We start from the raw sequence: 71,679 nt of genomic DNA on the forward strand, positions 1-71,679 counted from the left end.
CGGGAAAAGCATGTGTGAGCACTGGGCCTGAACTCCCGTGTATCTGAGTTGAATACAGCGATTTCCAATGGCCTTCTTCAATCACAGTGTAGCTAGGTTCCAACTCCCATGTCCGAGTGGGTAGCAGACATCTGCCTCCCATGCATACACACTTCTGAGAGTTGAGCTTATGGCCTGTACCTCCACATCCAGCCTTTTGGTACCCTTGGCTTCTAAAAGGCCTAGGCTCGCTGTTTGGCGGAAGTGCTGGGAGAGGTAATTGGAATCACCCGGCACACAAGACTAGTGCCTCCAAGCTCAGTTCTGCGATTTCCTAGTAATTCCTGTGGTAGACTGGTGCTATATACTAAGTTCCATACGTGAGAGGGTAGATGAACGCCTTGTCCAAATCCATCTTACTTCTGAGAGTTGAGCTCAGCCTCAGTCCCTTACAGTTCCACACTGCCTGCAGAGTGAGTTTCGCAGGTCTTCAGCAGAGACGTTTGCCAAAGGCTTCTGAGACGCAGGGTAACAATGCAGACCTGGAGGGTATCCCCAGGTGCAGTCGACTAGTAATCTTGGAACCTCCTGACTCAGAATACTGCTACCTTCTCACTGCCATAGGAATGCAGCTAGTTGACAGCTGGCTTCAAGACATGCTTCCCTGTGAGAGCTGAGGACAGGGCAGAACCCTCCCGCATGCTGCCTGACTGTAGGAGTAGCTGCTAACATCCTTATGTTAGTGGCTGGGAGAGGTTGCGGGAAAAGCATGTGTGAGCACTGGGCCTGAACTCCAGTGTATCTGAGTTGAATACAGCGATTTCCAACGGCTTTCCTCAACCAGAGTGTAGCTAGGTTCCAAATCCCATGTACGAGCGGGTAGCAGACATCTGCCTCCCATGCATACACACTTCTGAGAGTTGAGCTTATGGCCTGTACCTCCACATCCAGCCCGCTGGTACCCTTGGCTTCTAAAAGGCCTAGGCTCGCTGTTTGACGGAAGTGCTGGGAGAGGTAATTGGAATCTCCCGGCACACAAGACGAGTGCCTCCAAGCTCAATTCACGATTTCCCAGTAATTCTTGTGGTAGACAGGTGCTACATACTAAGTTCCATATGTGAGAAGGTAACTGAACGCCTTGTCCAAAAGCATCTTACTTCTGAGAGTTGAGCACACCCTCAGTCCCTCACACTTCCACACTGCCTGCAGAGTGAGTTTCACACGTCTTCACCAGAGACGATTGCCAGAGGCTTCTGAGTACAAGTTAACAATGCAGACCTGGAGGGTATCTCCAGGTGCAGTAGAGTGGTAATCTTGGAACTTCCTGACTCAGAGTACTGCTACCTTCTCACTGCCATAGGAATGCAGCTAGTTGACAGCTGGCGTCAAGACATGCTTCCCTGTGACAGCTGAGGACAGGGCAGAACCCTCCCGCATCCTGCCTGACTGTAGAAGTAGCTGCTAACTTCCGAATGTTAGTGGCTGGGAGAGGTTGCGGGAAAAGCATGTGTGAGCACTGGGCCTGAACTCCAGTGTATCTCAGTTGAATACAGCGATTTCCAATGGCCTTCTTCAATCACAGTGAAGCTAGGTTCCAACTCCCATGTCCGAGTGGGTAGCAGACATCTGCCTCCCATGCATACACACTTCTGAGAGTTGAGCTTATGGCCTGTACCTCCACAGCCAGCCTGCTGGTACCCTTGGCTTCTAAAAGGCCTAGGCTCGCTGTTGGGCGGAAGTGCTGGGAGAGGTAATTGGAATCACCTGGCACACAAGACTAGTGCCTCCAAGCTCAGTTCTGCGATTTCCTAGTAATTCCTGTGGTAGACTGGTGCTACATACTAAGTTCCATACGTGAGAGGGTAGCTGAACGCCTTGTCCAAATCCATCTTACTTCTGAGAGTTGAGCTCAGCCTCAGTCCCTCACAGTTCGACACTGCCTGCAGAGTGAGTTTCGCAGGTCTTCAGCAGAGACGTTTGCCAGAGGCTTCTGAGACGCAGGGTAACAATGCAGACCTGGAGGGTATCCCCAGGTGCAGTCGACTGGTAATCTTGGAACCTCCTGACTCAGAGTACTGCTACCTTCTCACTGCCATAGGAATGCAGCTAGTTGACAGCTGGCTTCAAGACATGCTTCCCTGTGAGAGCTGAGGACAGGGCAGAACCCTCCCGCATGCTGCCTGACTGTAGGAGTAGCTGCTAACATCCTTATGTTAGTGGCTGGGAGAGGTTGCGGGAAAAGCATGTGTGAGCACTGGGCCTGAACTCCAGTGTATCTGAGTTGAATACAGCGATTTCCAACGGCTTTCCTCAACCAGAGTGTAGCTAGGTTCCAAATCCCATGTACGAGCGGGTAGCAGACATCTGCGTCCCATGCATACACACTTCTGAGAGTTGAGCTTATGGCCTGTACCTCCACATCCAGCCTGCTGGTACCCTTGGCTTCTTAAAGGCCTAGGCTCGCTGTTTGACGGAAGTGCTGGGAGAGGTAATTGGAATCTCCCGGCACACAAGACGAGTGCCTCCAAGCTCAATTCACGATTTCCCAGTAATTCTTGTGGTAGACAGGTGCTACATACTAAGTTCCATATGTGAGAAGGTAGCTGAACGCCTTGTCCAAAAGCATCTTACTTCTGAGAGTTGAGCACACCCTCAGTCCCTCACACTTCCACACTGCCTGCAGAGTGAGTTTCACACGTCTTCACCAGAGACGATTGCCAGAGGCTTCTGAGTACAAGTTAACAATGCAGACCTGGAGGGTATCTCCAGGTGCAGTAGAGTGGTAATCTTGGAACCTCGTGACTCAGAGTACTGCTACCTTCTCACTGCCATAGGAATGCAGCTAGTTGACAGCTGGCTTCAAGACATGCTTCCCTGTGAGAGCTGAGGACAGGGCAGAACCGTCCCGCATCCTGCCTGACTGTAGAAGTAGCTGCTAACATCCTAATGTTAGTGGCTGGGAGAGGTTGCGGGAAAAGCATGTGTGAGCACTGGGCCTGAACTCCCGTGTATCTGAGTTGAATACAGCGATTTCCAATGGCCTTCTTCAATCACAGTGTAGCTAGGTTCCAACTCCCATGTCCGAGTGGGTAGCAGACATCTGCCTCCCATGCATACACACTTCTGAGAGTTGAGCTTATGGCCTGTACCTCCACATCCAGCCTGCTGGTACCCTTGGCTTCTAAAAGGCCTAGGCTCGGTGTTTGGCGGAAGTGCTGGGAGAGGTAATTGGAACCACCCGGCACACAAGACTAGTGCCTCCAAGCTCAGTTCTGCGATTTCCTAGTAATTCCTGTGGTAGACTGGTGCTACATACTAAGTTCCATACGTGAGAGGGTAGCTGAACGCCTTGTCCAAATCCATCTTACTTCTGAGAGTTGAGCTCAGCCTCAGTCCCTCACAGTTCCACACTGCCTGCAGAGTGAGTTTCGCAGGTCTTCAGCAGAGACGTTTGCCAGAGGCTTCTGAGACGCAGGGTAACAATGCAGACCTGGAGGGTATCCCCAGGTGCAGTCGACTGGTAATCTTGGAACCTCCTGACTCAGAATACTGCTACCTTCTCACTGCCATAGGAATGCAGCTAGTTGACAGCTGGCTTCAAGACATGCTTCCCTGTGAGAGCTGAGGACAGGGCAGAACCCTCCCGCATGCTGCCTGACTGTAGGAGTAGCTGCTAACATCCTTATGTTAGTGGCTGGGAGAGGTTGCGGGAAAAGCATGTGTGAGCACTGGGCCTGAACTCCCGTGTATCTGAGTTGAATACAGCGATTTCCAACGGCTTTCCTCAACCAGAGTGTAGCTAGGTTCCAAATCCCATGTACGAGCGGGTAGCAGACATCTGCCTCCCATGCATACACACTTCTGAGAGTTGAGCTTATGGCCTGTACCTCCACATCCAGCCTGCTGGTACCCTTGGCTTCTAAAAGGCCTAGGCTCGCTGTTTGACGGAAGTGCTGGGAGAGGTAATTGGAATCTCCCGGCACACAAGACGAGTGCCTCTAAGCTCAATTCACGATTTCCAAGTAATTCTTGTGGTAGACAGGTGCTACATACTAAGTTCCATATGTGAGAAGGTAGCTGAACGCCTTGTCCAAAAGCATCTTACTTCTGAGAGTTGAGCACACCCTCAGTCCCTCACACTTCCACACTGCCTGCAGAGTGAGTTTCACACGTCTTCACCAGAGACGATTGCCAGAGGCTTCTGAGACGCAGGGTAACAATGCAGACCTGGAGGGTATCTCCAGGTGCAGTAGAGTGGTAATCTTGGAACCTCCTGACTCAGAGTACTGCTACCTTCTCACTGCCATAGGAATGCAGCTAGTTGACAGCTGGCTTCAAGACATGCTTCCCTGTGAGAGCTGAGGACAGGGCAGAACCGTCCCGCATCCTGCCTGACTGTAGAAGTAGCTGCTAACATCCTAATGTTAGTGGCTGGGAGAGGTTGCGGGAAAAGCATGTGTGAGCACTGGGCCTGAACTCCCGTGTATCTGAGTTGAATACAGCGATTTCCAATGGCCTTCTTCAATCACAGTGTAGCTAGGTTCCAACTCCCATGTCCGAGTGGGTAGCAGACATCTGCCTCCCATGCATACACACTTCTGAGAGTTGAGCTTATGGCCTGTACCTCCACATCCAGCCTGCTGGTACCCTTGGCTTCTAAAAGGCCTAGGCTCGCTGTTTGACGGAAGTGCTGGGAGAGGTAATTGGAATCTCCCGGCACACAAGACGAGTGCCTCTAAGCTCAATTCACGATTTCCAAGTAATTCTTGTGGTAGACAGGTGCTACATACTAAGTTCCATATGTGAGAAGGTAGCTGAACGCCTTGTCCAAAAGCATCTTACTTCTGAGAGTTGAGCACACCCTCAGTCCCTCACACTTCCACACTGCCTGCAGAGTGAGTTTCACACGTCTTCACCAGAGACGATTGCCAGAGGCTTCTGAGTACAAGTTAACAATGCAGACCTGGAGGGTATCTCCAGGTGCAGTAGAGTGGTAATCTTGGAACCTCCTGACTCAGAGTACTGCTACCTTCTCACTGCCATAGGAATGCAGCTAGTTGACAGCTGGCTTCAAGACATGCTTCCCTGTGAGAGCTGAGGACAGGGCAGAACCGTCCCGCATCCTGCCTGACTGTAGAAGTAGCTGCTAACATCCTAATGTTAGTGGCTGGGAGAGGTTGCGGGAAAAGCATGTGTGAGCACTGGGCCTGAACTCCCGTGTATCTGAGTTGAATACAGCGATTTCCAATGGCCTTCTTCAATCACAGTGTAGCTAGGTTCCAACTCCCATGTCCGAGTGGGTAGCAGACATCTGCCTCCCATGCATACACACTTCTGAGAGTTGAGCTTATGGCCTGTACCTCCACATCCAGCCTTTTGGTACCCTTGGCTTCTAAAAGGCCTAGGCTCGCTGTTTGGCGGAAGTGCTGGGAGAGGTAATTGGAATCACCCGGCACACAAGACTAGTGCCTCCAAGCTCAGTTCTGCGATTTCCTAGTAATTCCTGTGGTAGACTGGTGCTATATACTAAGTTCCATACGTGAGAGGGTAGATGAACGCCTTGTCCAAATCCATCTTACTTCTGAGAGTTGAGCTCAGCCTCAGTCCCTTACAGTTCCACACTGCCTGCAGAGTGAGTTTCGCAGGTCTTCAGCAGAGACGTTTGCCAAAGGCTTCTGAGACGCAGGGTAACAATGCAGACCTGGAGGGTATCCCCAGGTGCAGTCGACTAGTAATCTTGGAACCTCCTGACTCAGAATACTGCTACCTTCTCACTGCCATAGGAATGCAGCTAGTTGACAGCTGGCTTCAAGACATGCTTCCCTGTGAGAGCTGAGGACAGGGCAGAACCCTCCCGCATGCTGCCTGACTGTAGGAGTAGCTGCTAACATCCTTATGTTAGTGGCTGGGAGAGGTTGCGGGAAAAGCATGTGTGAGCACTGGGCCTGAACTCCAGTGTATCTGAGTTGAATACAGCGATTTCCAACGGCTTTCCTCAACCAGAGTGTAGCTAGGTTCCAAATCCCATGTACGAGCGGGTAGCAGACATCTGCCTCCCATGCATACACACTTCTGAGAGTTGAGCTTATGGCCTGTACCTCCACATCCAGCCCGCTGGTACCCTTGGCTTCTAAAAGGCCTAGGCTCGCTGTTTGACGGAAGTGCTGGGAGAGGTAATTGGAATCTCCCGGCACACAAGACGAGTGCCTCCAAGCTCAATTCACGATTTCCCAGTAATTCTTGTGGTAGACAGGTGCTACATACTAAGTTCCATATGTGAGAAGGTAACTGAACGCCTTGTCCAAAAGCATCTTACTTCTGAGAGTTGAGCACACCCTCAGTCCCTCACACTTCCACACTGCCTGCAGAGTGAGTTTCACACGTCTTCACCAGAGACGATTGCCAGAGGCTTCTGAGTACAAGTTAACAATGCAGACCTGGAGGGTATCTCCAGGTGCAGTAGAGTGGTAATCTTGGAACTTCCTGACTCAGAGTACTGCTACCTTCTCACTGCCATAGGAATGCAGCTAGTTGACAGCTGGCGTCAAGACATGCTTCCCTGTGACAGCTGAGGACAGGGCAGAACCCTCCCGCATCCTGCCTGACTGTAGAAGTAGCTGCTAACTTCCGAATGTTAGTGGCTGGGAGAGGTTGCGGGAAAAGCATGTGTGAGCACTGGGCCTGAACTCCAGTGTATCTCAGTTGAATACAGCGATTTCCAATGGCCTTCTTCAATCACAGTGAAGCTAGGTTCCAACTCCCATGTCCGAGTGGGTAGCAGACATCTGCCTCCCATGCATACACACTTCTGAGAGTTGAGCTTATGGCCTGTACCTCCACAGCCAGCCTGCTGGTACCCTTGGCTTCTAAAAGGCCTAGGCTCGCTGTTGGGCGGAAGTGCTGGGAGAGGTAATTGGAATCACCTGGCACACAAGACTAGTGCCTCCAAGCTCAGTTCTGCGATTTCCTAGTAATTCCTGTGGTAGACTGGTGCTACATACTAAGTTCCATACGTGAGAGGGTAGCTGAACGCCTTGTCCAAATCCATCTTACTTCTGAGAGTTGAGCTCAGCCTCAGTCCCTCACAGTTCGACACTGCCTGCAGAGTGAGTTTCGCAGGTCTTCAGCAGAGACGTTTGCCAGAGGCTTCTGAGACGCAGGGTAACAATGCAGACCTGGAGGGTATCCCCAGGTGCAGTCGACTGGTAATCTTGGAACCTCCTGACTCAGAGTACTGCTACCTTCTCACTGCCATAGGAATGCAGCTAGTTGACAGCTGGCTTCAAGACATGCTTCCCTGTGAGAGCTGAGGACAGGGCAGAACCCTCCCGCATGCTGCCTGACTGTAGGAGTAGCTGCTAACATCCTTATGTTAGTGGCTGGGAGAGGTTGCGGGAAAAGCATGTGTGAGCACTGGGCCTGAACTCCAGTGTATCTGAGTTGAATACAGCGATTTCCAACGGCTTTCCTCAACCAGAGTGTAGCTAGGTTCCAAATCCCATGTACGAGCGGGTAGCAGACATCTGCGTCCCATGCATACACACTTCTGAGAGTTGAGCTTATGGCCTGTACCTCCACATCCAGCCTGCTGGTACCCTTGGCTTCTTAAAGGCCTAGGCTCGCTGTTTGACGGAAGTGCTGGGAGAGGTAATTGGAATCTCCCGGCACACAAGACGAGTGCCTCCAAGCTCAATTCACGATTTCCCAGTAATTCTTGTGGTAGACAGGTGCTACATACTAAGTTCCATATGTGAGAAGGTAGCTGAACGCCTTGTCCAAAAGCATCTTACTTCTGAGAGTTGAGCACACCCTCAGTCCCTCACACTTCCACACTGCCTGCAGAGTGAGTTTCACACGTCTTCACCAGAGACGATTGCCAGAGGCTTCTGAGTACAAGTTAACAATGCAGACCTGGAGGGTATCTCCAGGTGCAGTAGAGTGGTAATCTTGGAACCTCGTGACTCAGAGTACTGCTACCTTCTCACTGCCATAGGAATGCAGCTAGTTGACAGCTGGCTTCAAGACATGCTTCCCTGTGAGAGCTGAGGACAGGGCAGAACCGTCCCGCATCCTGCCTGACTGTAGAAGTAGCTGCTAACATCCTAATGTTAGTGGCTGGGAGAGGTTGCGGGAAAAGCATGTGTGAGCACTGGGCCTGAACTCCCGTGTATCTGAGTTGAATACAGCGATTTCCAATGGCCTTCTTCAATCACAGTGTAGCTAGGTTCCAACTCCCATGTCCGAGTGGGTAGCAGACATCTGCCTCCCATGCATACACACTTCTGAGAGTTGAGCTTATGGCCTGTACCTCCACATCCAGCCTGCTGGTACCCTTGGCTTCTAAAAGGCCTAGGCTCGGTGTTTGGCGGAAGTGCTGGGAGAGGTAATTGGAACCACCCGGCACACAAGACTAGTGCCTCCAAGCTCAGTTCTGCGATTTCCTAGTAATTCCTGTGGTAGACTGGTGCTACATACTAAGTTCCATACGTGAGAGGGTAGCTGAACGCCTTGTCCAAATCCATCTTACTTCTGAGAGTTGAGCTCAGCCTCAGTCCCTCACAGTTCCACACTGCCTGCAGAGTGAGTTTCGCAGGTCTTCAGCAGAGACGTTTGCCAGAGGCTTCTGAGACGCAGGGTAACAATGCAGACCTGGAGGGTATCCCCAGGTGCAGTCGACTGGTAATCTTGGAACCTCCTGACTCAGAATACTGCTACCTTCTCACTGCCATAGGAATGCAGCTAGTTGACAGCTGGCTTCAAGACATGCTTCCCTGTGAGAGCTGAGGACAGGGCAGAACCCTCCCGCATGCTGCCTGACTGTAGGAGTAGCTGCTAACATCCTTATGTTAGTGGCTGGGAGAGGTTGCGGGAAAAGCATGTGTGAGCACTGGGCCTGAACTCCCGTGTATCTGAGTTGAATACAGCGATTTCCAACGGCTTTCCTCAACCAGAGTGTAGCTAGGTTCCAAATCCCATGTACGAGCGGGTAGCAGACATCTGCCTCCCATGCATACACACTTCTGAGAGTTGAGCTTATGGCCTGTACCTCCACATCCAGCCTGCTGGTACCCTTGGCTTCTAAAAGGCCTAGGCTCGCTGTTTGACGGAAGTGCTGGGAGAGGTAATTGGAATCTCCCGGCACACAAGACGAGTGCCTCTAAGCTCAATTCACGATTTCCAAGTAATTCTTGTGGTAGACAGGTGCTACATACTAAGTTCCATATGTGAGAAGGTAGCTGAACGCCTTGTCCAAAAGCATCTTACTTCTGAGAGTTGAGCACACCCTCAGTCCCTCACACTTCCACACTGCCTGCAGAGTGAGTTTCACACGTCTTCACCAGAGACGATTGCCAGAGGCTTCTGAGACGCAGGGTAACAATGCAGACCTGGAGGGTATCTCCAGGTGCAGTAGAGTGGTAATCTTGGAACCTCCTGACTCAGAGTACTGCTACCTTCTCACTGCCATAGGAATGCAGCTAGTTGACAGCTGGCTTCAAGACATGCTTCCCTGTGAGAGCTGAGGACAGGGCAGAACCGTCCCGCATCCTGCCTGACTGTAGAAGTAGCTGCTAACATCCTAATGTTAGTGGCTGGGAGAGGTTGCGGGAAAAGCATGTGTGAGCACTGGGCCTGAACTCCCGTGTATCTGAGTTGAATACAGCGATTTCCAATGGCCTTCTTCAATCACAGTGTAGCTAGGTTCCAACTCCCATGTCCGAGTGGGTAGCAGACATCTGCCTCCCATGCATACACACTTCTGAGAGTTGAGCTTATGGCCTGTACCTCCACATCCAGCCTGCTGGTACCCTTGGCTTCTAAAAGGCCTAGGCTCGCTGTTTGACGGAAGTGCTGGGAGAGGTAATTGGAATCTCCCGGCACACAAGACGAGTGCCTCTAAGCTCAATTCACGATTTCCAAGTAATTCTTGTGGTAGACAGGTGCTACATACTAAGTTCCATATGTGAGAAGGTAGCTGAACGCCTTGTCCAAAAGCATCTTACTTCTGAGAGTTGAGCACACCCTCAGTCCCTCACACTTCCACACTGCCTGCAGAGTGAGTTTCACACGTCTTCACCAGAGACGATTGCCAGAGGCTTCTGAGACGCAGGGTAACAATGCAGACCTGGAGGGTATCTCCAGGTGCAGTAGAGTGGTAATCTTGGAACCTCGTGACTCAGAGTACTGCTACCTTCTCACTGCCATAGGAATGCAGCTAGTTGACAGCTGGCTTCAAGACATGCTTCCCTGTGAGAGCTGAGGACAGGGCAGAACCGTCCCGCATCCTGCCTGACTGTAGAAGTAGCTGCTAACATCCTAATGTTAGTGGCTGGGAGAGGTTGCGGGAAAAGCATGTGTGAGCACTGGGCCTGAACTCCCGTGTATCTGAGTTGAATACAGCGATTTCCAATGGCCTTCTTCAATCACAGTGTAGCTAGGTTCCAACTCCCATGTCCGAGTGGGTAGCAGACATCTGCCTCCCATGCATACACACTTCTGAGAGTTGAGCTTATGGCCTGTACCTCCACATCCAGCCTTTTGGTACCCTTGGCTTCTAAAAGGCCTAGGCTCGCTGTTTGGCGGAAGTGCTGGGAGAGGTAATTGGAATCACCCGGCACACAAGACTAGTGCCTCCAAGCTCAGTTCTGCGATTTCCTAGTAATTCCTGTGGTAGACTGGTGCTATATACTAAGTTCCATACGTGAGAGGGTAGATGAACGCCTTGTCCAAATCCATCTTACTTCTGAGAGTTGAGCTCAGCCTCAGTCCCTTACAGTTCCACACTGCCTGCAGAGTGAGTTTCGCAGGTCTTCAGCAGAGACGTTTGCCAAAGGCTTCTGAGACGCAGGGTAACAATGCAGACCTGGAGGGTATCCCCAGGTGCAGTCGACTAGTAATCTTGGAACCTCCTGACTCAGAATACTGCTACCTTCTCACTGCCATAGGAATGCAGCTAGTTGACAGCTGGCTTCAAGACATGCTTCCCTGTGAGAGCTGAGGACAGGGCAGAACCCTCCCGCATGCTGCCTGACTGTAGGAGTAGCTGCTAACATCCTTATGTTAGTGGCTGGGAGAGGTTGCGGGAAAAGCATGTGTGAGCACTGGGCCTGAACTCCCGTGTATCTGAGTTGAATACAGCGATTTCCAACGGCTTTCCTCAACCAGAGTGTAGCTAGGTTCCAAATCCCATGTACGAGCGGGTAGCAGACATCTGCCTCCCATGCATACACACTTCTGAGAGTTGAGCTTATGGCCTGTACCTCCACATCCAGCCTGCTGGTACCCTTGGCTTCTAAAAGGCCTAGGCTCGCTGTTTGACGGAAGTGCTGGGAGAGGTAATTGGAATCTCCCGGCACACAAGACGAGTGCCTCTAAGCTCAATTCACGATTTCCAAGTAATTCTTGTGGTAGACAGGTGCTACATACTAAGTTCCATATGTGAGAAGGTAGCTGAACGCCTTGTCCAAAAGCATCTTACTTCTGAGAGTTGAGCACACCCTCAGTCCCTCACACTTCCACACTGCCTGCAGAGTGAGTTTCACACGTCTTCATCAGAGACGATTGCCAGAGGCTTCTGAGTACAAGTTAACAATGCAGACCTGGAGGGTATCTCCAGGTGCAGTAGAGTGGTAATCTTGGAACCTCCTGACTCAGAGTACTGCTACCTTCTCACTGCCATAGGAATGCAGCTAGTTGACAGCTGGCTTCAAGACATGCTTCCCTGTGAGAGCTGAGGACAGGGCAGAACCGTCCCGCATCCTGCCTGACTGTAGAAGTAGCTGCTAACATCCTAATGTTAGTGGCTGGGAGAGGTTGCGGGAAAAGCATGTGTGAGCACTGGGCCTGAACTCCCGTGTATCTGAGTTGAATACAGCGATTTCCAATGGCCTTCTTCAATCACAGTGTAGCTAGGTTCCAACTCCCATGTCCGAGTGGGTAGCAGACATCTGCCTCCCATGCATACACACTTCTGAGAGTTGAGCTTATGGCCTGTACCTCCACATCCAGCCTGCTGGTACCCTTGGCTTCTAAAAGGCCTAGGCTCGCTGTTTGGCGGAAGTGCTGGGAGAGGTAATTGGAATCACCCGGCACACAAGACTAGTGCCTCCAAGCTCAGTTCTGCGATTTCCTAGTAATTCCTGTGGTAGACTGGTGCTATATACTAAGTTCCATACGTGAGAGGGTAGATGAACGCCTTGTCCAAATCCATCTTACTTCTGAGAGTTGAGCTCAGCCTCAGTCCCTTACAGTTCCACACTGCCTGCAGAGTGAGTTTCGCAGGTCTTCAGCAGAGACGTTTGCCAGAGGCTTCTGAGACGCAGGGTAACAATGCAGACCTGGAGGGTATCCCCAGGTGCAGTCGACTAGTAATCTTGGAACCTCCTGACTCAGAATACTGCTACCTTCTCACTGCCATAGGAATGCAGCTAGTTGACAGCTGGCTTCAAGACATGCTTCCCTGTGAGAGCTGAGGACAGGGCAGAACCCTCCCGCATGCTGCCTGACTGTAGGAGTAGCTGCTAACATCCTTATGTTAGTGGCTGGGAGAGGTTGCGGGAAAAGCATGTGTGAGCACTGGGCCTGAACTCCAGTGTATCTGAGTTGAATACAGCGATTTCCAACGGCTTTCCTCAACCAGAGTGTAGCTAGGTTCCAAATCCCATGTACGAGCGGGTAGCAGACATCTGCCTCCCATGCATACACACTTCTGAGAGTTGAGCTTATGGCCTGTACCTCCACATCCAGCCTGCTGGTACCCTTGGCTTCTAAAAGGCCTAGGCTCGCTGTTTGACGGAAGTGCTGGGAGAGGTAATTGGAATCTCCCGGCACACAAGACGAGTGCCTCCAAGCTCAATTCACGATTTCCCAGTAATTCTTGTGGTAGACAGGTGCTACATACTAAGTTCCATATGTGAGAAGGTAACTGAACGCCTTGTCCAAAAGCATCTTACTTCTGAGAGTTGAGCACACCCTCAGTCCCTCACACTTCCACACTGCCTGCAGAGTGAGTTTCACACGTCTTCACCAGAGACGATTGCCAGAGGCTTCTGAGTACAAGTTAACAATGCAGACCTGGAGGGTATCTCCAGGTGCAGTAGAGTGGTAATCTTGGAACTTCCTGACTCAGAGTACTGCTACCTTCTCACTGCCATAGGAATGCAGCTAGTTGACAGCTGGCTTCAAGACATGCTTCCCTGTGAGAGCTGAGGACAGGGCAGAACCCTCCCGCATCCTGCCTGACTGTAGAAGTAGCTGCTAACTTCCGAATGTTAGTGGCTGGGAGAGGTTGCGGGAAAAGCATGTGTGAGCACTGGGCCTGAACTCCAGTGTATCTCAGTTGAATACAGCGATTTCCAATGGCCTTCTTCAATCACAGTGAAGCTAGGTTCCAACTCCCATGTCCGAGTGGGTAGCAGACATCTGCCTCCCATGCATACACACTTTGAGAGTTGAGCTTATGGCCTGTACCTCCACAGCCAGCCTGCTGGTACCCTTGGCTTCTAAAAGGCCTAGGCTCGCTGTTGGGCGGAAGTGCTGGGAGAGGTAATTGGAATCACCTGGCACACAAGACTAGTGCCTCCAAGCTCAGTTCTGCGATTTCCTAGTAATTCCTGTGGTAGACTGGTGCTACATACTAAGTTCCATACGTGAGAGGGTAGCTGAACGCCTTGTCCAAATCCATCTTACTTCTGAGAGTTGAGCTCAGCCTCAGTCCCTCACAGTTCCACACTGCCTGCAGAGTGAGTTTCGCAGGTCTTCAGCAGAGACGTTTGCCAGAGGCTTCTGAGACGCAGGGTAACAATGCAGACCTGGAGGGTATCCCCAGGTGCAGTCGACTGGTAATATTGGAACCTCCTGACTCAGAGTACTGCTACCTTCTCACTGCCATAGGAATGCAGCTAGTTGACAGCTGGCTTCAAGACATGCTTCCCTGTGAGAGCTGAGGACAGGGCAGAACCCTCCCGCATGCTGCCTGACTGTAGGAGTAGCTGCTAACATCCTTATGTTAGTGGCTGGGAGAGGTTGCGGGAAAAGCATGTGTGAGCACTGGGCCTGAACTCCCGTGTATCTGAGTTGAATACAGCGATTTCCAATGGCCTTCTTCAATCACAGTGTAGCTAGGTTCCAACTCCCATGTCCGAGTGGGTAGCAGACATCTGCCTCCCATGCATACACACTTCTGAGAGTTGAGCTTATGGCCTGTACCTCCACATCCAGCCTGCTGGTACCCTTGGCTTCTAAAAGGCCTAGGCTCGGTGTTTGGCGGAAGTGCTGGGAGAGGTAATTGGAATCACCCGGCACACAAGACTAGTGCCTCCAAGCTCAGTTCTGCGATTTCCTAGTAATTCCTGTGGTAGACTGGTGCTACATACTAAGTTCCATACGTGAGAGGGTAGCTGAACGCCTTGTCCAAATCCATCTTACTTCTGAGAGTTGAGCTCAGCCTCAGTCCCTCACAGTTCCACACTGCCTGCAGAGTGAGTTTCGCAGGTCTTCAGCAGAGACGTTTGCCAGAGGCTTCTGAGACGCAGGGTAACAATGCAGACCTGGAGGGTATCCCCAGGTGCAGTCGACTGGTAATCTTGGAACCTCCTGACTCAGAATACTGCTACCTTCTCACTGCCATAGGAATGCAGCTAGTTGACAGCTGGCTTCAAGACATGCTTCCCTGTGAGAGCTGAGGACAGGGCAGAACCCTCCCGCATGCTGCCTGACTGTAGGAGTAGCTGCTAACATCCTTATGTTAGTGGCTGGGAGAGGTTGCGGGAAAAGCATGTGTGAGCACTGGGCCTGAACTCCCGTGTATCTGAGTTGAATACAGCGATTTCCAACGGCTTTCCTCAACCAGAGTGTAGCTAGGTTCCAAATCCCATGTACGAGCGGGTAGCAGACATCTGCCTCCCATGCATACACACTTCTGAGAGTTGAGCTTATGGCCTGTACCTCCACATCCAGCCTGCTGGTACCCTTGGCTTCTAAAAGGCCTAGGCTCGCTGTTTGACGGAAGTGCTGGGAGAGGTAATTGGAATCTCCCGTCACACAAGACGAGTGCCTCTAAGCTCAATTCACGATTTCCAAGTAATTCTTGTGGTAGACAGGTGCTACATACTAAGTTCCATATGTGAGAAGGTAGCTGAACGCCTTGTCCAAAAGCATCTTACTTCTGAGAGTTGAGCACACCCTCAGTCCCTCACACTTCCACACTGCCTGCAGAGTGAGTTTCACACGTCTTCATCAGAGACGATTGCCAGAGGCTTCTGAGTACAAGTTAACAATGCAGACCTGGAGGGTATCTCCAGGTGCAGTAGAGTGGTAATCTTGGAACCTCCTGACTCAGAGTACTGCTACCTTCTCACTGCCATAGGAATGCAGCTAGTTGACAGCTGGCTTCAAGACATGCTTCCCTGTGAGAGCTGAGGACAGGGCAGAACCGTCCCGCATCCTGCCTGACTGTAGAAGTAGCTGCTAACATCCTAATGTTAGTGGCTGGGAGAGGTTGCGGGAAAAGCATGTGTGAGCACTGGGCCTGAACTCCCGTGTATCTGAGTTGAATACAGCGATTTCCAATGGCCTTCTTCAATCACAGTGTAGCTAGGTTCCAACTCCCATGTCCGAGTGGGTAGCAGACATCTGCCTCCCATGCATACACACTTCTGAGAGTTGAGCTTATGGCCTGTACCTCCACATCCAGCCTGCTGGTACCCTTGGCTTCTAAAAGGCCTAGGCTCGCTGTTTGGCGGAAGTGCTGGGAGAGGTAATTGGAATCACCCGGCACACAAGACTAGTGCCTCCAAGCTCAGTTCTGCGATTTCCTAGTAATTCCTGTGGTAGACTGGTGCTATATACTAAGTTCCATACGTGAGAGGTTAGATGAACGCCTTGTCCAAAAGCATCTTACTTCTGAGAGTTGAGCACACCCTCAGTCCCTCACACTTCCACACTGCCTGCAGAGTGAGTTTCACACGTCTTCATCAGAGACGATTGCCAGAGGCTTCTGAGTACAAGTTAACAATGCAGACCTGGAGGGTATCTCCAGGTGCAGTAGAGTGGTAATCTTGGAACCTCCTGACTCAGAGTACTGCTACCTTCTCACTGCCATAGGAATGCAGCTAGTTGACAGCTGGCTTCAAGACATGCTTCCCTGTGAGAGCTGAGGACAGGGCAGAACCGTCCCGCATCCTGCCTGACTGTAGAAGTAGCTGCTAACATCCTAATGTTAGTGGCTGGGAGAGGTTGCGGGAAAAGCATGTGTGAGCACTGGGCCTGAACTCCCGTGTATCTGAGTTGAATACAGCGATTTCCAATGGCCTTCTTCAATCACAGTGTAGCTAGGTTCCAACTCCCATGTCCGAGTGGGTAGCAGACATCTGCCTCCCATGCATACACACTTCTGAGAGTTGAGCTTATGGCCTGTACCTCCACATCCAGCCTGCTGGTACCCTTGGCTTCTAAAAGGCCTAGGCTCGCTGTTTGGCGGAAGTGCTGGGAGAGGTAATTGGAATCACCCGGCACACAAGACTAGTGCCTCCAAGCTCAGTTCTGCGATTTCCTAGTAATTCCTGTGGTAGACTGGTGCTATATACTAAGTTCCATACGTGAGAGGTTAGATGAACGCCTTGTCCAAATCCATCTTACTTCTGAGAGTTGAGCTCAGCCTCAGTCCCTTACAGTTCCACACTGCCTGCAGAGTGAGTTTCGCAGGTCTTCAGCAGAGACGTTTGCCAGAGGCTTCTGAGACGCAGGGTAACAATGCAGACCTGGAGGGTATCCCCAGGTGCAGTCGACTAGTAATCTTGGAACCTCCTGACTCAGAATACTGCTACCTTCTCACTGCCATAGGAATGCAGCTAGTTGACAGCTGGCTTCAAGACATGCTTCCCTGTGAGAGCTGAGGACAGGGCAGAACCCTCCCGCATGCTGCCTGACTGTAGGAGTAGCTGCTAACATCCTTATGTTAGTGGCTGGGAGAGGTTGCGGGAAAAGCATGTGTGAGCACTGGGCCTGAACTCCAGTGTATCTGAGTTGAATACAGCGATTTCCAACGGCTTTCCTCAACCAGAGTGTAGCTAGGTTCCAAATCCCATGTACGAGCGGGTAGCAGACATCTGCCTCCCATGCATACACACTTCTGAGAGTTGAGCTTATGGCCTGTACCTCCACATCCAGCCTTCTGGTACCCTTGGCTTCTAAAAGGCCTAGGCTCGCTGTTTGACGGAAGTGCTGGGAGAGGTAATTGGAATCTCCCGGCACACAAGACGAGTGCCTCCAAGCTCAATTCACGATTTCCCAGTAATTCTTGTGGTAGACAGGTGCTACATACTAAGTTCCATATGTGAGAAGGTAACTGAACGCCTTGTCCAAAAGCATCTTACTTCTGAGAGTTGAGCACACCCTCAGTCCCTCACACTTCCACACTGCCTGCAGAGTGAGTTTCACACGTCTTCACCAGAGACGATTGCCAGAGGCTTCTGAGTACAAGTTAACAATGCAGACCTGGAGGGTATCTCCAGGTGCAGTAGAGTGGTAATCTTGGAACTTCCTGACTCAGAGTACTGCTACCTTCTCACTGCCATAGGAATGCAGCTAGTTGACAGCTGGCTTCAAGACATGCTTCCCTGTGAGAGCTGAGGACAGGGCAGAACCCTCCCGCATCCTGCCTGACTGTAGAAGTAGCTGCTAACTTCCGAATGTTAGTGGCTGGGAGAGGTTGCGGGAAAAGCATGTGTGAGCACTGGGCCTGAACTCCAGTGTATCTCAGTTGAATACAGCGATTTCCAATGGCCTTCTTCAATCACAGTGAAGCTAGGTTCCAACTCCCATGTCCGAGTGGGTAGCAGACATCTGCCTCCCATGCATACACACTTCTGAGAGTTGAGCTTATGGCCTGTACCTCCACAGCCAGCCTGCTGGTACCCTTGGCTTCTAAAAGGCCTAGGCTCGCTGTTTGGCGGAAGTGCTGGGAGAGGTAATTGGAATCACCTGGCACACAAGACTAGTGCCTCCAAGCTCAGTTCTGCGATTTCCTAGTAATTCCTGTGGTAGACTGGTGCTATATACTAAGTTCCATACGTGAGAGGGTAGCTGAACGCCTTGTCCAAATCCATCTTACTTCTGAGAGTTGAGCTCAGCCTCAGTCCCTCACAGTTCCACACTGCCTGCAGAGTGAGTTTCGCAGGTCTTCAGCAGAGACGTTTGCCAGAGGCTTCTGAGACGCAGGGTAACAATGCAGACCTGGAGGGTATCCCCAGGTGCAGTCGACTGGTAATCTTGGAACCTCCTGACTCAGAGTACTGCTACCTTCTCACTGCCATAGGAATGCAGCTAGTTGACAGCTGGCTTCAAGACATGCTTCCCTGTGAGAGCTGAGGACAGGGCAGAACCCTCCCGCATGCTGCCTGACTGTAGGAGTAGCTGCTAACATCCTTATGTTAGTGGCTGGGAGAGGTTGCGGGAAAAGCATGTGTGAGCACTGGGCCTGAACTCCAGTGTATCTGAGTTGAATACAGCGATTTCCAACGGCTTTCCTCAACCAGAGTGTAGCTAGGTTCCAAATCCCATGTACGAGCGGGTAGCAGACATCTGCGTCCCATGCATACACACTTCTGAGAGTTGAGCTTATGGCCTGTACCTCCACATCCAGCCTGCTGGTACCCTTGGCTTCTAAAAGGCCTAGGCTCGCTGTTTGACGGAAGTGCTGGGAGAGGTAATTGGAATCTCCCGGCACACAAGACGAGTGCCTCCAAGCTCAATTCACGATTTCCCAGTAATTCTTGTGGTAGACAGGTGCTACATACTAAGTTCCATATGTGAGAAGGTAGCTGAACGCCTTGTCCAAAAGCATCTTACTTCTGAGAGTTGAGCACACCATCAGTCCCTCACACTTCCACACTGCCTGCAGAGTGAGTTTCACACGTCTTCACCAGAGACGATTGCCAGAGGCTTCTGAGTACAAGTTAACAATGCAGACCTGGAGGGTATCTCCAGGTGCAGTAGAGTGGTAATCTTGGAACCTCCTGACTCAGAGTACTGCTACCTTCTCACTGCCATAGGAATGCAGCTAGTTGACAGCTGGCTTCAAGACATGCTTCCCTGTGAGAGCTGAGGACAGGGCAGAACCCTCCCACATCCTGCCTGACTGTAGGAGTAGCTGCTAACATCCTAATGTTAGTGGCTGGGAGAGGTTGCGGGAAAAGCATGTGTGAGCACTGGGCCTGAACTCCCGTGTATCTGAGTTGAATACAGCGATTTCCAATGGCCTTCTTCAATCACAGTGAAGCTAGGTTCCAACTCCCATGTCCGAGTGGGTAGCAGACATCTGCCTCCCATGCTAACACACTTCTGAGAGTTGAGCTTATGGCCTGTACCTCCACAGCCAGCCTGATGGTACTCTTGGCTTCTAAAAGGCCTAGGCTCGCTGTTTGGCGGAAGTGCTGGGAGAGGTAATTGGAATCACCCGGCACACAAGACTAGTGCCTCCAAGCTCAGTTCTGCGATTTCCTAGTAATTCTTGTGGTAGACTGGTGCTACATACTAAGTTCCATACGTGAGAGGGTAGCTGAACGCCTTGTCCAAAACCATCTTACTTCTGAGAGTTGAGCTCAGCCTCAGTCCCTCACAGTTCCACACTGCCTGCAGAGTGAGTTTCGCAGGTCTTCAGCAGAGACGTTTGCCAGAGGCTTCTGAGACGCAGGGTAACAATGCAGACCTGGAGGGTATCCCCAGGTGCAGTCGACTGGTAATCTTGGAACCTCCTGACTCAGAATACTGCTACCTTCTCACTACCATAGGAATGCAGCTAGTTGACAGCTGGCTTCAAGACATGCTTCCCTGTGAGAGCTGAGGACAGGGCAGAACCCTCCCACATGCTGCCTGACTGTAGGAGTAGCTGCTAACATCCTTATGTTAGTGGCTGGGAGAGGTTGCAGGAAAAGCATGTGTGAGCACTGGGCCTGAACTCCCGTGTATCTGAGTTGAATACAGCGATTTCCAACGGCTTTCCTCAACCAGAGTGTAGCTAGGTTCCAAATCCCATGTACGAGCGGGTAGCAGACATCTGCCTCCCATGCATACACACTTCTGAGAGTTGAGCTTATGGCCTGTACCTCCACATCCAGCCTCCTGGTACCCTTGGCTTCTAAAAGGCCTAGGCTCGCTGTTTGACGGAAGTGCTGGGAGAGGTAATTGGAATCACCCGGCACACAAGACTAGGGCCTGCAAGCTCAGTTCTGCGATTTCCTAGTAATTCCTGTGGTAGACTGGTGCTACATACTAAGTTCCATACGTGAGAGGGTAGCTGAACGCCTTGTCCAAATCCATCTTACTTCTGAGAGTTGAGCTCAGCCTCAGTCCCTCACTGTTCGACACTGCCTGCAGAGTGAGTTTCGCAGGTCTTCAGCAGAGACGTTTGCCAGAGGCTTCTGAGACGCAGGGTAACAATGCAGACCTGGAGGGTATCCCCAGGTGCAGTCGACTGGTAATCTTGGAACCTCCTGACTCAGAATACTGCTACCTTCTCACTGCCATAGGAATGCAGCTAGTTGACAGCTGGCTTCAAGACATGCTTCCCTGTGAGAGCTGAGGACAGGGCAGAACCCTCCCGCATGCTGCCTGACTGTAGGAGTAGCTGCTAACATCCTTATGTTAGTGGCTGGGAGAGGTTGCGGGAAAAGCATGTGTGAGCACTGGGCCTGAACTCCCGTGTATCTGAGTTGAATACAGCGATTTCCAACGGCTTTCCTCAACCAGAGTGTAGCTAGGTTCTAAATCCCATGTACGAGCGGGTAGCAGACATCTGCCTCCCATGCATACACACTTCTGAGAGTTGAGCTTATGGCCTGTACCTCCACAGCCAGCCTGCTGGTACCCTTGGCTTCTAAAAGGCCTAGGCTCGCTGTTTGACGGAAGTGCTGGGAGAGGTAATTGGAATCTCCCGGCACACAAGACGAGTGCCTCCAAGCTCAATGCACGATTTCCCAGTAATTCTTGTGGTAGACAGGTGCTACATACTAAGTTCCATATGTGAGATGGTAGCTGAACGCCTTGTCCAAAAGCATCTTACTTCTGAGAGTTGAGCCCACCCTCAGTCCCTCACAGTTCCACACTGCCTGCAGAGTGAGTTTCACACGTCTTCACCAGAGACGATTGCCAGAGGCTTCTGAGTACAAGTTAACAATGCAAACCTGGAGGGTATCTCCAGGTGCAGTAGAGTGGTAATCTTGGAACCTCCTGACTCAGAGTACTGCTACCTTCTCACTGCCATAGGAATGCAGCTAGTTGACAGCTGGCTTCAAGACATGCTTCCCTGTGAGAGCTGAGGACAGGGCAGAACCCTCCCGCATCCTGCCTGACTGTAGGAGTAGCTGCTAACATCCTTATGTTAGTGGCTGGGAGAGGTTGCGGGAAAAGCATGTGTGAGCACTGGGCCTGAACTCCCGTGTATCTGAGTTGAATACAGCGATTTCCAATGGCCTTCTTCAATCACAGTGTAGCTAGGTTCCAACTCCCATGTCCGAGTGGGTAGCAGACATCTGCCTCCCATGCATACACACTTTTGAGAGTTGAGCTTATGGCCTGTACCTCCACAGCCAGCCTGCTGGTACCCTTGGCTTCTAAAAGGCCTAGGCTCGCTGTTTGACGGAAGTGCTGGGAGAGGTAATTGGAATCACCCGGCACACAAGACTAGTGCCTCCAAGCTCAGTTCAGCGATTTCCTAGTAATTCCTGTGGTAGACTGGTGCTACATACTAAGTTCCATACGTGAGAGGGTAGCTGAACGCCTTGTCCAAAACCATCTTACTTCGGAGAGTTGAGCTCAGCCTCAGTCCCTCACAGTTCGACACTGCCTGCAGAGTGAGATTCGCAGGTCTTCAGCAGAGACGTTTGCCAGAGGCTTCTGAGACGCAGGGTAACAATGCAGACCTGGAGGTTATCCCCAGGTGCAGTCGACTGGTAATCTTGGAACCTACTGACTCAGAAAACTGCTACCTTCTCACTGCCATAGGAATGCAGCTAGTTGACAGCTGGCTTCAAGACATGCTTCCCTGTGAGAGCTGAGGACAGGGCAGAACCCTCCCGCATGCTGCCTGACTGTAGGAGTAGCTGCTAACATCCTTATATTAGTGGCTGGGAGAGGTTGCGGGAAAAGCATGTGTGAGCACTGGGCCTGAAGTCCCGTGTATCTGAGTTGAATACAGCGATTTCCAACGGCTTTCCTCAACCAGAGTGTAGCTAGGTTCCAAATCCCATGTACGAGCGGGTAGCAGACATCTGCCTCCCATGCATACACACTTCTGAGAGTTGAGCTTATGGCCTGTACCTCCACAGCCAACCTGCTGGTACCCTTGGCTTCTAAAAGGCCTAGGCTCGCTGTTTGACGCAAGTGCTGGGAGAGGTAATTGAATCACCCGGCACACAAGACTAGTGCCTCCAAGCTCAGTTCAGCGATTTCCTAGTAATTCCTGTGGTAGACTGGTGCTACATACTAAGTTCCATACGTGAGAGGGTAGCTGAACTCCTTGTCCAAAACCATCTTACTTCTGAGAGTTGAGCTCAGCCTCAGTCCCTCACAGTTCCACACTGCCTTCAGAGTGAGTTTCGCAGGTCTTCAGCAGAGACGTTTGCCAGAGGCTTCTGAGACGCAGGGTAACAATGCAGACCTGGAGGGTATCCCCAGGTGCAGTCGACTGGTAATCTTGGAACCTCCTGACTCAGAATACTGCTACCTTCTCACTGCCATAGGAATGCAGCTAGTTGACAGCTGGCTTCAAGACATGCTTCCCTGTGAGAGCTGAGGACAGGGCAGAACCCTCCCGCATGGTGCCTGACTGTAGCAGTAGCTGCTAACATCCTTATGTTAGTGGCTGGGAGAGGTTGCGGGAAAAGCATGTGTGAGCACTGGGCCTGAACTCCCGTGTATCTGAGTTGAATACAGCGATTTCCAACGGCTTTCCTCAACCAGAGTGTAGCTAGGTTCCAAATCCCATGTACGAGCGGGTAGCAGACATCTGCCTCCCATGCATACACACTTCTGAGAGTTGAGCTTATGGCCTGTACCTCCACAGCCAGCCTGCTGGTACCCTTGGCTTCTAAAAGGCCTAGGATCGCTGTTTGACGGAAGTGCTGGGAGAGGTAATTGGAATCACAAGGCACACAAGACTAGTGCCTCCAAGCTCAGTTCAGCGATTTCCTAGTAATTCCTGTGGTAGACTGGTGCTACATATTAAGTTCCATACGTGAGAGGGTAGCAGAACGCCTTGTCCAAAACCATCTTACTTCTGAGAGTTGAGCTCAGCCTCAGTCCCTCACAGTTCGACACTGCCTGCAGAGTGAGTTTCGCAGGTCTTCAGCAGAGACGTTTGCCAGAGGCTTCTGAGACGCAGGGTAACAATGCAGACCTGGAGGGTATCCCCAGGTGCAGTCGACTGGTAATCTTGGAACCTCCTGACTCAGAATACTGCTACCTTCTCACTGCCATAGGAATGCAGCTACTTGACAGCTGGCTTCAAGACATGCTTCCCTGTGAGAGCTGAGGACAGGGCAGAACCCTCCCGCATGCTGCCTGACTGTAGCAGTAGCTGCTAACATCCTTATGTTAGTGGCTGGGAGAGGTTGCGGGAAAAGCATGTGTGAGCACTGGGCCTGAACTCCCGTGTACCTGAGTTGAATACAGCGATTTCCAACGGCTTTCCTCAACCAGAGTGTAGCTAGGTTCCAAATCCCATGTACGAGCGGGTAGCAGACATCTGCGTCCCATGCATACACACTTCTGAGAGTTGAGCTTATGGCCTGTACCTCCACAGCCAGCCTGCTGGTACCCTTGGCTTCTAAAAGGCCTAGGCTCGCTGTTTGGCGGAAGTGCTGGGAGAGGTAATTGGAATCACCCGGCACACAAGACTAGTGCCTCCAAGCTCAGTTCAGCGATTTCCTAGTAATTCCTGTGGTACTCTGGTGCTACATACTAAGTTCCATACGTGAGAGGGTAGCTGAACGCCTTGTCCAAAACCATCTTACTTCTGAGAGTTGAGCTCAGCCTCAGTCCCTCACAGTTCGACACTGCCTGCAGAGTGAGTTTCGCAGGTCTTCAGCAGAGACGTTTGCCAGAGGCTTCTGAGACGCAGGGTAACAATGCAGACCTGGAGGGTATCCCCAGGTGCAGTCGACTGGTAATCTTGGAACCTCCTGACTCAGAATACTGCTACCTTCTCACTGCCATAGGAATGCAGCTAGTTGACAGCTGGCTTCAAGACATGCTTCCCTGAGAGAGCTGAGGACAGGGCAGAACCCTCCCGCATGCTGCCTGACTGTAGGAGTAGCTGCTAACATCCTTATGTTAGTGGCTGGGAGAGGTTGCGGGAAAAGAATGTGTGAGCACTGGGCCTGAACTCCCGTGTATCTGAGTTGAATACAGCGATTTCCAACGGCTTTCCTCAACCAGAGTGTAGCTATGTTCCAAATCCCATGTACGAGCGGGTCCAGACATCTGCCTCCCATGCATACACACTTCTGAGAGTTGAGCTTATGGCCTGTACCTCCACATCCAGCCTGCTGGTACCCTTGGCTTCTAAAAGGCCTAGGCTCACTATTTGACGGAAGTGCTGGGAGAGGTAATTGGAATCACCCGGCACACAAGACTAGTGCCTCCAAGCTCAGTTCAGCGATTTCCTAGTAATTCCTGTGGTAGACTGGTGCTACATACTAAGTTCCATACGTGAGAGGGTAGCTGAACGCCTTGTCCAAAACCATCTTACTTCGGAGAGTTGAGCTCAGCCTCAGTCCCTCACAGTTCGACACTGCCTGCAGAGTGAGTTTCGCAGGTCTTCAGCAGAGACGTTTGCCAGAGGCTTCTGAGACGCAGGGTAACAATGCAGACCTGGAGGGTATCCCCAGGTGCAGTCGACTGGTAATCTTGGAACCTCCTGACTCAGAATACTGCTACCTTCTCACTGCCATAGGAATGCAGCTAGTTGACAGCTGGCTTCAAGACATGCTTCCCTGTGAGAGCTGAGGACAGGGCAGAACCCTCCCGCATGCTGCCTGACTGTAGGAGTAGCTGCTAACATCCTTATGTTAGTGGCTGGGAGAGGTTGCGGGAAAAGCATGTGTGAGCACTGGGCCTGAACTCCCGTGTACCTGAGTTGAATACCGCGATATCCAACGGCTTTCCTCAACCAGAGTGTAGCTAGGTTCCAAATCCCATGTACGAGCGGGTAGCAGACATCTGCGTCCCATGCATACACACTTCTGAGAGTTGAGCTTATGGCCTGTACCTCCACATCCAGCCTGCTGGTACCCTTGGCTTCTAAAAGGCCTAGGCTCGCTGTTTGACGGACGTGCTGGGAGAGGTAATTGGAATCTCCCGGCACACAAGACGAGTGCCTCCAAGCTCAATTCACGATTTCCCAGTAATTCTTGTGGTAGACAGGTGCTACATACTAAGTTCCATATGTGATAAGGTAGCTGAACGCCTTGTCCAAAAGCATCTTACTTCTGAGAATTGAGCACACCCTCAGTCCCTCACACTTCCACACTGCCTGCAGAGTGAGTTTCACACGTCTTCACCAGGACGATTGCCAGAGGCTTCTGAGTACAAGTTAACAATGCAGACCTGGAGGGTATCTCCAGGTGCAGTAGAGTGGTAATCTTGGAACCTCCTGACTCAGAGTACTGCTACCTTCTCACTGCCATAGGAATGCAGCTGGTTGACAGCTGGCTTCAAGACATGCTTCCCTGTGAGAGCTGAGGACAGGGCAGAACCCTCCCGCATCCTGCCTGACTGTAGGAGTAGCTGCTAACATCCTAATGTTAGTGGCTGGGAGAGGTTGCGGGAAAAGCATGTGTGAGCACTGGGCCTGAACTCCCGTGTATCTGAGTTGAATACAGCGATTTCCAATGGCCTTCTTCAATCACAGTGTAGCTAGGTTCCAACTCCCATGTCCGACTGGGTAGCAGACATCTGCCTCCCATGCATACACACTTCTGAGAGTTGAGCTTATGGCCTGTACCTCCACATCCAGCCTGCTGGTACCCTTGGCTTCTAAAAGTCCTAGGCTCGCTGTTTGACGGAAGTGCTGGGAGAGGTAATTGGAATCACCCGGCACACAAGACTAGTGCCTCCAAGCTCAGTTCAGCGATTTCCTAGTAATTCCTGTGGTAGACTGGTGCTACATACTAAGTTCCATACGTGAGAGGGTAGCTGAACGCCTTGTCCAAAACCATCTTACTTCTGAGAGTTGAGCTCAGCCTCAGTCCCTCACAGTTCCACACTGCCTGCAGAGTGAGTTTCGCAGGTCTTCAGCAGAGACGTTTGCCAGAGGCTTCTGAGACGCAGGGTAACAATGCAGACCTGGAGGGTATCCCCAGGTGCAGTCGACTGGTAATCTTGGAACCTCCTGACTCAGAATACTGCTACCTTCTCACTGCCATAGGAATGCAGCTAGTTGACAGCTGGCTTCAAGACATGCTTCCCTGTGAGAGCTGAGGACAGGGCAGAACCCTCCCGCATGCTGCCTGACTGTAGGAGTAGCTGCTAACATCCTTATGTTAGTGGCTGGGAGAGGTTGCGGGAAAAGCATGTGTGAGCACTGGGCCTGAACTCCCGTGTATCTGAGTTGAATACAGCGATTTCCAACGGCTTTCCTCAACCAGAGTGTAGCTAGGTTCCAAATCCCATGTACGAGCGGGTAGCAGACATCTGCCTCCCATGCATACACACTTCTGAGAGTTGAGCTTATGGCCTGTACCTCCACAGCCAGCCTGCTGGTACCCTTGGCTTCTAAAAGGCCTAGGCTCGCTGTTGGACGGAAGTGCTGGGAGAGGTAATTGGAATCACAAGGCACACAAGACTAGTGCCTCCAAGCTCAGTTCAGCGATTTCCTAGTAATTCCTGTGGTAGACTGGTGCTACATATTAAGTTCCATACGTGAGAGGGTAGCTGAACGCCTTGTCCAAAACCATCTTACTTCTGAGAGTTGAGCTCAGCCTCAGTCCCTCACAGTTCGACACTGCCTGCAGAGTGAGTTTCGCAGGTCTTCAGCAGAGACGTTTGCCAGAGGCTTCTGAGACGCAGGGTAACAATGCAGACCTGGAGGGTATCCCCAGGTGCAGTCGACTGGTAATCTTGGAACCTCCTGACTCAGAATACTGCTACCTTCTCACTGCCATAGGAATGCAGCTAGTTGACAGCTGGCTTCAAGACATTCTTCCCTGTGAGAGCTGAGGACAGGGCAGAACCCTCCCGCATGCTGCCTGACTGTAGGAGTAGCTGCTAACATCCTTATGTTAGTGGCTGGGAGAGGTTGCGGGAAAAGCATGTGTGAGCACTGGGCCTGAACTCCCGTGTACCTGAGTTGAATACAGCGATTTCCAACGGCTTTCCTCAACCAGAGTGTAGCTAGGTTCCAAATCCAATGTACGAGCGGGTAGCAGACATCTGCGTCCCATACATACACACTTCTGAGAGTTGAGCTTATGGCCTGTACCTCCACAGCCAGCCTGCTGGTACCCTTGGCTTCTAAAAGGCCTAGGCTCGCTGTTTGGCGGAAGTGCTGGGAGAGGTAATTGGAATCACCCGGCACACAAGACTAGTGCCTCCAAGCTCAGTTCAGCGATTTCCTAGTAATTCCTGTGGTAGACTGGTGCTACATACTAAGTTCCATACGTGAGAGGGTAGCTGAACGCCTTGTCCAAAACCATCTTACTTCTAAGAGTTGAGCTCAGCCTCAGTCCCTCACAGTTCCACACTGCCTGCAGAGTGAGTTTCGAAGGTCTTCAGCAGAGACGTTTGCCAGAGGCTTCTGAGACGCAGGGTAACAATGCAGACCTGGAGGGTATCCCCAGGTGCAGTCGACTGGTAATCTTGGAACCTCCTGACTCAGAATACTGCTACCTTCTCACTGCCATAGGAATGCAGCTAGTTGACAGCTGGCTTCAAGACATGCTTCCCTGAGAGAGCTGAGGACAGGGCAGAACCCTCCCGCATGCTGCCTGACTGTAGGAGTAGCTGCTAACATCCTTATGTTAGTGGCTGGGAGAGGTTGCGGGAAAAGCATGTGTGAGCACTGGGCCTGAACTCCCGTGTATCTGAGTTGAATACAGCGATTTCCAACGGCTTTCCTCAACCAGAGTGTAGCTAGGTTCCAAATCCCATGTACGAGCGGGTAGCAGACATCTGCCTCCCATGCATACACACTTCTGAGAGTTGAGCTTATGGCCTGTACCTCCACAGCCAGCCTGCTGGTACCCTTGGCTTCTAAAAGGCCTAGGCTCACTGTTTGACGGAAGTGCTGGGAGAGGTAATTGGAATCACCCGGCACACAAGACTAGTGCCTCCAAGCTCAGTTCAGCGATTTCCTAGTAATTCCTGTGGTAGACTGGTGCTACATACTAAGTTCCATACGTGAGAGGGTAGCTGAACGCCTTGTCCAAAACCATCTTACTTCGGAGAGTTGAGCTCAGCCTCAGTCCCTCACAGTTCGACACTGCCTGCAGAGTGAGTTTCGCAGGTCTTCAGCAGAGACGTTTGCCAGAGGCTTCTGAGACGCAGGGTAACAATGCAGACCTGGAGGGTATCCCCAGGTGCAGTCGACTGGTAATCTTGGAACCTCCTGACTCAGAATACTGCTACCTTCTCACTGCCATAGGAATGCAGCTAGTTGACAGCTGGCTTCAAGACATGCTTCCCTGTGAGAGCTGAGGACAAGGCAGAACCCTCCCGCATGCTGCCTGACTGTAGGAGTAGCTGCTAACATCCTTATGTTAGTGGCTGGGAGAGGTTGCGGGAAAAGCATGTGTGAGCACTGGGCCTGAACTCCCGTGTACCTGAGTTGAATACCGCAATATCCAACGGCTTTCCTCAACCATAGTGTAGCTAGGTTCCAAATCCCATGTACGAGCGGGTAGCAGACATCTGCCTCCCATGCATACACACTTCTGAGAGTTGAGCTTATGGCCTGTACCTCCACATCCAGCCTGCTGGTACCCTTGGCTTCTAAAAGGCCTAGGCTCGCTGTTTGACGGAAGTGCTGGGAGAGGTAATTGGAATCTCCCGGCACACAAGACGAGTGCCTCCAAGCTCAGTTCAGGATTTCCCAGTAATTCTTGTGGTAGACAGGTGCTACATACTAATTTCCATACGTGAGATGGTAGCTGAAAGCCTTGTCCAAAACCATCTTACTTCTGAGAGTTGAGCTCAGCCTCAGTCCCTCACAGTTCCACACTGCCTGCAGAGTGAGTTTCGCAGGTCTTCAGCAGAGACGTTTGCCAGAGGCTTCTGAGACGCAGGGTAACAATGCAGACCTGGAGGGTATCCCCAGGTGCAGTCGACTGGTAATCTTGGAACCTCCTGACTCAGAATACTGCTACCTTCTCACTGCCATAGGAATGCAGCTAGTTGACAGCTGGCTTCAAGACATGCTTCCCTGTGAGAGCTGAGGACAGGGCAGAATCCTCCCGCATGCTGCCTTACTGTAGGAGTAGCTGCTAACATCCTTATGTTAGTGGCTGGGAGAGGTTGCGGGAAAGGATGTGTGAGCACTGGGCCTGAACTCCCGTGTATCTGAGTTGAATACAGCGATTTCCAACGGCTTTCCTCAACCAGAGTGTAGCTAGGTTCCAAATCCCATGTACGAGAGGGTAGCAGACATCTGCCTCCCATGCATACACACTTCTGAGAGTTGAGCTTATGGCCTGTACCTCCACAGCCAGCCTGCTGGTACCCTTGGCTTCTAAAACGCCTAGGCTCGCTGTTTGACGGAAGTGCTGGGAGAGGTAATTGGAATCTCCCGGCACACAAGACGAGTGCCTCCAAGCTCAATTCACGATTTCCCAGTAATTCTTGTGGTAGACAGGTGCTACATACTAATTTCCATACGTGAGAGGGTAGCTGAAAGCCTTGTCCAAAACCATCTTACTTCTGAGAGTTGAGCTCAGCCTCAGTCCCTCACAGTTCCACACTGCCTGCAGAGTGAGTTTCGCAGGTCATCAGCAGAGACGTTTGCCAGAGAATTCTGAGACGCAGGGTAACAATGCAGACCTGGAGGGTATCCGCACGTGCAGTCGACTGGTAATCTTGGAACCTCCTGACTCAGAATACTGCTACCTTCTCACTGCCATAGGAATGCAGCTAGTTGACAGCTGGCTTCAAGACATGCTTCCCTGTGAGAGCTGAGACAGGCAGAACCCTCCCGCATGCTGCCTGACTGTAGGAGTAGCTGCTAACATCCTTATGTTAGTGGCTGGGAGAGGTTGCGGGAAAAGCATGTGTGAGCACTGGGCCTGAACTCCCGTGTATCTGAGTTGAATACAGCGATTTCCAAAGGCTTTCCTCAACCAGAGTGTAGCTAGGTTCCAAATCCCATGTACGAGCGGGTAGCAGACATCTGCCTCCCATGCATACACACTTCTGAGAGTTGAGCTTATGGCCTGTACCTCCACAGCCAGCCTGCTGGTACCCTTGGCTTCTAAAACCCCGAGGCTCGCTGTTTGACGGAAGTGCTGGGAGAGGTAATTGGAATCTCCCGGCACACAAGACGAGTGCCTCCAAGCTCAATTCACGATTTCCCAGTAATTCTTGTGGTAGACAGGTGCTACAATCTAAGTTCCATATGTGAGAAGGTAGCTGAACGCCTTGTCCAAAAGCATCTTACTTCTGAGAGTTGAGCACACCCTCAGTCCCTCACAGTTCCACACTGCCTGCAGAGTGAGTTTCGCAGGTCTTCAGCAGAGACGTTTGCCAGAGGCTTCTGAGACGCAGGGTAACAATGCAGACCTGGAGGGTATCCCCAGGTGCAGTCGACTGGTAATCTTGGAACCTCCTGACTCAGAATACTGCTACCTTCTCACTGCCATAGGAATGCAGCTAGTTGACAGCTGGCTTCAAGACATGCTTCCTCGTGAGAGCTGAGGACAGGGCAGAACCCTCCCGCATGCTGCCTGACTGTAGGAGTAGCTGCTAACATCCTTATGTTAGTGGCTGGGAGAGGTTGCGGGAAAAGCATGTGTGAGCACTGGGCCTGAACTCCCGTGTATCTGAGTTGAATACAGCGATTTCCAACGGCTTTCCTCAACCAGAGTGTAGCTAGGTTCCAAATCCCATGTACGAGCGGGTAGCAGACATCTGCCTCCCATGCATACACACTTCTGAGAGTTGAGCTTATGGCCTGTACCTCCACAGCCAGCCTGCTGGTACCCTTGGCTTCTAAAAGGCCTAGGATCGCTGTTTGACGGAAGTGCTGGGAGAGGTAATTGGAATCACAAGGCACACAAGACTAGTGCCTCCAAGCTCAGTTCAGCGATTTCCTAGTAATTCCTGTGGTAGACTGGTGCTACATATTAAGTTCCATACGTGAGAGGGTAGCAGAACGCCTTGTCCAAAACCATCTTACTTCTGAGAGTTGAGCTCAGCCTCAGTCCCTCACAGTTCGACACTGCCTGCAGAGTGAGTTTCGCAGGTCTTCAGCAGAGATTTTGCCAGAGGCTTCTGAGACGCAGGGTAACAATGCAGACCTGGAGGGTATCCCCAGGTGCAGTCGACTGGTAATCTTGGAACCTCCTGACTCAGAATACTGCTACCTTCTCACTGCCATAGGAATGCAGCTAGTTGACAGCTGGCTTCAAGACATGCTTCCCTGTGAGAGCTGAGGACAGGGCAGAACCCTCCCGCATGCTGCCTGACTGTAGCAGTAGCTGCTAACATCCTTATGTTAGTGGCTGGGAGAGGTTGCGGGAAAAGCATGTGTGAGCACTGGGCCTGAACTCCCGTGTACCTGAGTTGAATACAGCGATTTCCAACGGCTTTCCTCAACCAGAGTGTAGCTAGGTTCCAAATCCCATGTACGAGCGGGTAGCAGACATCTGCGTCCCATGCATACACACTTCTGAGAGTTGAGCTTATGGCCTGTACCTCCACAGCCAGCCTGCTGGTACCCTTGGCTTCTAAAAGGCCTAGGCTCGCTGTTTGGCGGAAGTGCTGGGAGAGGTAATTGGAATCACCCGGCACACAAGACTAGTGCCTCCAAGCTCAGTTCAGCGATTTCCTAGTAATTCCTGTGGTAGACTGGTGCTACATAGTAAGTTCCATACGTGAGAGGGTAGCTGAACGCCTTGTCCAAAACCATCTTACTTCTGAGAGTTGAGCTCAGCCTCAGTCCCTCACAGTTCCACACTGCCTGCAGAGTGAGTTTCGCAGGTCTTCAGCAGAGACGTTTGCCAGAGGCTTCTGAGACGCAGGGTAACAATGCAGACCTGGAGGGTATCCCCAGGTGCAGTCGACTGGTAATCTTGGAACCTCCTGACTCAGAATACTGCTACCTTCTCACTGCCATAGGAATGCAGCTAGTTGACAGCTGGCTTCAAGACATGCGTCCCTGAGAGAGCTGAGGACAGGGCAGAACCCTCCCGCATGCTGCCTGCCTGTAGGAGTAGCTGCTAACATCCTTATGTTAGTGGCTGGGAGAGGTTGCGGGAAAAGCATGTGTGAGCACTGGGCCTGAACTCCCGTGTATCTGAGTTGAATACAGCGATTTCCAACGGCTTTCCTCAACCAGAGTGTAGCTAGGTTCCAAATCCCATGTACGAGCGGGTCCAGACATCTGCCTCCCATGCATACACACTTCTGAGAGTTGAGCTTATGGCCTGTACCTCCACATCCAGCCTGCTGGTACCCTTGGCTTCTAAAAGGCCTAGGCTCACTGTTTGACGGAAGTGCTGGGAGAGGTAATTGGAATCACCCGGCACACAAGACTAGTGCCTCCAAGCTCAGTTCAGCGATTTCCTAGTAATTCCTGTGGTAGACTGGTGCTACATACTAAGTTCCATACGTGAGAGGGTAGCTGAACGCCTTGTCCAAAACCATCTTACTTCGGAGAGTTGAGCTCAGCCTCAGTCCCTCACAGTTCGACACTGCCTGCAGAGTGAGTTTCGCAGGTCTTCAGCAGAGACGTTTGCCAGAGGCTTCTGAGACGCAGGGTAACAATGCAGACCTGGAGGGTATCCCCAGGTGCAGTCGACTGGTAATCTTGGAACCTCCTGACTCAGAATACTGCTACCTTCTCACTGCCATAGGAATGCAGCTAGTTGACAGCTGGCTTCAAGACATGCTTCCCAGTGAGAGCTGAGGACAGGGCAGAACCCTCCCGCATGCTGCCTGACTGTAGGAGTAGCTGCTAACATCCTTATGTTAGTGGCTGGGAGAGGTTGCGGGAAAAGCATGTGTGAGCACTGGGCCTGAACTCCCGTGAACCTGAGTTGAATACCGCGATATCCAACGGCTTTCCTCAACCAGAGTGTAGCTAGGTTCCAAATCCCATGTACGAGCGGGTAGCAGACATCTGCGTCCCATGCATACACACTTCTGAGAGTTGAGCTTATGGCCTGTACCTCCACATCCAGCCTGCTGGTACCCTTGGCTTCTAAAAGGCCTAGGCTCGCTGTTTGACGGAAGTGCTGGGAGAGGTAATTGGAATCTCCCGGCACACAAGACGAGTGCCTCCAAGCTCAATTCACGATTTCCCAGTAATTCTTGTGGTAGACAGGTGCTACATACTAAGTTCCATATGTGAGAAGGTAGCTGAACGCCTTGTCCAAAAGCATCCTACTTCTGAGAATTGAGCACACCCTCAGTCCCTCACACTTCCACACTGCCTGCAGAGTGAGTTTCACACGTCTTCACCAGGACGATTGCCAGAGGCTTCTGAGTACAAGTTAACAATGCAGACCTGGAGGGTATCTCCAGGTGCAGTAGAGTGGTAATCTTGGAAACTCCTGACTCAGAGTACTGCTACCTTCTCACTGCCATAGGAATGCAGCTGGTTGACAGCTGGCTTCAAGACATGCTTCCCTGTGAGAGCTGAGGACAGGGCAGAACCCTCCCGCATCCTGCCTGACTGTAGGAGTAGCTGCTAACATCCTAATGTTAGTGGCTGGGAGAGGTTGCGGGAAAAGCATGTGTGAGCACTGGGCCTGAACTCCCGTGTATCTGAGTTGAATACAGCGATTTCCAATGGCCTTCTTCAATCACAGTGTAGCTAGTTTCCAACTCCCATGTCCGAGTGAGTAGCAGACATCTGCCTCCCATGCATACACACTTCTGAGAGTTGAGCTTATGGCCTGTACCTCCACATCCAGCCTGCTAGTACCCTTGGCTTCTAAAAGGCCTAGGCTCGCTGTTTGACGGAAGTGCTGGGAGAGGTAATTGGAATCACCCGGCACACAAGACTAGTGCCTCCAAGCTCAGTTCAGCGATTTCCTAGTAATTCCTGTGGTAGACTGGTGCTACATACTAAGTTCCATACGTGAGAGGGTAGCTGAACGCCTTGTCCAAAACCATCTTACTTCTGAGAGTTGAGCTCAGCCTCAGTCCCTCACAGTTCGACACTGCCTGCAGAGTTAGTTTCGCAGGTCTTCAGCAGAGACGTTTGCCAGAGGCTTCTGAGACGCAGGGTAACAATGCAGACCTGGAGGGTATCCCCAGGTGCAGTCGACTGGTAATCTTGGAACCTCCTGACTCAGAATACTGCTACCTTCTCACTGCCATAGGAATGCAGCTAGTTGACAGCTGGCTTCAAGACATGCTTCCCTGTGAGAGCTGAGGACAGGGGAGAACCCTCCCTTATGCTGCCTGACTGTAGGAGTAGCCGCTAACATCCTTATGTTAGTGGCTGGGAGAGGTTGCGGGAAAAGCATGTGTGAGCACTGGGCCTGAACTCCCGTGTATCTGAGTTGAATACAGCGATTTCCAACGGCTTTCCTCAGCCAGAGTGTAGCTAGGTTCCAAATCCCATGTACGAGCGGGTAGCAGACATCTGCCTCCCATGCATACACACTTCTGAGAGTTGAGGTTATGGCCTGTACCTCCACAGCCAACCTGCTGGTACCCTTGGCTTCTAAAAGGCCTAGGCTCGCTGTTTGACGCAAGTGCTGGGAGAGGTAATTGGAATCACCCGGCACACAAGACTAGTGCCTCCAAGCTCAGTTCAGCGATTTCCTAGTAATTCCTGTGGTAGACTGGTGCTACATACTAAGTTCCATATGTGAGAGGGCAGCTGAACGCCTTGTCCAAAACCATCTTACTTCTGAGAGTTGAGCTCAGCCTCAGTCCCTCACAGTTCCACACTGCCTGCAGAGTGAGTTTCGCAGGTCTTCAGCAGAGACGTTTGCCAGAGGCTTCTGAGACGCAGGGTAACAATGCAGACCTGGAGGGTATCCCCAGGTGCATTCGACTCGTAATCTTGGAACCTCCTGACTCAGAATACTGCTACCTTCTCACTGCCTTAGGAATGCAGCTAGTTGACAGCTGGCTTCAAGACATGCTTCCCTGTGAGAGCTGAGGACAGGGCAGAACCCTCCCGCATGCTGCCTGACTGTAGGAGTAGCTGCTAACATCCTTATGTTAGTGGCTGGGAGAGGTTGCGGGAAAAGCATGTGTGAGCACTGGGCCTGAACTCCCGTGTATCTGAGTTGAATACAGCGATTTCCAACGGCTTTCCTCAACCAGAGTGTAGCTAGGTTCCAAATCCCATGTACGAGCGGGTAGCAGACATCTGCCTCCCATGCATACACACTTCTGAGAGTTGAGCTTATGGCCTGTACCTCCACAGCCAGCCTGCTGGTACCTTTGGCTTCTAAAAGGCCTAGGCTCGCTGTTTGACGGAAGTGCTGGGAGAGGTAATTGGAATCTCCCGGCACACAAGACGAGTGCCTCCAAGCTAAATTCACGATTTCCCAGTAATTCTTGTGGTAGACAGGTGCTACATACTAAGTTCCATATGTGAGAAGGTAGCTGAACGCCTTGTCCAAAAGCATCTTACTTCTGAGAGTTGAGCACACCCTCAGTCCCTCACACTTCCACACTGCCTGCAGAGTGAGTTTCACACGTCTTCACCACAGACGATTGCCAGAGGCTTCTGAGTACAAGTTAACAATGCAGACCTGGAGGGTATCTCCAGGTGCAGTAGAGTGGTAATCTTGGAACCTCCTGACTCAGAGTACTGCTACCTTCTCACTGCCATAGGAATGCAGGTAGTTGACAGCTGGCTTCAAGACATGCTTCCCTGTGAGAGCTGAGGACAGAGCAGAACCCTCCCGCATCCTGCCTGACTGTAGGAGTAGCTGCTAACATCCATATGTTAGTGGCTGGGAGAGGTTGCGGGAAAAGCATGTCTGAGCACTAGGCCTGAACTCCCGTGTATCTGAGTTGAATACAGCTATTTCCAATGGCCTTCTTCAATCACAGTGTAGCTAGGTTCCAACTCCCATGTCCGAGTGGGTAGCAGACATTTGCCTCCCATGCATACACACTTCTGAGAGTTGAGCTTATGGCCTGTACCTCCACATCCAGCGTGCTGGTACCCTTGGCTTCTAAAAGGCCTAGGCTCGCTGTTTGACGGAAGTGCTGGGAGAGGTAATTGGAATCACCCGGCACACAAGACTAGTGATTCCAAGCTCAGTTCAGCTATTTCCTAGTAATTCCTGTGGTAGACTGGTGCTACATACTAAGTTCCATACGTGAGAGGGTAGCTGAACGCCTTGTCCAAAACCATCTTACTTCTCAGAGTTGAGCTCAGCCTCAGTCCCTCACAGTTCCACACTGCCTGCAGAGTGAGTTTCGCAGGTCTTCAGCAGAGACGTTTGCCAGAGGCTTCTGAGACGCAGGGTAACAATGCAGACCTGCAGGGTATCCCCAGGTGCAGTAGACTGGTAATCTTGCAACCTATCGACTCAGAATACTGCTACTTTCTCACTGCCATAGGAATGCAGCCAGTTGACAGCTGGCTTCAAGACATGCTTCCCTGTGAGAGCTGAGGACAGGGCAGAACCCTCACGCATCCTGCCTGACTGTAGGAGTTGCTGCTAACATTATTATGTTAGTGGCTGGGAGAGGTTGCGGGAAAAGCATGTGTGAGCACTGGGCCTGAACTCCCCTGTATCTGAGTTGAATACAGCGATTTTCAATGGCCTTCTTCAATCACAGTGTAGCTAGGTTCCAACTCCCATGTACGAGTGGGTAGCAGACATCTGCCTCCCATGCATACACACTTCTGAGAGTTGAGCTTATAGCCTGTACCTCCACATCCAGCCTGCTGGTACCCTTGGCTTCTAAAAGGCCTAGGCTCGCTGTTTGACGGAAGTGTTGGGAGAGGTAATTGGAATCAACCGGCACACAAGACTAGTGCCTCCAAGCTCAGTCCAGCGATTTCCTAGTAATTCCTGTGGTAGACTGGTGCTACATACTAAGTTCCATACGTGAGAGGGTAGCTGAACGCCTTGTCCAAAAGCATCTTACTTCTGAGAGTTGAGCTCACCCTCAGTCCCTCACAGTTCCACACTGCCTGCAGAGTGAGTTTCGCAGGTCTTCAGCAGAGACGTTTGCCAGAGGCTTCTGAGACGCAGGGTAATAATCCAGACCTGGAGGGTATCCCCAGGTGCAGTAGACTGGAAATCTTGGAACCTCCTGACTCAGAATACTGCTAACTTCTCACTGCCATAGGAATGCAGCTAGTTGACAGCTGGCTTCAAGACATGCTTCCCTGTGAGAGCTGAGGACAGGGCAGAACCCTCCCGCATCCAGCCTGACTGTAGGAGTAGCTGCTAACATCCTAATATTAGTGGCTGGGAGAGGTTGCGGGAAAAGCATGTTTGAGCACTGGGCCTGAACTCCCGTGTATCTGAGTTGAATACAGCGATTTCCAACGGCTTTCCTCAACCAGAGTGTAGCTAGGTTCCAAATCCCATGTACGAGCGGGTAGCAGACATCTGCCTCCCATGCATACACACTTCTGAGGGTTGAGCTTATGGCCTGTACCTCCACTTCCAGCCTGCTGGTACCTATGGCTTCTAAAAGGCCTAGGCTCGCTGTTTGACGGAAGTGCTGGGAGAGGTAATTGGAATATCCCGGCACATAAGACGAGTGCCTCCAAGCTCAATTCACGATTTCCCAGTAATTCTTGTGGTAGACAGGTGCTACACTCTAAGTTCCATATGTGAGAAGGTAGCTGAACGCCTTGTCCAAAAGCATCTTACTTCTGAGAGTTGAGCTCACCTTCAGACCCTCACAGTTCCACACTGCCTGCAGAGTCAGTTTCACACGTCTTCACCAGAGACGATTGCCAGAGGCTTCTGAGTACAAGTTAACGATGCAGACCTGGAGGGTATCTCCAGGTGCAGTAGAGTGGTAATCTTGGAACCTCCTGACTCAGAGTACTGCTACATTCTCACTGCCATAGGAATGCAGCCAGTTGACAGCTGGCTTCAAGACATGCTTCCCTGTGAGAGCTGTGAACAGGGCAGAACCCTCCCGCATCCTGCATGACTGTAGGAGTAGCTGCTAACATCCTTATGTTAGTGGCTGGGAGAGGTTGCGGTAATAGCATGTGTGAGCACAGGGCCTGAACTCCCGTGTATCTAAGTTGAATACAGCGATTTCCAATGGCCTTCTTCAATGACAGTGTAGCTATTTTCCAACTCCCATGTACGAGTGGGTAGCAGACATCTGCCTCCCATGCATACACACTTCTGAGAGTTGAGCTTATGGCCTGTACCTCCACATCCAGCCTGCTGGTACCTTGGCTTCTAAAAGGCCTAGGCTCGCTGTTTGACGGAAGTGTTTGGAGAGGTAATTGGAATCACCCGGCACACAAGACTAGTGCCTCCAAGCTCAGTCCAGCGATTTCCTAGTAATTCCTGTGGTAGACTTGTGCTACATACTAAGTTCCATACGTGAGAGGGTAGCTGAACGCCTTGTCCAAAACCATCTTACTTCTGAGAGTTGAGCTCAGCCTCAGTGCCTCACAGTTCCACACTGCCTACAGAGTGAGTTTCGCAGGTCTTCAGCAGAGACGTTTGCCAGAGGCTTCTGAGACGCAGGGTAACAATGCAGACATGGAGGGTATCCCCAGGTGCAGTAGAATGGTAATCTTGGAACCTCCTGACTCAGAATACTGCTACCTTCTCACTGCCATAGGAATGCAGCTAGTTGACAGCTGGCTTCAAGACATGCTTCCCTGTGAGAGCTGAGGACAGGGCAGAAGCCTCCCGCATCCTGCCTGACTGTAGGAGTACCTGCTAACATCCTTATGTTAGTGGGTGGGAGAGGTTGCGGGAAAAGGATGTGTGAGCACTGGGCTTGAACTCCCGTGTATCTGAGTTGAATACAGCGTTTTCTTACGGCTTTCCTCAACCAGAGTGTAGCTAGGTTCCAAATCCCATGTACGAGCGGGTAGCAGACATCTGCCTCCCATGCATACACACTTCTGAGAGTTGAGCTTATGGCCTGTACCTCCACAGCCAGCCTGCTGGTACCCTTGGCTTCTAAAAGGCCTAGGCTCGCTGTTTGACGGAAGTGCTGGGAGAGGTAATTGGAATCTCCCGGCACACAAGACGAGTGCCTCCAAGCTCAATTCACGATTTCCCAGTAATTCTTGTGGTAGACATGTGCTACATACTAAGTTCCATATGTGAGAAGGTAGCTGAACGCCTGTCCAAAAGCATCTTACTTCTGAGAATTGAGCTCAGCCTCAGTCCCTCACAGTTCCACACTGCCTGCAGAGTGAGTTTCACACGTCTTCACCAGAGACGATTGCCAGAGGCTTCTGAGTACAAGTTAACAATGCAGACCTGGAGGGTATCTCCAGGTGCAATAGAGTGGTAATCTTGGAACCTCCTGACTCAGAGTACTGCTACCTTCTCACTGCCATAGGAATGCAGCCAGTTGACAGCTGGCTTCAAGACATGCTTCCCTGTGAGAGCTGAGGACAGGGCAGAACCCTCCCGCATCCTGCCTGACTGTAGGAGTAGCTGCTAACATCCTTATGTTAGTGGCTTGGAGAGGTTGCGGGAAAAGCATGTGTGAGCACTGGGCCTGAACTCCCGTGTATCTGAGTTGAATACAGCTATTTCCAATGGCCTTCTTCAATCACAGTGTAGCTAGTTTCCAACTCCCATGTCCGAGTGGGTAGCAGACATCTGCCTCCCATGCATATACACTTCTGGGAGTTGAGCTTAAGGCCTGTACCTCCACATCCAGCCTGCTGGTACCCTTGGCTTCTAAAAGGCCTAGGCTCGCTGTTTGACGGAAGTGTTGGGAGAGGTAATTGGAATCACCCGGCACACAAGACTAGTGCCTCCAAGCTCAGTCCAGCGATTTCCCAGTAATTCTTGTGGTAGACAGGGGCTACATACTAACTTCCATATGTGAGAAGGTAGCTGAACGCCTTATCCAAAAGCATCTTACTTCTGAGAGTTGAGCTCACCTTCAGTCCCTCACAGTTCCACACTGCCTGCAGAGTGAGTTTCGCAGGTCTTCAGCAGAGATGATTGCCAGAGGCTTCTGAGTACAAGTTAACAATGCAGACCTGGAGGGTATCTCCAGGTGCAGTAGAGTGGTATTCTTGGCACCTCCTGACTCAGAGTAGTGCTACCTTCTCACTGCTATAGGAATGCAGCTAGTTGACAGCTGGCTTCAAGACTGCTTCCCTGTGAGAGCTGAGGACAGGGCAGAACCCTCCCGCATGCTGCCTGACTGTAGGAGTAGCTGCTAACATTCTAATGTCAGTGGCTGGGAGACGTTGAGGGAAAAGCATGTGTGAGCACTGGGCCTGAACTCCCGTGTATCTGAGTTGAATACAGCGATTTCCAACGGCTTTCCTCAACCAGAGTGTAGCTAGGTTCCAAATCCCATGTACGAGCGGGTAGCAGACATCTGCCTCCAATGCCTACACACTTCTGACAGTTGAGATTATGGCCTGTACCTCCAAATCCAGCCTGCTGGTACCCTTGGCTTCTAAAAGGCCTAGGCTCGCTGTTTGACTGAAGTGCTGGGAGAGGTAATTGGAATCACCCTGTACACAAGACTAGTGCCTCCAAGCTCAGTCCAGCGATTTCCCAGTAATTCTTGTGGTAGACAGGTGCTACATACTAAGTTCCATATGTGAGAAGGTAGCTGAACGCCTTGTCCAAAAGCATCTTACTTCTGAGAGTTGAGCTCACCCTCAGTCCCTCACAGTTCCACACTGCCTGCAGAGTGAGTTTCAAACGTCTTCACCAGAGACGATTACCAGAGGCTTCTGAGACGCAGGGTAACAATGCAGACCTGGAGGGTAACTCCAGGTGCAGTAGAGAGGTAATCTTGGAACCTCCTGACTCAGAGTGCTGCTACCTTCTCACTGCCATAGGAATGCAGCTAGTTGACAGCTGACTTCAAGACATGCTTCTCTGTGAGAGCTGAGGACAGGGCAGAACCCTCCCGCATCCTGCCTGACTGTAGGAGTAGCTGCTAACATCCTAATGTTAGTCGCTAGGAGAGGTTGCGGGAAAAGCATGTGTGAGCACTGGGCCTGAACTCCCGTGTATCTGAGTTGAATACAGCGATTTCCAATGGCCTTCTTCAATCACAGTATAGCCAGGTTCCAACTCCCATGTCCGAGTGGGTAGCAGACATCTGCCTCCCATGCATACACACTTCTGAGAGTTGAGCTTATGGCCTGTACCTCCACATCCAGCCTGCTGGTACTCTTGGCTTCTAAAAGGCCTAGGCTCGCTGTTTGACGGAAGTGCTGGGAGAGGTAATTGGAATATCCCGGCACACAAGACGAGTGCCTCCAAGCTCAATTCACGATTTCCCAGTAATTCTTGTGGTAGGCAGGTGCTACATACTAAGTACCATACGTGAGAAGGTAGCTGAACGCCTTGTCCAAAATCATCTTACTTCTGAGAGTTGAGCTCAGCCTCAGTCCCTCACAGTTCCACACTGCCTGCAGAGTGAGTTTCGCAGGTCTTCAGCAGAGACGATTGCCAGAGGCTTCTGAGTACAAGTTAACAATGCAGACCTGGAGGGTATCTCCAGGTGCAGTAGAGTGGTAATCTTGGACATCCTGACTCAGAATACTGCTACCTTCTCACTGCTATAGGAATGCAGCTAGTTGACAGTTGGCTTCAAGACATGCTTCCCTGTGAGAGCTGAGGACAGGGCAGAACCCTCCCGCATCCTGCCTGACTGTAGGAGTAGCTGCTAACATCCTAATGTTAGTGGCTGGGAGAGGTTGCGGGAAAAGCAAGTGTGAGCACTGGGCCTGAACTCCCGTGTATCTGAGTTGAATACAGCGATTTCCAACGGCTTTCCTCATCCAGAGTGTAGCTAGGTTCCAAATCCCATGTACGAGCGGGTAGCAGACATCTGCCTCCAATGCATACACACTTCTGAGAGTTGAGCTTATGGCCTGTACCTCCACATCCAGCCTGCTGGTACCCTTGGCTTCTAAAAGGCCTAGGCTCGCTGTTTGACTGAAGTGCTGGGAGAGGTAATTGGAATCACCCTGCACACAAGACTAGTGCCTCCAAGCTCAGTCCAGCGATTTCCCAGTAATTCTTGTGGTAGACAGGTGCTACATACTAAGTTCCATATGTGAGAAGGTAGCTGAACGCCTTGTCCAAAAGCATCTTACTTCTGAGAGTTGAGCCCACCCTCAGTACCTCACAGTTCCACACTGCCTGCAGAGTGAGTTTCACACGTCTTCACCAGAGACGATTACCAGAGGCTTCTGAGACGCAGGGTAACAATGCAGACCTGGAGGGTATCTCCAGGTGCAGTAGAGTGGTAATCTTGCAACCGCCTGACTCAGAGTACTGCTACCTTCTCACTGCCATAGGAATGCAGCTAGTTCACAGCTGACTTCAAGACATGCTTCCCTGTGAGAGCTGAGGACAGGGCAGAACCCTCCCGCATCCTGCCTGACTGTAGGAGTAGATGCTAACATCCTAATGTTAGTGGCTGGGAGAGGTTGCGGGAAAAGCATGTGTGAGCACTGGGCCTGAACTCCCGTGTATCTGAGTTGAATACAGCGATTTCCAATGGCCTTCTTCAATCACAGTGTAGCTAGTTTCGAACTCCCATGTCCGAGTGGGTAGCAGACATCTGCCTCCCATGCATACACACTTCTGAGAGTTGAGCTTATGGCCTGTACCTCCACAGCCAGCCTGCTGGTACCCTTGGCTTCTAAAAGGCCTAGGCTCGCTGTTTGACAGAAGTGCTGGGAGAGGTAATTGGAATCACCCGGCACACAAGACTAGTGCCTCCAATCTCAGTTCAGCGATTTCCTAGTAATTCCTGTGGTAGACTGGTGCTACATACTAAGTTCCATACGTGAGAGTCTAGCTGAACGCCTTGTCCAAAACCATCTTACTTCTGAGAGTTGAGCTCAGCCTCAGTCCCTCACAGTTCCACAGTGCCTGCAGAGTGAGTTTCGCAGGTCTTCAGCAGAGACGTTTGCCAGAGGCTTCTGAGACGCAGGGTAACAATGCAGACCTGGAGGGTATCCCCAGGTGCAGTCGACTGGTAATCTTGGAACCTCCTGACTCAGAATACTGCTACCTTCTCACTGCCATAGGAATGCAGCTAGTTGACAGCTGGCTTCAAGACATGCTTCCCTGTGAGAGCTGAGGACAGGGCAGAATCCTCCCGCATCCTGCCTGACTGTAGGAGTAGATGCTAACATCCTAATGTTAGTGGCTGGGAGAGGTTGCGGGAAAAGCATGTGTGAGCACTGGGCCTGAACTCCCGTGTACCTGAGTTGAATACAGCGATTTCCAACGGCTTTCCTCAACCAGAGTGTAGCTAGGTTCCAAATCCCATGTACGAGCGGGTAGCAGACATCTGCCTCCCATGCATACACACTTCTGAAAGTTGAGCTTATGGCCTGTAGCTCCACATCCACTTTGCTGGTACCCTTGGCTTCTAAAAGGCCTAGGCTCGCTGTTTGACGGAAGTGCTGGGAGAGGTAATTGGAATCTCCAGGCACACAAGACGAGTGCCTCCAAGCTCAATTCACGATTTCCCAGTAATTCTTGTGGTAGACAGGTGCTACATACTAAGTTCCATATGTGAGAAGGTAGCTGAACGCCTTGTCCAAAAGCATTTTACTTCTGAGAGTTGAGCCCACCCTCAGTCCCTCACACTTCCACACTGCCTGCAGAGTGAGTTTCACACGTCTTCACCAGAGACGATTGCCAGAGGCTTCTGAGTACAAGTTAACAATGCAAACCTGGAGGGTATCTCCAGGTGCAGTAGAGTGGTAATCTTGGAACCTCCTGACTCAGAGTACTGCTACCTTCTCACTGCCATAGGAATGCAGCTAGTTGACAGCTGGCTTCAAGACATGCTTCCCTGTGAGAGCTGAGGACAGGGCAGAACCCTCCCGCATGCTGCCTGACTGTAGGAGTAGCTGCTAACATCCTAATGTTAGTGGATGGGAGAGGTTGCGGGAAAAGCATGTGTGAGCACTGGGCCTGAACTCCCGTGTATCTGAGTTGAATACAGCGATTTCCAATGGCCTTCTTCAATCACAGTGTAGCTAGGTTCCAACTCCCATGTCCGAGTGGGTAGCAGACATCTGCCTCCCATGCATACACACTTCTGAGAGTTGAGCTTATGGCCTGTACCTCCACATCCAGCCTGCTGGTACCCTTGGCTTCTAAAAGTCCTAGGCTCGCTGTTTGACGGAAGTGCTGGGAGAGGTAATTGGAATCACCCGGCACACAAGACTAGTGCCTCCAAGCTCAGTTCAGCGATTTCCTAGTAATTCCTGTGGTAGACTGGTGCTACATACTAAGTTCCATACGTGAGAGGGTAGCTGAACGCCTTGTCCAAAACCATCTTACTTCTGAGAGTTGAGCTCAGCCTCCGTCCCTCACAGATCGACACTGCCTGCAGAGTGAGTTTCGCAGGTCTTCAGCAGAGACGTTTGCCAGAGGCTTCTGAGACGCAGGGTAACAATGCAGACCTGGAGGGTATCCCCAGGTGCAGTCGACTGGTAATCTTGGAACCTCCTGACTCAGAATACTGCTACCTTCTCACTGCCATAGGAATGCAGCTAGTTGACAGCTGGCTTCAAGACATGCTTCCCTGTGAGAGCTGAGGACAGGGCAGAACCCTCCCGCATGCTGCCTGACTGTAGGAGTAGCTGCTAACATCCTTATGTTAGTGGCTGGGAGAGGTTGCGGGAAAAGCATGTGTGAGCACTGGGCCTGAACTCCCGTGTACCTGAGTTGAATACAGCGATTTCCAACGGCTTTCCTCAACCAGAGTGTAGCTAGGTTCCAAATCCCATGTACGAGCGGGTAGCAGACATCTGCCTCCCATGCATACACACTTCTGAGAGTTGAGCTTATGGCCTGTACCTCCACAGCCAGCCTGCTGGTACCCTTGGCTTCTAAAAGGCCTAGGCTCGCTGTTTGACGGAAGTGCTGGGAGAGGTAATTGGAATCTCCCGGCACACAAGACGAGTGCCTCCAAGCTCAATTCACGATTTCCCAGTAATTCTTGTGGTAGACAGGTGCTACATACTAAGTTCCATATGTGAGAAGGTAGCTGAACGCCTTGTCCAAAAGCATCTTACTTCTGAGAGTTGAGCACACCCTCAGTCCCTCACACTTCCACACTGCCTGCAGAGTGAGTTTCACACGTCTTCACCAGGACGATTGCCAGAGGCTTCTGAGTACAAGTTAACAATGCAGACCTGGAGGGTATCTCCAGGTGCAGTAGAGTGGTAATCTTGGAACCTCCTGACTCAGAGTACTGCTACCTTCTCACTGCCACAGGAATGCAGCTAGTTGACAGCTGGCTTCAAGACATGCTTCCCTGTGAGAGCTGAGGACAGGGTAGAACCCTCCCGCATGCTGCCTGACTGTAGGAGTAGCTGCTAACATCCCTATATTAGTGGCTGGGAGAGGTGGCGGGAAAAGCATGTGTGAGCACTGGGCCTGAACTCCCGTGTATCTGAGTTGAATACAGCGATTTCCAATGGCCTTCTTCAATCACAGTGTAGCTAGGTTCCAACTCCCATGTCCGAGTGGGTAGCAGACATCTGCCTCCCATGCATACACACTTCTGAGAGTTGAGCTTATGGCCTGTACCTCCACAGCCAGCCTGCTGGTACCCTTGGCTTCTAAAAGGCCTAGGCTCGCTGTTTGACGGAAGTGCTGGGAGAGGTAATTGGAATCACCCGGCACACAAGATTAGTGCCTCCAAGCTGAGTTCAGCGATTTCCTAGTAATTCCTGTGGTAGACTGGTGCTACATACTAAGTTCCATACGTGAGAGGGTAGCTGAACGCCTTGTCCAAAACCATCTTACTTCTGAGAGTTGAGCTCAGCCTCAGTCCCTCACAGTTCCACACTGCCTGCAGAGTGAGTTTCGCAGGTCTTCAGCAGAGACGTTTGCCAGAGGCTTCTGAGACGCAGGGTAACAATGCAGACCTGGAGGGTATCCCCAGGTGCAGTCGACTGGTAATCTTGGAACCTCCTGACTCAGAATACTGCTACCTTCTCACTGCCATAGGAATGCAGCTAGTTGACAGCTGGCTTCAAGACATGCTTCCCTGTGAGAGCTGAGGACAGGGGAGAACCCTCCCTTATGCTGCCTGACTGTAGGAGTAGCTGCTAACATCCTTATGTTAGTGGCTGGGAGAGGTTGCGGGAAAAGCATGTGTGAGCACTGGGCCTGAACTCCCGTGTATCTGAGTTGAATACAGCGATTTCCAACGGCTTTCCTCAACCAGAGTGTAGCTAGGTTCCAAATCCCATGTACGAGCGGGTAGCAGACATCTGCCTCCCATGCATACACACTTCTGAGAGTTGAGCTTATGGCCTGTACCTCCACAGCCAGCCTGCTGGTACTCTTGGCTTCTAAAAGGCCTAGGCTCGCTGTTTGACGGAAGTGCTGGGAGAGGTAATTGGAATCTCCCGGCACACAAGACGAGTGCCTCCAAGCTCAATTCACGATTTCCCAGTAATTCTTGTGGTAGACAGGTGCTACATACTAAGTTCCATATGTGAGAAGGTAGCTGAACGCCTTGTCCAAAAGCATCTTACTTCTGAGAGTTGAGCCCACCCTCAGTCCCTCACAGTTCCACACTGCCTGCAGAGTGAGTTTCACACGTCTTCACCAGAGACGATTGCCAGAGGCTTCTGAGTACAAGTTAACAATGCAGACCTGGAGGGTATCTCCAGGTGCAGTAGAGTGGTAATCTTGGAACCTCCTGACTCAGAGTACTGCTACCTTCTCACTGCCATAGGAATGCAGCTAGTTGACAGCTGGCTTCAAGACATGCTTCCCTGTGAGAGCTGAGGACAGGGCAGAACCCTCCCGCATCCTGCCTGACTGTAGGAGTAGCTGCTAACATCCTAATGTTAGTGGCTGGGAGAGGTTGCGGGAAAAGCATGTGTGAGCACTGGGCCTGAACTCCCGTGTATCTGAGTTGAATACAGCGATTTCCAATGGCCTTCTTCAATCACAGTGTAGCTAGGTTCCAACTCCCATGTCCGAGTGGGTAGCAGACATCTGCCTCCCATGCATACACACTTCTGAGAGTTGAGCTTATGGCCTGTACCTCCACAGCCAGCCTGCTGGTACCCTTGGCTTCTAAAAGGCCTAGGCTCGCTGTTTGGCGGAAGTGCTGGGAGAGGTAATTGGAATCACCCGGCACACAAGACTAGTGCCTCCAAGCTCAGTTCTGCGATTTCCTAGTAATTCCTGTGGTAGACTGGTGCTATATACTAAGTTCCATACGTGAGAGGGTAGCTGAACGCCTTGTCCAAATCCATCTTACTTCTGAGAGTTGAGCTCAGCCTCAGTCCCTCACAGTTCCACACTGCCTGCAGAGTGAGTTTCGCAGGTCTTCAGCAGAGACGTTTGCCAGAGGCTTCTGAGACGCAGGGTAACAATGCAGACCTGGAGGGTATCCCCAGGTGTAGTAGAGTGGTAATCTTGGAACCTCCTGACTCAGAATACTGCTACCTTCTCACTGCCATAGGAATGCAGCTAGTTGACAGCTGGCTTCAAGACATGCTTCCCTGTGAGAGCTGAGGACAGGGCAGAACCCTCCCGCATCCTGCCTGACTGTAGGAGTAGCTGCTAACATCCTAATGTTAGTGGCTGGGAGAGGTTTCGGGAAAAGCATGTGTGAGCACTTGGTCTGAACTCCCGTGTACCTGAGTTGAATACAGCGATTTCCAACGGCTTTCCTCAACCAGAGTGTAGCTAAGTTCCAAATCCCATGTACGAGCGGGTAGCAGACATCTGCCTCCCATGCATACACACTTCTGAGAGTTGAGCTTATGGCCTGTACCTCCACATCCAGCCTGCTGGTACCCTTGGCTTCTAAAAGGCCTAGGCTCGCTGTTTGACGGAAGTGTTGGGAGAGGTAATTGGAATCACCCGGCACACAAGACTAGTGCCTCCAAGCTCAATTCACGATTTCCCAGTAATTCTTGTGGGAGACAGGTGCTACATACTAAGTTCCATACGTGAGAAGGTAGCTGAACGCCTTGTCCAAAAGCATCTTACTTCTGAGAGTTGAGCTCAGCCTCAGTCCCTCACAGTTCCACACTGCCTGCAGAGTGAGTTTCGCAGGTCTTCAGCAGAGACGATTGCCAGAGGCTTCTGAGTACAAGTTAACAATGCAGACCTGGAGGGTATCTCCAGGTGCAGTAGAGTGGTAATCTTGGAACCTCCTGACTCAGAATACTGCTACCTTATCACTACCATTGGAATGCAGCTAGTTGAGAGCTGGCTTCAAGACATGCTTCCCTGTGAGAGCTGAGGACAGGCCAGAACCCTCCTGCATCCTGCCTGACTGTAGGTGTAGCTGCTAACATCCTAATGTTAGTGGCTGGGAGAGGTTGCGGGAAAAGCTTGTGTGAGCACTGGGCGTGAATTCCCGTGAATCTGAGTTGAATACAGCGATTTCCAACGGCTTTCCTCAAACAGAGTGTAGCTAGGTTCCAAATCTCATGTACGAGCAGGTAGAAGACATCTGCCTCCCATGCATACACACTTCTGCGAGATGAGCTTATGGCCTGTACCTCCACATCCAGCCTGCTGGTACCCTTGGCTTCTAAAAGGCCTAGGCTCGCTGTTTGACGGAAGTGCTGGGAGAGGTAATTGGAATCACCCGGCACACAAGACCTGTGCTTCCAAGCTCAGTCCAGTGATTTTCCAGTAATTCTTGTGGTAGACAGGTGTTACATACTAACTTCCATATGTGAGAATATAGCTGAACGCCTTGTCCAAAAGCATCTTACTTCTGTTGGTTGAGCCTACCCTCAGTCCCTCACAGTTCCACACTGCCTGCAGAGTGAGTTTCACACGTCTTCACCAGAGACGATTACCAGAGGCTTCTGAGACGCAGGGTAACAATGCAGACCTGGAGGGTATCTCCAGGTGCAGTAGAGTGGTAATCTTGGAACCTCCTGACTCAGAGTACTGCTACCTTCTCACTGCCATAGGAATTCAGCTAGTTGACAGCTGACTTCAAGACATGCTTCCCTGTGAGAGCAGAGGACAGAGCAGAACCCTCCCGCATCCTGCCTGACTTTAGGAGTAGCTGCTAACATCCTAATGTTAGTGGCTGTGAGAGGGTGCGGGAAAAGCATGTGTGAGCACTGGGCCTGAACTCCCGTGTATCTGAGTTGAATACAGCCATTTCCAACGGCTTTCCTCAACCAGAGTGTAGCTAGGTTCCAAATCCCATGTACGAGCGGGTAGCAGACATCTGCCTCCTTTGCATACACACTTCTGAGAGTTGAGCTTATGGCCTGTACCTCCACAGCCAGCCTGCTGGTACCCTTGGCTTCTAAAAGGCCTAGGCTCGCTGTTTGACGGAAGTGTTGGGAGAGGTAATTGGAATCACCCGGCACACAATACTAGTGCCTCCAAGCTGAGTCCAGCGATTTCCTAGTAATTCCTGTGGTAGACTGGTGCTACATACTAAGTTCCATACGTGAGAGGGTAGCTGAACGCCTTGTCCAAAAGCATCTTACTTCTGAGAGTTGAGCTCAGCCTCAGTCCCTCACAGTTCCACACTGCCTGCAGAGTGAGTTTAGCAGTTCTTCAGCAGAGACGTTTGCCAGAGGCTTCTGAGACGCAGGGTAACAATGCAGACCTGGAGGGTATCCCCCGGTGCAGTAGACTGGTAATCTTGGAACCTCCTGACTCAGAATACTGCTACCTTCTCACTGCCATAAGAATGCAGCTAGTTGACAGCTGGCCTCAAGACATGCTTCCCTGTTAGAGCTGAGGACAGGGCAGAACCCTCCCGCATCCTGCCTGACTGTAGGAGTAGCTGCTAACATCCTAATGTTAGTGGCTGGGAGGGGTTGAGGGAAAAGCATGTGTGAGCACTGGGCCTGAACTCCCGTGTATCTGAGTTGAATACAGCGATTTCCAACGGCTTTCCTCAACCAGACTGTAGCTAGGTTCCAAATCCCATGTACGAGCGGGTAGCAGACATCTGCCTCCCATGCATACACACTTCTGAGAGTTGATCTTATGGCCTGTACCTCCAAAACCAGTCTGCTGGTACCCTTGGCTTCTAAAAGGCCTAGGCTCGCTGTTTGACGGAAGTGCTGGGAGAGGTAATTGGAATCTCCCGTCACACAAGACGAGTACCTCCAAGCTCAATTCATGATTTCCCAGTAATTCTTGTGGTAGACAGGTGCTACAAACTAAGTTCCATATGTGAGAAGGTAGCTGAACGCCTTGTCCAAAAGCATCTTACTTCTGAGAGTTGAGCTCAGCCTCAGTCCCTCACAGTTCCAACTGCCTACAGAGTGAGTTTCACAGGTCTTCAGCAGAGATGATTGTCAGAGGCTTCTGAGTAGAAGTTAACAATGCAGACCTGGAGGGTATCTCCAGGTGCAGTAGAGTGGTAATCTTGGAACCTCCTGACTCAGAATACTGCTACCTTCTCACTGCCATAGGAATGCAGCTAGTTGACAGCTGGCTTCAAGACATGCTTCCCTGTGAGAGCTGAGGACAGGGCAGAACCCTCCCGCATCCTGCCTGACTGTAGGAGTAGCTGCTAACATCCTAATGTTAGTGGCTGGGAGAGGTTGCGGGAAAAGCATGTGTGAGCACTGGGCCTGAACTCCCGTGTATCTGAGTTGAATACAGCCATTTCCAACGGCCTTCCTCAACCAGAGTGTAGCTAGATTCCAAATCCCATGTACGAGCGGGTAGCAGACATCTGCCTCCCATGCATACACACTTCTGAGAGTTGAGCTTATGCCCTGTACCTCCACAGCCAGCCTGCTGGTACCCTTGGCTTCTAAAAGGCCTAGGCTCGCTGTTTGACGGAAGTGCTGGGAGAGGTAATTGGAATCACCCGGCACACAAGACTAGTGCCTCCAAGCTCAGTCCAGCGCAGCGACTTCCTAGTAATTCCTGTGGTAGACTGGTGCTACATACTAAGTTCCATACGTGAGAGGGTAGCTGAACGCCTTGTCCAAAAGCATCTTACTTCTGAGAGTTGAGCTCAGCCCCAGTCCCTCACAGTTCCACACTGCCTGCAGAGGGAGTTTCGCAGGTCTTCAGCAGAGACGTTTGCCAGAGGCTTCTGAGACGCAGGGTAACAATGCAGACCTGGAGGGTATCCCCAGGTGCAGTAGAATGGTAATCTTGGAACCTCCTGGCTCAGAATACTGCTACCTTCTCACTGCCATAGGAATGCAGCCAGTTGACAGCTGGCTTCAAGACATGCTTCCCTGTGAGAGCTTAGGACAGGGCAGAACCCTCCCGCATCCTGCCTGACTGTAGGAGTAGCTGCTAAAATCCTAATGTTAGTGGCTGGGAGAGGTTGCGGGAAAAGCATGTGTGAGCACTGGGCCTGAACTCCCGTGTATCTGAGTTGAATACAGCGATTTCCAATGGCCTTCTTCAATCACAGTGTAGTTAAGTTCCAACTCCCATGTCCGAGTGGGTAGCAGACATCTGCCTCCCATGCATACACACTTCTGAGAGTTGAGCTTATGGCCTGTACCTCCACAACCAACCTGCTGGTACCCTTGGCTTCTAAAAGGCCTAGGCTCGCTGTTTGACGGAAGTGTTGGGAGAGGTAATTGGAATCACCCGGCACACAAGACTAGTGCCTCCAAGCTCAGTTCTGCGATTTCCTAGTAATTCCTGTGGTAGACTGGTGCTACATACTAAGTTCCATACGTGAGAGGGTAGATGAACGCCTTGTCCAAAAGCATCTTACTTCTGAGAGTTGAGTTCAGCCTCAGTCCCTCACAGTTCCACACTGCCTGCAGAGTGAGTTTCGCAGGTCTTCAGCAGAGACGTTTGCCAGAGGCTTCTGAGACGCAGGGTAACAATGCAGACCTGGAGGGTATCCCCAGGTGCAGTAGACTGGTAATCTTGGAACCTCCTGACTCAGAAAACTGCTACCTTCTCACTGCCATAGGAATGCAGCTAGTTGACAGCTGGCTTCAAGACATGCTTCCCTTGGAGAGCTGAGGACAGGGCAGAACCCTCCAGCATCCTGCCTGACTGTTGGAGGGGCTGCTAACATCCTAATGTTAGTGGCTCTGAGAGGTTGCGGAAAAGCATGTGTGAGCACTGGGCCTGAACTCCCGTGTATCTGAGTTGAAGACAGCGTTTTCTTATGGCTTTCCTCAACCAGAGTGTAGCTAGGTTCCAAATCCCATGTACGAGCGGGTAGCAGACATCTGCCTCCCATGCATACACACTTCTGAGAGTTGAGCTTATGGCCTGTACCTCCACAGCCAGCCTGCTGGTACCCTTGGCTTCTAAAAGGCCTAGGCTCGCTGTTTGACGGAAGTGCTGCGAGAGGTAATTGGAATCTCCCGGCACACAAGACGAGTGCCTCCAAGCTCAATTCACGATTTCCCAGTAATTCTTGTGGTAGACATGTGCTACATACTAAGTTCCATATGTGAGAAGGTAGCTGAACGCCTTGTCCAAAAGCATCTTACTTCTGAGAGTTGAGCTCAGCCTCAGTCCCTCACAGTTCCACACTGCCTGCAGAGTGAGTTTCACACGTCTTCACCAGAGACGATTGCTAGAGGCTTCTGAGTACAAGTTAACAATGCAGACCTGGAGGGTATATCCAGGTGCAGTAGAGTGGTAATCTTGGAACCTCCTGACTCAGAGTACTGCTACATTCTCACTGCCATAGGAATGCAGCCAGTTGACAGCTGGGTTCAAGACATGCTTCCCTGTGAGAGCTGAGGACAGGGCAGAACCCTCCCGCATCCTGCCTGACTGTAGGAGTAGGTGCTAACATCCTTATGTTAGTGGCTGGGAGAGGTTGCGGGAAAAGCATGTGTGAGCACTGGGCTTGAACTCCCGTGTATCTGAGTTGAATACAGCGTTTTCTTACAGCTTTCCTCAACCAGAGTGTAGCTAGGTTCCAAATCCCATGTACGAGCGGGTAGCAGACATCTGCCTCCCATGCATACACACTTCTGAGAGTTGAGCTTATGGCCTGTACCTCCACATCCAGCCTGCTGGTACCCTTGGCTTCTAAAAGGCCTAGGCTCGCTGTTTGACGGAAGTGCTGGGAGAGGTAATTGGAATCTCCCGGCACAAAAGACGAGTGCCTCCAAGCTCAATTCACGATTTCCCAGTAATTCTTGTGGTAGACATGTGCTACATACTAAGTTCCATATGTGAGAAGGTAGCTGAACGCCTTGTCCAAAAGCATCTTTCTTCTGAGAGTTGAGCACACCCTCAGTCCCTCACACTTCCACACTGCCTGCAGAGTGAGTTTCACACGTCTTCACCAGAGACGATTGCCAGAGGCTTCTGAGTACAAGTTAACAATGCAGACCTGGAGGGTATCTCCAGGTGCAGTAGAGTGGTAATCTTGGAACCTCCTGACTCAGAGTACTGCTACCTTCTCACTGCCATAGGAATGCAGCCAGTTGACAGCTGGGTTCAAGACATGCTTCCCTGTGAGAGCTGAGGACAGGGCAGAACCCTCCCGCATCCTGCCTGACTGTAGGAGTACCTGCTAGCATCCTAATGTTAGTGGCTGGGAGAGGTTGCGGGAAAAGCATGTGTGAGCACTGGGCCTGAACTCCCGTGTATCTGAGTTGAATACAGCGATTTCCAATGGCCTTCTTCAATCACAGTGTAGCTAGTTTCCAACTCCCATGTCCGAGTGGGTAGCAGACATCTGCCTCCCATGCATACACACTTCTGAGAGTTGAGCTTATGGCCTATACCTCCACATCCAGCCTGCTGGTACCCTTGGCTTCTAAAAGGCCTAGGCTCGCTGTTTGACGGAATTGTTGGGAGAGGTAATTGGAATCACCCGGCACACAAGACTAGTGCCTCCAAGCTCAGTCCAGCGATTTCCCAGTAATTCTTTTGGTAGACAGGTGCTACATACTAACTTCCATATGTGAGAAGGTAGCTGAACGCCTTGTCCAAAAGCATCTTACTTCTGAGAGTTGAGCTCAGCCTCAGTCGCTCACAGTTCCACAATGCCTGCAGAGTGAGTTTCGCAGGTCTTCAGCAGAGACGTTTGCCAGAGGCTTCTGAGACGCAGGGTAACAATGCAGACCTGGAGGGTATCCCCAGGTGCAGTAGACTGGTAATCTTGGAACCTCCTGACTCAGAATACTGCTACCTTCTCACTGCCATAGGAATGCATCTAGTTGACAGCTGGCTTCAAGACATGCTTCCCTGTGAGAGCTGAGGACAGGTCAGAAGCCTCCCGCATCCTGCCTGACTGTAGGAGTACCTGCTAACATCCTAATGTTAGTGGGTGGGAGAGGTTGCGGGAAAAGCATGTGTGAGCACTGGGCCTGAACTCCCGTGTATCTGAGTTGAAGACAGCGTTTTCTTACGGCTTTCCTCAACCAGAGTGTAGCTAGGTTCCAAATCCCATGTACGAGCGGGTAGCAGACATCTGCCTCCCATGCATACACACTTCTGAGAGTTGAGCTTATGGCCTGTACCTCCACAGCCAGCCTGCTGGTACCCTTGGCTTCTAAAAGGCCTAGACTCGCTGTTTGACGGAAGTGTTGTGAGAGGTAATTGGAATCACCCGGCACACAAGACTAGTGCCTCCAAGCTCAGTCCAGCGATTTCCTAGTAATTCCTGTGGTAGACTGGTGCTACATACTAAGTTCCATACGAGAGAGGGTAGCTGAACGCCTTGTCCAAAACCATCTTACTTCTGAGAGTTGAGCTCAGCCTCAGTCCCTCACAGTTCCACACTGCCTGCAGAGTGAGTTTCGCAGGTCTTCAGCAGAGACGTTTGCCAGAGGCTTCTGAGACGCAGGGTAACAATGCAGACCTGGAGGGTATCCCCAGGTGCAGTAGACTGGTAATCTTGGAACCTCCTGACTCAGAATACTGCTACCTTCTCACTGCCATAGGAATGCAGCTAGTTGACAGCTGGCTTCAAGACATGCTTCCCTGTGAGAGCTGAGGACAGGGCAGAAGCCTCCCGCATCCTGCCTGACTGTAGGAGTAGCTGCTAACATCCTAATGTTAGTCGCTGGGAGAGGTTGCGGGAAAAGCATGTGTGAGCACTGGGCCTGAACTCCCGTGTATCTGAGTTGAATACAGCGATTTCCAACGGCTTTCCTCAACCAGAGTGTAGCTAGCTTCCAAATCCCATGTACGAGCGGGTAGCAGACATCTGCCTCCCATGCATACACACTTCTGAGAGTTGAGCTTATGGCCTGTACCTCCACATCCAGCCTGCTGGTACCCTTGGCTTCTAAAAGGCCAAGGATCGCTGTTTGACGGAAGTGCTGGGAGAGGTAATTGGAATCTCCCGGCACACAAGACGAGTGCCTCCAAGCTCAATTCACGATTTCCCAGTAATTCTTGTGGTAGACATGTGTACATACTAAGTTCCATATGTGAGAAGGTAGCTGAACGCCTTGTCCAAAAGCATCTTACTTCTGAGAGTTGAGCTCAGCCTCAGTCCCTCACAGTTCCACACTGCCTGCAGAGTGAGTTTCACACGTCTTCACCAGAGACGATTGCCAGAGGCTTCTGAGTACAAGTTAACAATGCAGATCTGGAGGGTATCTCCAGGTGCAGTAGAGTGGTAATCTTGGAACCTCCTGACTCAGAGTACTGCTACATTCTCACTGCCATAGGAATGCAGCCAGTTGACAGCTGGGTTCAAGACATGCTTCCCTGTGACAGCTGAGGACAGGGCAGAACCCTCCCGCATCCTGCCTGACTGTAGGAGTAGCTGCTAACATCCTTATGTTAGTGGCTGGGAGAGGTTGCGGGAAAAGCATGTGTGAGCACTGGGCCTGAACTCCCGTGTATCTGAGTTGAATACAGCGATTTCCAATGGCCTTCTTAAATCACAGTGTAGCTAGTTTCCAACTCCCATGTCCGAGTGGGTAGCAGACATCTGCCTCCCATGCATACACACTTCTGAGAGTTTAGCTTATGGCCTGTACCTCCACATCCAGCCTGCTGGTACCCTTGGCTTCTAAAAGGCCTAGGCTCGCTGTTTGACTGAAGTGCTGGGAGAGGTAATTGGAATCACCCTGCACACAAGACTAGTGCCTCCAAGCTCAGTCCAGCGATTTCCCAGTAATCCTTGTGGTAGACAGGTGCTACATAATAAGTTCCATATGTGAGAAGGTAGCTGAACGCCTTGTCCAAAAGCATCTTTCTTCTGAGAGTTGAGCTCACCCTCAGTCCCTCACAGTTCCACACTGCCTGCAGAGTGAGTTTCACACGTCTTCACCAGAGACGATTACCAGAGGCTTCTGACGCAGGGTAACAATGCAGACCTGGAGGGTATCTCCAGGTGCAGTAGAGTTGTAATCTTGAAACCTCCTGACTCAGAGTACTGCTACCTTCTCACTACCATAGGAATGCAGCTAGTTGACAGCTGGCTTCAAGACATGCTTCCCTGTGAGAGCTGAGGACAGGGCAGAACCCTCCTGCATCCTGCCTGACTGTAGGAGTAGCTGCTAACATCCTAATGTTAGTGGCTGGGAGAGGTTGCGGGAAAAGCATGTGTGAGCACTGGGCCTGAACTCCCGTGTATCTGAGTTGAATGCAGCGATTTCCAATGGCCTTCTTCAATCACAGTGTAGCTACTTTCCAACTCCCATGTCCGAGTGGGTAGCAGACATCTGCCTCCCATGCATACACACTTCTGAGAGTTGAGCTTATGGCCTGTACCTCCACATCCAGCCTGCTGGTACCCTTGACTTCTAAAAGGCCTAGGCTCGCTGTTTGACGGAAGTGCTGGGAGAGGTAATTGGAATATCCCAGCACACAAGACGAGTGCCTCCAAGCTCAGTCCAGCGATTTCCCGGTAATTCTTGTGGTAGACAGGTGCTACATACTAACTTCCATATGTGAGAAGGTAGCTGAACGCCTTGTCCAAAAGCATCTTACTTCTGAGAGTTGAGCTCAGCCTCAGTCCCTCACAGTTCCACAATGCCTGCAGAGTGAGTTTCACACGTCTTCACCAGAGACGATTGCCGGAGGCTTCTGAGTACAAGTTAACAATGCAGACCTGGAGGGTATCTCCAGGTGCAGTAGAGTGGTAATCTTGGAACCTCCTGTCTCAGAGTACTGCTACATTCTCACTGCCATAGGAATGCAGCCAGTTGACAGCTGGCTTCAAGACATGCTTCCCTGTGAGAGCTGAGGACAGGGCAGAACCCTCCCGCATCCTGCCTGACTGTAGGAGTAGCTGCTAACATCCTAATGTTAGTGGCTGGGAGAGGTTGCGGGAAAAACATGCGTGAGCACTGGGCCTGAACTCCCGTGTATCTGACTTGAATACAGCGATTTCCAATGGCCTTCTTCAATCACAGTGTAGCTAAGTTCCAAATCCCATGTACGAGCGGGTAGCAGACATCTGCCTCCGATGCATACACACTTCTGAGAGTTGAGCTTATGGCCTGTACCTCCACATCCAGCCTGCTGGTACCCTTGGCTTCTAAAAGGCCTAGGCTCGCTGTTTGACGGAAGTGTTGGGAGAGGTAATTGGAATCACCCGGCACAAAAGACTAGTGCCTCCAAGCTCAATTCACGATTTCCCAGTATTCCTTATGGTAGACAGGTGCTACATACTCAGTTCCATACGTGAAAAGGTAGCTGAACGCCTTGTCCAAAACCATCTTACTTCTGAGAGTTGAGCTCAGTCTCAGTCCCTCACAATTCCACACTGCCTGCAGAGTTTGTTTCGCTGGTCTTCAGCAGAGACGATTGCCAGAGGCTTCTGAGTACGAGTAAACAATGCAGACCTGGAGGGTATCTCCAGGTGCAGTAGAGTGGTAATCTTGGAACCTCCTAACTCAGAATACTGCTACCTTCTCACTGCCATAGGAATGCAGCTAGTTGACAGCTGGCTTCAAGACATGCTTCCCTGTGGGAGCTGAGGACAGGGCAGAACCCTCCCGCATCCTGCCTGACTGTAGGAGTAGCAGCTAACATCCTAATGTTAGTGGCTGGGAGAGGTTGCGGGAAAAGCATGTGTGAGCACTGGGCCTGAACTCCCGTGTATCTGAGTTGAATACAGCGATTTCCAACGGCTTTCCTCAACCAGAGTGTAGCTAGGTTCCAAATCCCATGTACGAGCGGGTAGCAGACATCTGCCTCCCATGCATACACACTTCTGAGAGTTGAGCTTATGGCCTATACCTCCACATACAGCTTGCTGGTACCCTTGGCTTCTAAAAGGATTAGGCTCTCTGTTTGAAGGAAGTGCTGGGAGAGGTAATTGGAATCACCCTGCACATAAGACTAGTGCCTCCAAGCTCAGTCCAGCGATTTCCCAGTAATTCTTGTGGTAGAGAGGTGCTACATACTAAGTTCCATATGTGAGACGGTAGCTGAACGCCTTGTCCAAAAGCATCTTACTTCTGAGAGTTGAGCTCACCCTCATTCCCTCACAGTTCCACACTGCCTGCAGAGTGAGTTTCGCAGGTCTTCAGCAGAGACGATTGCCAGAGGCTTCTGAGAACAAGTTAACAATGCACACATGGAGGGTATCTCCAGGTGCAGTAGAGTGGTAAATTTGGACATCCTGACTCAGAATACTGCTACCTTCTCACTGCTATAGGAATGCAGCTAGTTGACAGCTGGCTTCAAGACATGCTTCCCTGTGAGAGCTGAGGACAGGGCAGAACCCTCCCGCATCCTGCCTGACTGTAGGAGTAGCTGCTAACATCCTAATGTTAGTGGCTGGGAGAGGTTGCGGGAAAAGCATGTGTGAGCACTGGGCCTGAACTCCCGTGTATCTGAGTTGAATACAGCGATTTCCAACGGCTTTCCTCAACCAGAGTGTAGCTAGGTTCCAAATCCCATGTACGAGCGGGTAGCAGACATCTGCCTCCCATGCATACACACTTCTGAGAGTTGAGCTTATGGCCTGTACCTCCACATCCAGCGTGCTGGTACCCTTGGCTTCTAAGAGGCCTTGGCTCGCTGTTTGACTGAAGTGCTGTGAGAGGTAACTGGAATCACCCTGCACACAAGACTAGTGCCTCCAAGCTCAGTCCAGCGATTTCCCAGTAATTCTTGTGGTAGACAGGTGCTACATACTAAGTTCCATATGTGAGAAGGTAGCTGAACGCCTTGTCCAAAAGCATCTTACTTCTGAGAGTTGAGCTCACCCTCAGTCCGTCACAGTTCCACACTGCCTGCAGAGTGAATTTCACACGTCTTCACCAGAGACGATTACCTGAGTCTTCTGAGACGCAGGGTAACTATGCAGACCTGGAGGGTATCTCCAGGTGCAGTAGAGTGGTAATCCTGGAATCTCCTGACTCAGAGTACTGCTACCTTCTCACTGCCATAGGAATGCTGCTAGTTGATAGCTGACTTCAAGACATTCTTCCCTGTGAGAGCTGAGGACAGGGCAGAACCCTCCCGCATCCTGCCTGACTGTAGGAGTAGCTGCTAACATCCTTATGTTAGTGGCTGGGAGAGGTTGCGGGAAAAGCATGTGTGAGCACTGGGCCTGAACTCCCGTGTATCTGAGTTGAATACAGCGATTTCCAATGGCCTTCTTCAATCACAGTGTAGCTAGGTTCCAACTCCCATGTCCGAGTGGGTAGCAGACATCTGCCTCCCATGCATACACACTTCTGAGAGTTGAGCTTATGGCCTGTACCTCCACAGCCAGCCTGCTGGTACCCTTGGCTTCTAAAAGGCCTAGGCTCGCTGTTTGACGGAAGTGCTGGGAGAGGTAATTGGAATCACCCGGCACACAAGATTAGTGCCTCCAAGCTGAGTTCAGCGATTTCCTAGTAATTCCTGTGGTAGACTGGTGCTACATACTAAGTTCCATACGTGAGAGGGTAGCTGAACGCCTTGTCCAAAACCATCTTACTTCTGAGAGTTGAGCTCAGCCTCAGTCCCTCACAGTTCCACACTGCCTGCAGAGTGAGTTTCGCAGGTCTTCAGCAGAGACGTTTGCCAGAGGCTTCTGAGACGCAGGGTAACAATGCAGACCTGGAGGGTATCCCCAGGTGCAGTCGACTGGTAATCTTGGAACCTCCTGACTCAGAATACTGCTACCTTCTCACTGCCATAGGAATGCAGCTAGTTGACAGCTGGCTTCAAGACATGCTTCCCTGTGAGAGCTGAGGACAGGGGAGAACCCTCCCTTATGCTGCCTGACTGTAGGAGTAGCTGCTAACATCCTTATGTTAGTGGCTGGGAGAGGTTGCGGGAAAAGCATGTGTGAGCACTGGGCCTGAACTCCCGTGTATCTGAGTTGAATACAGCGATTTCCAACGGCTTTCCTCAACCAGAGTGTAGCTAGGTTCCAAATCCCATGTACGAGCGGGTAGCAGACATCTGCCTCCCATGCATACACACTTCTGAGAGTTGAGCTTATGGCCTGTACCTCCACAGCCAGCCTGCTGGTACCCTTGGCTTCTAAAAGGCCTAGGCTCGCTGTTTGACGGAAGTGCTGGGAGAGGTAATTGGAATCTCCCGGCACACAAGACGAGTGCCTCCAAGCTCAATTCACGATTTCCCAGTAATTCTTGTGGTAGACAGGTGCTACATACTAAGTTCCATATGTGAGAAGGTAGCTGAACGCCTTGTCCAAAAGCATCTTACTTCTGAGAGTTGAGCCCACCCTCAGTCCCTCACAGTTCCACACTGCCTGCAGAGTGAGTTTCACACGTCTTCACCAGAGACGATTGCCAGAGGCTTCTGAGTACAAGTTAACAATGCAGACCTGGAGGGTATCTCCAGGTGCAGTAGAGTGGTAATCTTGGAACCTCCTGACTCAGAGTACTGCTACCTTCTCACTGCCATAGGAATGCAGCTAGTTGACAGCTGGCTTCAAGACATGCTTCCCTGTGAGAGCTGAGGACAGGGCAGAACCCTCCCGCATCCTGCCTGACTGTAGGAGTAGCTGCTAACATCCTAATGTTAGTGGCTGGGAGAGGTTGCGGGAAAAGCATGTGTGAGCACTGGGCCTGAACTCCCGTGTATCTGAGTTGAATACAGCGATTTCCAATGGCCTTCTTCAATCACAGTGTAGCTAGGTTCCAACTCCCATGTCCGAGTGGGTAGCAGACATCTGCCTCCCATGCATACACACTTCTGAGAGTTGAGCTTATGGCCTGTACCTCCACAGCCAGCCTGCTGGTACCCTTGGCTTCTAAAAGGCCTAGGCTCGCTGTTTGGCGGAAGTGCTGGGAGAGGTAATTGGAATCACCCGGCACACAAGACTAGTGCCTCCAAGCTCAGTTCTGCGATTTCCTAGTAATTCCTGTGGTAGACTGGTGCTATATACTAAGTTCCATACGTGAGAGGGTAGCTGAACGCCTTGTCCAAATCCATCTTACTTCTGAGAGTTGAGCTCAGCCTCAGTCCCTCACAGTTCCACACTGCCTGCAGAGTGAGTTTCGCAGGTCTTCAGCAGAGACGTTTGCCAGAGGCTTCTGAGACGCAGGGTAACAATGCAGACCTGGAGGGTATCCCCAGGTGCAGTCGACTGGTAATCTTGGAACCTCCTGACTCAGAATACTGCTACCTTCTCACTGCCATAGGAATGCAGCTAGTTGACAGCTGGCTTCAAGACATGCTTCCCTGTGAGAGCTGAGGACAGGGCAGAACCCTCCCGCATGCTGCCTGACTGTAGGAGTAGCTGCTAACATCCTTATGTTAGTGGCTGGGAGAGGTTGCGGGAAAAGCATGTGTGAGCACTGGGCCTGAACTCCCGTGTATCTGAGTTGAATACAGCGATTTCCAACGGCTTTCCTCAACCAGAGTGTAGCTAGGTTCCAAATCCCATGTACGAGCGGGTATCAGACATCTGCCTCCCATGCATACACACTTCTGAGAGTTGAGCTTATGGCCTGTACCTCCACATCCAGCCTCCTGGTACCCTTGGCTTCTAAAAGGCCTAGGCTCGCTGTTTGACGGAAGTGCTGGGAGAGGTAATTGGAATCTCCCGGCACACAAGACGAGTGCCTCTAAGCTCAATTCACGATTTCCAAGTAATTCTTGTGGTAGACAGGTGCTACATACTAAGTTCCATATGTGAGATGGTAGCTGAACGCCTTGTCCAAAAGCATCTTACTTCTGAGAGTTGAGCACACCCTCAGTCCCTCACACTTCCACACTGCCTGCAGAGTGAGTTTCACACGTCTTCACCAGAGACGATTGCCAGAGGCTTCTGAGTACAAGTTAACAATGCAGACCTGGAGGGTATCTCCAGGTGCAGTAGAGTGGTAATCTTGGAACCTCCTGACTCAGAGTACTGCTACCTTCTCACTGCCATAGGAATGCAGCTAGTTGACAGCTGGCTTCAAGACATGCTTCCCTGTGAGAGCTGAGGACAGGGCAGAACCCTCCCGCATCCTGCCTGACTGTAGGAGTAGCTGCTAACATCCTAATGTTAGTGGCTTGGAGAGGTTGCGGGAAAAGCATGTGTGAGCACTGGGCCTGAACTCCCGTGTATCTGAGTTGAATACAGCGATTTCCAATGGCCTTCTTCAATCACAGTGTAGCTAGTTTCCAACTCCCATGTCCGAGTGGGTAGCAGACATCTGCCTCCCATGCATACACACTTCTGAGAGTTGAGCTTATGGCCTGTACCTCCACAGCCAGCCTGCTGGTACCCTTGGCTTCTAAAAGGCCTAGGCTCGCTGTTTGACGGAAGTGCTGGGAGAGGTAATTGGAATCACCCGGCACACAAGACTAGTGCCTCCAAGCTCAGTTCAGCGATTTCCTAGTAATTCCTGTGGTAGACTGGTGCTACATACTAAGTTCCATACGTGAGAGGGTAGCTGAAAGCCTTGTCCAAAACCATCTAACTTCTGAGAGTTGAGCTCAGCCTCAGTCCCTCACAGTTCCACACTGCCTGCAGAGTGAGTTTCGCAGGTCTTCAGCAGAGACGTTTGCAAGAGTCTTCTGAGACGCAGGGTAACAATGCAGACCTGGAGGGTATCCCCAGGTGCAGTCGACTGGTAATTTGGAACCTCCTGACTCAGAATACTGCTACCTTCTCACTGCCATAGGAATGCAGCTAGTTGACAGCTGGCTTCAAGACGTTTCCCTTTGAGAGCTGAGGACAGGGCAGAACCCTCCCGCATGCTGCCTGACTGTAGGAGTAGCTGCTAACATCCTTATGTTAGTGGCTGGGAGAGGTTGCGGGAAAAGCATGTGTGAGCACTGGGCCTGAACTCCCGTGTATCTGAGTTGAACACAGCGATTTCCAACGGCTTTCCTCAACCAGAGTGTAGCTAGGTTCCAAATCCCATGTACGAGCGGGTAGCAGACATCTGCCTCCCATGCATACACACTTCTGAGAGTAGAGCTTATGGCCTGTACCTCCACATCCAGCCTGCTGGTACCCTTGGCTTCTAAAAGGCCTAGGCTCGCTGTTTGACGGAAGTGCTGGGAGAGGTAATTGGAATCTCCCGGCACACAAGACGAGTGCCTCCAAGCTCAATTCACGATTTCCCAGTAATTCTTGTGGTAGACAGGTGCTACATACTAAGTTCCATATGTGAGAAGGTAGCTGAACGCCTTGTCCAAAACATCTTACTTCTGAGAGTTGAGCACACCCTCAGTCCCTCACACTTCCACACTGCCTGCAGAGTGAGTTTCACACGTCTTCACCAGAGACGATTGCCAGAGTCTTCTCAGTACAAGTTAACAATGCAGACCTGGAGGGTATCTCCAGGTGCAGTAGAGTGGTAATCTTGGAACCTCCTGACTCAGAGTACTGCTACTTTCTCACTGCCATAGGAATGCAGCTAGTTGACAGCTGGCTTCAAGACATGCTTCCCTGTGAGAGCTGAGGACAGGGCAGAACCCTCCCGAATCCTGCCTGAATTTAGGAGTAGCTGCTAACATCCTAATGTTAGTGGCAGGGTGAGGTTGCGGGAAAAGCATGTGTGAGCACTGGGCTTGAACTCCCGTGTATCTGAGTTGAATACAGCGATTTCCAATGGCCTTCTTCAATCACAGTGTAGCTAGGTTCCAACTCCCATGTCCGAGTGGGTAGCAGACATCTGCCTCCCATGCATACACACTTCTGAGAGTTGAGCTTATGGCCTGTACCTCCACAGCCAGCCTGCTGGTACCCTTGGCTTCTAAAAGGCCTAGGCTCGCTGTTTGACGGAAGTGCTGGGAGAGGTAATTGGAATCACCCGGCACACAAGACTAGTGCCTCCAAGCTCAGTTCAGCGATTTCCTAGTAATTCCTGTGGTAGACTGGTGCTACATACTAAGTTCCATACGTGAGAGGGTAGCTGAACGCCTTGTCCAAAACCATCTTACTTCTGAGAGTTGAGCTCAGCCTCAGTCCCTCACAGTTCCACACTGCCTGCAGAGTGAGTTTCGCAGGTCTTCAGCAGAGACGTTTGCCAGAGGCTTCTGAGACGCAGGGTAACAATGCAGACCTGGAGGGTATCCCCAGGTGTAGTAGAGTGGTAATCTTGGAACCTCCTGACTCAGAATACTGCTACCTTCCACTGCCATAGGAATGCAGCTAGTTGACAGCTGGCTTCAAGACATGCTTCCCTGTGAGAGCTGAGGACAGGGCAGAACCCTCCCGCATCCTGCCTGACTGTAGGAGTAGCTGCTAACATCCTAATGTTAGTGGCTGGGAGAGGTTTCGGGAAAAGCATGTGTGAGCACTTGGTCTGAACTCCCGTGTACCTGAGTTGAATACAGCGATTTCCAACGGCTTTCCTCAACCAGAGTGTAGCTAAGTTCCAAATCCCATGTACGAGCGGGTAGCAGACATCTGCCTCCCATGCATACACACTTCTGAGAGTTGAGCTTATGGCCTGTACCTCCACATCCAGCCTGCTGGTACCCTTGGCTTCTAAAAGGCCTAGGCTCGCTGTTTGACGGAAGTGTTGGGAGAGGTAATTGGAATCACCCGGCACACAAGACTAGTGCCTCCAAGCTCAATTCACGATTTCCCAGTAATTCTTGTGGGAGACAGGTGCTACATACTAAGTTCCATACGTGAGAAGGTAGCTGAACGCCTTGTCCAAAAGCATCTTACTTCTGAGAGTTGAGCTCAGCCTCAGTCCCTCACAGTTCCACACTGCCTGCAGAGTGAGTTTCGCAGGTCTTCAGCAGAGACGATTGCCAGAGGCTTCTGAGTACAAGTTAACAATGCAGACCTGGAGGGTATCTCCAGGTGCAGTAGAGTGGTAATCTTGGAACCTCCTGACTCAGAATACTGCTACCTTATCACTACCATTGGAATGCAGCTAGTTGAGAGCTGGCTTCAAGACATGCTTCCCTGTGAGAGCTGAGGACAGGCCAGAACCCTCCTGCATCCTGCCTGACTGTAGGTGTAGCTGCTAACATCCTAATGTTAGTGGCTGGGAGAGGTTGCGGGAAAAGCTTGTGTGAGCACTGGGCGTGAATTCCCGTGAATCTGAGTTGAATACAGCGATTTCCAACGGCTTTCCTCAAACAGAGTGTAGCTAGGTTCCAAATCTCATGTACGAGCAGGTAGAAGACATCTGCCTCCCATGCATACACACTTCTGCGAGATGAGCTTATGGCCTGTACCTCCACATCCAGCCTGCTGGTACCCTTGGCTTCTAAAAGGCCTAGGCTCGCTGTTTGACGGAAGTGCTGGGAGAGGTAATTGGAATCACCCGGCACACAAGACCTGTGCTTCCAAGCTCAGTCCAGTGATTTCCCAGTAATTCTTGTGGTAGACAGGTGTTACATACTAACTTCCATATGTGAGAATATAGCTGAACGCCTTGTCCAAAAGCATCTTACTTCTGTTGGTTGAGCCTACCCTCAGTCCCTCACAGTTCCACACTGCCTGCAGAGTGAGTTTAGCAGTTCTTCAGCAGAGACGTTTGCCAGAGGCTTCTGAGACGCAGGGTAACAATGCAGACCTGGAGGGTATCCCCCGGTGCAGTAGACTGGTAATCTTGGAACCTCCTGACTCAGAATACTGCTACCTTCTCACTGCCATAAGAATGCAGCTAGTTGACAGCTGGCCTCAAGACATGCTTCCCTGTTAGAGCTGAGGACAGGGCAGAACCCTCCCGCATCCTGCCTGACTGTAGGAGTAGCTGCTAACATCCTAATGTTAGTGGCTGGGAGGGGTTGAGGGAAAAGCATGTGTGAGCACTGGGCCTGAACTCCCGTGTATCTGAGTTGAATACAGCGATTTCCAACGGCTTTCCTCAACCAGACTGTAGCTAGGTTCCAAATCCCATGTACGAGCGGGTAGCAGACATCTGCCTCCCATGCATACACACTTCTGAGAGTTGATCTTATGGCCTGTACCTCCAAAACCAGTCTGCTGGTACCCTTGGCTTCTAAAAGGCCTAGGCTCGCTGTTTGACGGAAGTGCTGGGAGAGGTAATTGGAATCTCCCGTCACACAAGACGAGTACCTCCAAGCTCAATTCATGATTTCCCAGTAATTCTTGTGGTAGACAGGTGCTACAAACTAAGTTCCATATGTGAGAAGGTAGCTGAACGCCTTGTCCAAAAGCATCTTACTTCTGAGAGTTGAGCTCAGCCTCAGTCCCTCACAGTTCCAACTGCCTACAGAGTGAGTTTCACAGGTCTTCAGCAGAGATGATTGTCAGAGGCTTCTGAGTAGAAGTTAACAATGCAGACCTGGAGGGTATCTCCAGGTGCAGTAGAGTGGTAATCTTGGAACCTCCTGACTCAGAATACTGCTACCTTCTCACTGCCATAGGAATGCAGCTAGTTGACAGCTGGCTTCAAGACATGCTTCCCTGTGAGAGCTGAGGACAGGGCAGAACCCTCCCGCATCCTGCCTGACTGTAGGAGTAGCTGCTAACATCCTAATGTTAGTGGCTGGGAGAGGTTGCGGGAAAAGCATGTGTGAGCACTGGGCCTGAACTCCCGTGTATCTGAGTTGAATACAGCCATTTCCAACGGCCTTCCTCAACCAGAGTGTAGCTAGATTCCAAATCCCATGTACGAGCGGGTAGCAGACATCTGCCTCCCATGCATACACACTTCTGAGAGTTGAGCTTATGCCCTGTACCTCCACATCCAGCCTGCTGGTACCCTTGGCTTCTAAAAGGCCTAGGCTCGCTGTTTGACGGAAGTGCTGGGAGAGGTAATTGGAATCACCCGGCACACAAGACTAGTGCCTCCAAGCTCAGTCCAGCGCAGCGACTTCCTAGTAATTCCTGTGGTAGACTGGTGCTACATACTAAGTTCCATACGTGAGAGGGTAGCTGAACGCCTTGTCCAAAAGCATCTTACTTCTGAGAGTTGAGCTCAGCCCCAGTCCCTCACAGTTCCACACTGCCTGCAGAGGGAGTTTCGCAGGTCTTCAGCAGAGACGTTTGCCAGAGGCTTCTGAGACGCAGGGTAACAATGCAGACCTGGAGGGTATCCCCAGGTGCAGTAGAATGGTAATCTTGGAACCTCCTGGCTCAGAATACTGCTACCTTCTCACTGCCATAGGAATGCAGCCAGTTGACAGCTGGCTTCAAGACATGCTTCCCTGTGAGAGCTTAGGACAGGGCAGAACCCTCCCGCATCCTGCCTGACTGTAGGAGTAGCTGCTAAAATCCTAATGTTAGTGGCTGGGAGAGGTTGCGGGAAAAGCATGTGTGAGCACTGGGCCTGAACTCCCGTGTATCTGAGTTGAATACAGCGATTTCCAATGGCCTTCTTCAATCACAGTGTAGTTAAGTTCCAACTCCCATGTCCGAGTGGGTAGCAGACATCTGCCTCCCATGCATACACACTTCTGAGAGTTGAGCTTATGGCCTGTACCTCCACAACCAACCTGCTGGTACCCTTGGCTTCTAAAAGGCCTAGGCTCGCTGTTTGACGGAAGTGTTGGGAGAGGTAATTGGAATCACCCGGCACACAAGACTAGTGCCTCCAAGCTCAGTCCAGCGATTTCCTAGTAATTCCTGTGGTAGACTGGTGCTACATACTAAGTCCATACGTGAGAGGGTAGATGAACGCCTTGTCCAAAAGCATCTTACTTCTGAGAGTTGAGTTCAGCCTCAGTCCCTCACAGTTCCACACTGCCTGCAGAGTGAGTTTCGCAGGTCTTCAGCAGAGACGTTTGCCAGAGGCTTCTGAGACGCAGGGTAACAATGCAGACCTGGAGGGTATCCCCAGGTGCAGTAGACTGGTAATCTTGGAACCTCCTGACTCAGAAAACTGCTACCTTCTCACTGCCATAGGAATGCAGCTAGTTGACAGCTGGCTTCAAGACATGCTTCCCTTGGAGAGCTGAGGACAGGGCAGAACCCTCCAGCATCCTGCCTGACTGTTGGAGGGGCTCCTAACATCCTAATGTTAGTGGCTCTGAGAGGTTGCGGAAAAGCATGTGTGAGCACTGGGCCTGAACTCCCGTGTATCTGAGTTGAAGACAGCGTTTTCTTATGGCTTTCCTCAACCAGAGTGTAGCTAGGTTCCAAATCCCATGTACGAGCGGGTAGCAGACATCTGCCTCCCATGCATACACACTTCTGAGAGTTGAGCTTATGGCCTGTACCTCCACAGCCAGCCTGCTGGTACCCTTGGCTTCTAAAAGGCCTAGGCTCGCTGTTTGACGGAAGTGCTGCGAGAGGTAATTGGAATCTCCCGGCACACAAGACGAGTGCCTCCAAGCTCAATTCACGATTTCCCAGTAATTCTTGTGGTAGACATGTGCTACATACTAAGTTCCATATGTGAGAAGGTAGCTGAACGCCTTGTCCAAAAGCATCTTACTTCTGAGAGTTGAGCTCAGCCTCAGTCCCTCACAGTTCCACACTGCCTGCAGAGTGAGTTTCACACGTCTTCACCAGAGACGATTGCTAGAGGCTTCTGAGTACAAGTTAACAATGCAGACCTGGAGGGTATATCCAGGTGCAGTAGAGTGGTAATCTTGGAACCTCCTGACTCAGAGTACTGCTACATTCTCACTGCCATAGGAATGCAGCCAGTTGACAGCTGGGTTCAAGACATGCTTCCCTGTGAGAGCTGAGGACAGGGCAGAACCCTCCCGCATCCTGCCTGACTGTAGGAGTAGGTGCTAACATCCTTATGTTAGTGGCTGGGAGAGGTTGCGGGAAAAGCATGTGTGAGCACTGGGCTTGAACTCCCGTGTATCTGAGTTGAATACAGCGTTTTCTTACAGCTTTCCTCAACCAGAGTGTAGCTAGGTTCCAAATCCCATGTACGAGCGGGTAGCAGACATCTGCCTCCCATGCATACACACTTCTGAGAGTTGAGCTTATGGCCTGTACCTCCACATCCAGCCTGCTGGTACCCTTGGCTTCTAAAAGGCCTAGGCTCGCTGTTTGACGGAAGTGCTGGGAGAGGTAATTGGAATCTCCCGGCACAAAAGACGAGTGCCTCCAAGCTCAATTCACGATTTCCCAGTAATTCTTGTGGTAGACATGTGCTACATACTAAGTTCCATATGTGAGAAGGTAGCTGAACGCCTTGTCCAAAAGCATCTTACTTCTGAGAGTTGAGCACACCCTCAGTCCCTCACACTTCCACACTGCCTGCAGAGTGAGTTTCACACGTCTTCACCAGAGACGATTGCCAGAGGCTTCTGAGTACAAGTTAACAATGCAGACCTGGAGGGTATCTCCAGGTGCAGTAGAGTGGTAATCTTGGAACCTCCTGACTCAGAGTACTGCTACCTTCTCACTGCCATAGGAATGCAGCCAGTTGACAGCTGGGTTCAAGACATGCTTCCCTGTGAGAGCTGAGGACAGGGCAGAACCCTCCCGCATCCTGCCTGACTGTAGGAGTACCTGCTAGCATCCTAATGTTAGTGGCTGGGAGAGGTTGCGGGAAAAGCATGTGTGAGCACTGGGCCTGAACTCCCGTGTATCTGAGTTGAATACAGCGATTTCCAATGGCCTTCTTCAATCACAGTGTAGCTAGTTTCCAACTCCCATGTCCGAGTGGGTAGCAGACATCTGCCTCCCATGCATACACACTTCTGAGAGTTGAGCTTATGGCCTATACCTCCACATCCAGCCTGCTGGTACCCTTGGCTTCTAAAAGGCCTAGGCTCGCTGTTTGACGGAATTGTTGGGAGAGGTAATTGGAATCACCCGGCACACAAGACTAGTGCCTCCAAGCTCAGTCCAGCGATTTCCCAGTAATTCTTTTGGTAGACAGGTGCTACATACTAACTTCCATATGTGAGAAGGTAGCTGAACGCCTTGTCCAAAAGCATCTTACTTCTGAGAGTTGAGCTCAGCCTCAGTCGCTCACAGTTCCACAATGCCTGCAGAGTGAGTTTCGCAGGTCTTCAGCAGAGACGTTTGCCAGAGGCTTCTGAGACGCAGGGTAACAATGCAGACCTGGAGGGTATCCCCAGGTGCAGTAGACTGGTAATCTTGGAACCTCCTGACTCAGAATACTGCTACCTTCTCACTGCCATAGGAATGCATCTAGTTGACAGCTGGCTTCAAGACATGCTTCCCTGTGAGAGCTGAGGACAGGTCAGAAGCCTCCCGCATCCTGCCTGACTGTAGGAGTACCTGCTAACATCCTAATGTTAGTGGGTGGGAGAGGTTGCGGGAAAAGCATGTGTGAGCACTGGGCCTGAACTCCCGTGTATCTGAGTTGAAGACAGCGTTTTCTTACGGCTTTCCTCAACCAGAGTGTAGCTAGGTTCCAAATCCCATGTACGAGCGGGTAGCAGACATCTGCCTCCCATGCATACACACTTCTGAGAGTTGAGCTTATGGCCTGTACCTCCACAGCCAGCCTGCTGGTACCCTTGGCTTCTAAAAGGCCTAGACTCGCTGTTTGACGGAAGTGTTGTGAGAGGTAATTGGAATCACCCGGCACACAAGACTAGTGCCTCCAAGCTCAGTCCAGCGATTTCCTAGTAATTCCTGTGGTAGACTGGTGCTACATACTAAGTTCCATACGAGAGAGGGTAGCTGAACGCCTTGTCCAAAACCATCTTACTTCTGAGAGTTGAGCTCAGCCTCAGTCCCTCACAGTTCCACACTGCCTGCAGAGTGAGTTTCGCAGGTCTTCAGCAGAGACGTTTGCCAGAGGCTTCTGAGACGCAGGGTAACAATGCAGACCTGGAGGGTATCCCCAGGTGCAGTAGACTGGTAATCTTGGAACCTCCTGACTCAGAATACTGCTACCTTCTCACTGCCATAGGAATGCAGCTAGTTGACAGCTGGCTTCAAGACATGCTTCCCTGTGAGAGCTGAGGACAGGGCAGAAGCCTCCCGCATCCTGCCTGACTGTAGGAGTAGCTGCTAACATCCTAATGTTAGTCGCTGGGAGAGGTTGCGGGAAAAGCATGTGTGAGCACTGGGCCTGAACTCCCGTGTATCTGAGTTGAATACAGCGATTTCCAACGGCTTTCCTCAACCAGAGTGTAGCTAGCTTCCAAATCCCATGTACGAGCGGGTAGCAGACATCTGCCTCCCATGCATACACACTTCTGAGAGTTGAGCTTATGGCCTGTACCTCCACAT

This window comes from Canis aureus, chromosome 26 (assembly GCF_053574225.1).
Source record: "Canis aureus isolate CA01 chromosome 26, VMU_Caureus_v.1.0, whole genome shotgun sequence".
NCBI classification, from domain to species: domain Eukaryota; kingdom Metazoa; phylum Chordata; class Mammalia; order Carnivora; family Canidae; genus Canis; species Canis aureus.